The sequence below is a fragment of the Zosterops lateralis genome (assembly GCF_965231275.1).
Source record: "Zosterops lateralis genome assembly, chromosome: 2".
NCBI lineage: Eukaryota > Metazoa > Chordata > Aves > Passeriformes > Zosteropidae > Zosterops > Zosterops lateralis.
The window spans coordinates 84,305,546-84,377,634 of record NC_139763.1 but is presented as its reverse complement, the minus strand read 5'-3'; the positions used below and the strand labels follow the sequence as shown (position 1 = coordinate 84,377,634).

Below are 72,089 nucleotides of genomic sequence, written 5' to 3'. Positions count from 1 at the left end.
TGGTACAAATTCTGCTTTGAGGAGCTGAAAATGGCTCCAGATTTTACCACAGCCACAGGACCCCACCTAAAAATAGTAATTCTGTCTGAAAGTACTAGCTTCAAATACTCGTGTATGCCACCTACCACCTCTAGACTCTCCACAGTTTAGAATTTCACTCCCAAACTTCTGCTCAGAAATCATATTCTAACTTACTACTACTTTCCCTGTGTTCATGTTGCCTTTTACCATATTGGTTGACTACATTATTTCTCTCTGGGTTTAGAAAGAAGAGTGCTGGGGCTTCATCCTTCTCCCTACAGTGTCATATCAGGTAGAGTACACGTGAGGGCATCATGTCTTTTAATGACCAGCTCCCAAACAAACAGCAGACAGCGTTTAGAGTCAAACTCGAGAATCTTTGTACTAGGACAATATTAATGTTCTGCTGACATCTGGGTCCAGCTGCCTCTCATCTCTGGGCCCCATCTGGGAAGAACAGGTCTAGATACTACTATATCAGAAAGGTAACAATATTTAGCAAACAAAGAGGTACTGAGGTTGAGGAGCAAGGAAGGGTGTATGAGTTGAAGAGTACTGATGGATGCAAAGAGAGACCTTATATCTAGACTCCAAGCTCTGATCATGGGTGTACCTCATTTATGTGGATATGAGCTGCAGTGCTCTTTTTCCCAGGCATTCTCTGAGATGTCCTCATCAGCTATTTCTCAGCAGCTCCTAATTATTCCTCACCTACTATGAACTTCTCCCTAATTACTCTTTCCCTGTCTCTCCAGGGCTTCTGCAAGAGTGACGATGCCATTTGCAAATTTGAAGTGGCTCTGAGCTCTAAAGTTAACCTTTTGTGCACTCCTCTGTTCCTCCAAGGTTTTTACCTTCTCACAAAATCTAAATTTGAAAATTCCTCAGCAAAGTCAGTTAACTAAAGACCATTCTTCTCAGGCTGCCTTGAGGATGGCGTGGTAAACTGTATGAGAAGCCTTGGAGAAGTTGACTGCATTTTTGTTATATTTTGACTGAAGGAGTGTTAGTAAATGCTTATTTCTGTATAGAGGTCACAGAAGTCAAAATGCCAAGAGATGATTAAACAGCTTCTCTAACCTCTTAAACTTGCAAAGCAAAAGGTGTCTCAGGACTTCCTTTTATTGCATCTGTCCATTTATCTCATTCTTGGTTCCTTTTGGGACCTAAATTTCCTCATGTCACACTTCTCTTTCTCCCCAGAGTGACAGTGACAGGTGAGCTACCCAGCCACTTTCATCCTTCTCTCTTCACCTAATGAAGAGAAGAGCTTTGGAGATTCCATTGCCCTTGCTACTGCTCAAGAACAGCAGTCCTTCCTGCTCCACTGCTTCCACTTTAATTGGATCAAGTCCACTGAGTCTTTTTCCCAGGATGAGACCAAAATAATTTGTTTACTCTAAATGGTTCAAGCTGCACTCCTGTGTGCTATAAACACTGCCATCACAGTTTGGCTGGGTTTCTTCCTCACACTTTTCTGGGCTAGAGTATCTCTGCAATCATTTCAGTTACTGCCATTTTTCTCCTCAGGCACCTTTTGCACATGTCATGTATGAACAAATACTCCTGAGTCACCATCTTCTTCAAGGACCCTGGAGAGTGATTCCATTCACATTTTTTGTTTCCATTTCTATTTGGTTTTGAGTATGGTTCTTTTAACTTGTTCTGTCTCTGTTCTTCATCGACTTTTTTCTGCCAATATTTAAACAGAATAGGCAGATAGTGCTGAATAAGAAATTGACAGCCAAGGAACGAGCTTGAATACTGCATCCCATCTGTTTACTTTGAGCAACCCAATTAACTCCCTTTCCAAGACAAAACCCAGGAGCTGTCTGGAAAATCTTTCCCTGAAAGCACAACTTCCAAACGGCAGTATGGGTGACACTGCACCTGCTTGGCATGGTTTCCCCAGCCATGAGTTTTCCAATGCTATTTCAGCAAGTTCCCTTGCTTTCAAACTTCTTCCCAGGTTGTCATGGCATGGAGCACCATGCTATCCTATGAAAACACAATTCTGGCTATAACACGGTTCTCATATTATTTCTGACATTTCAATACAAAACAAAAGAAAACAAAAGTATTTTGGGGTCAGCAGGACATCACAGGACACCAAGAAGGCTCACCATACTGTGAACTCTGGGGCAAGAACACAGAAACTGTAGAGGAAAATGGCCTTAGGCATGTGCACATGAGGAAGTTGATACTCAGAAGCATCTGTGAGCAATCAGAAAATGAAGATGTAATGAAAAGAACCAACTGGTCTGTACCTCAGGATTCTCCTTTATCTCTTTATTTAGATCTATGAGCTGCCCCAGAGGCTGCTGCACTGAATGTATTTCTTACAGAGAGTTCAAGTAGGAGTAACACATAGGATAGCAGATAACCAGTACAGTCCAAGAACTCACTGATGGCAGTAAGTGGGCCAAGCTTCACTGCTTTGGGAGAAGGAATACATCTTTCAAACATACATGTCATCTGAGTAGTGTGCAGTCAGCATTCAGACAGCCCAGAAATACTCTTACAGACCCCACAGAGCTATTTCCATACATCACCAAGCTGAAAGCTTGAAGAAAGCATCAAAAGATGCCCAAAAAGCAATTTTGGGAATATTCAAGATTAAGATGAGTGAGTCTTTCAACAAATGAGCCCATGCTTGCACTAAGCATTTTAGCAGCCATTTCCAGTTAATACACAAGCTATTCTATAGTCATAGAAGTAAATAGCAAACATAAGTTGAAATGTTGGTTTGACACAAGTAATTTCTTAAACCAATTTTCCTTCTCTCAGATTAGGTTGTCACAAGTGAAGGGCATGGCTGGACAGACAGCAAGGACTGATTAAACTGTCATATGCCAATAACATATAGTATAATAATACATTCTCTACAGGAGAACCAGAGTGGCAACCTTGCTGTCACTTGTGATGTTCCACTAAGTATGTATGGCCACAAATGAAGTCCCTGAGGATGTCAAGGAATAAACAGGAGGACATAAAGAAGGGAAGCTTGTGTTATGCATGCACAAGTAGGGGAATACAGTGATTAGTCAAGGACTTCACTGTAGAGACACACAGGATGCTACTGTAGCTGGACTCAATGTCCCTTACAACTTGAGATATTCTGTGACTGCTCCCACAGGACCTACCACTTTCACTTTTTAGTTTTTGAAGAAATCATTTGCTTCAAATCAAAATGTATACAAACCACATTCACAGAAGTCTAACAGGTCACCACCATAGATTCTGTCTTTAAAATCTTATTCATATTACTTTTCCTGACTTGCAGATCAGAAGGACAAGATTAAGAAGAGCCTTTATGACTATATTTCATATAAATGATGCACAAAAGATCTGGAATTTGGGTGCAACTAAAATAAGTCTTTGCAAACGAGAATGCTTATAAAAATGCCTTCTGAAAGCAGTCAAACAAAAACCAACATATCATAATTCTTCAAGATAGTTTTGAAAAGAAAAACTTTGAAAGTTAATACATAGATGTCAGAAAACTTCCTCTTTCCATCCTGATCCTAAACAGAAACAAAACATATGAATGTCTAAATAAGTATATTTTCAAACAATAATCATATTAACAGTGCTCCCTTCCACTATTTCACTTACTACAACTCATCCCACAGCTGTGTTTACTCTCTAGTGAGCCAGTCAGGCACATTTCTGTATCAATATGTTGTCCGAGCAAGTAGCATTCACTTGATATTTACATTTCCCATTTTGAATTCATTGTTAAAAAAAAAAACAATCCTGGGATTGGCTTAATCTAAAGCTAAAAGCTTGTGCCAGTGTCAGAATAGGCGTGTCTGTGCATGGACATTTCCCTGTGATCAAGCATTCAGCTTCTTCTCATGATGGAGCAAACAGAAATTAAATTTTGGTCTGACTTCACTGAGGAATGAATTCCTTCTCTTTGTCTGCCTAAGTAGCCTCCATCAGGGATCTGAATATCACTGTTTCCACTACCCTTTCTCCAACCCAGCAGTCTAAACCATAACACTCAGAAGACTATGACAGGATTCCTACAAGCCACAACCTGCAGCAGACTTCTGGAAAGCTCTACTGTTCAAATACTATAGATGTAATGGACTACATTCTTTAATGCTAATCTGCAACAACATGCTAACCTGTCTGGCCACCAGAAGTCATACCTCCCAGGTACAAGCTCTGCAAGTCCTGTGTTTAAATGTTTTGGGGTTTGTTCTTACAGGGCAAAGGTTGAATGTGTAATTATTCTACTTAGTTGTGGCCTGACATCTTTTTTTATTTTGTTTCTTTTATCCTAGGACTCCACAAGTTTTTATTTTAAACAAATAGCTTCTACAGAGGAAATAAATTCTCACAGCATCTGGAGAAATAAGATGCTCGTTTCCTATAACTGGTAGGAAAGATGAAGCATGTGCATTCACAACATCACAACACAGCACAACTGAATTAGGCTTATAGTTCCAGACCCCATCTAATGGTCACTTAATTTTTTGCATTATTTAAAAACAGAAACACTGAGCAATTTGCTGCCCTCCATCCATCAGCTTTCAGTGATTTTAAAAATAAGGCTGCACTGTCCTTTGAGCTGTGAAACAAAGACAAGCAACAATGTTATGTGCACCAAAGGGCGCCAGTTTACACCAAACTACAAATGAATGCCATAGTGTTGAGCTGTATTGAGTTTGAAAAAACAGGGGGTGAGTAACTCACAGGGAACAGAAGCAGCTGACTCATTGTTTCAGGTAAGTCTTCAGCAATCAATTAATTGCCTGGTCAATGCAGCATGATGCAGGAAGCTTAATTGAAGAGAATTAATACTTGAGAAGCACACATCTCTGGGGGGGAACCACTGCCAGTAAAGTTAACAGCCTTTGGAAATGCAGCTGCATTTGTTTTAGGAAGAAAAATAATGTGAAACAAGATATGAGGACATCATGGGTAGTTGACATCCAGAGTAATATCCTTCAACAGGGAGGGTTCAGACTGAGGATTTACTGACACCCACAGACTCCAGTGGCAAGAGTGTTAAAACATATATGTCCACGTTTGGAACCCAACAGCAGGAAGCCATGAATTTTTTTATCATGCCATCACCAAACTGAAGAGTAAAGAACAATCTTCCTGTAGGTTGTGGGACTGTGCGGACTGGCTGATTAATTGATGAATATGTGAAATGAAGTGAATATTACTGTAATGAAAAGTACCATATGAGCCAACAATACCAATTTCACTACTCCTCCTCCCTTGGACACATGGGTGCCTTTTCCACAGTAGAATACAGCAGGGTACAGGGGAAAAAATATATTAGTTGTCCTTGCCAAATAAAAAATGCTTTTTGAAGAAAGACAAGAAAATACTTTTACACTTTGTTCTTTCTTAATCTCTCTGCAGCTCCATGTCACACCTAAATTCACAATATACCAAGCCTTTTACATATTAGACACTTGTTCTTTGTCCACTTTGCTATCCACAATACCAGGTTTGACTAGCTTCAGGTCTGCATTTCTTTTGGCTGGCCATGGGTGAGTTGTTTATAGGCATCAGATCTGCAGTTCCAGCCTGCACCCAAACTCTTCTCATCCCCTGCCTGTGTTCCTCTATGTTCTGTGTCTCCACTTCACTGCTCTCCTCTCAGACTTATATTTCTCTATACTACATCATTATGCTCAAGCCATAAAACTATGTAGTACAATAGAAAGACAAACAAAAGTAGAACAAATTAGCCATAGACACCTGGTCAATTAGAAAAATTGCTGTTACAGCTACAGCAAATAAAACAGTGCTCAGGCAGGTCACCAAGAGTTCAGACAAAGCAAACCTGACATACTTCAGTCCTACAGCCTTGCAAATTCAGCACAAAGCTTATGGCCTGTTACCAACCAAGGCAATACTGTCTTGCAGGTCTACACAGGTAACAGTTTTCAAAGGAATTTTATTCTCAGTCAGACAAGTGTTTATGGGAGCCCCATGTAGAAATGCAGTAGCCATGAAACTGAGCCTGTCAGTTTTAAGACATTCTTCAGAAGCATACAGCACTGGTGACAGTAATCTAGATGGATCACTTAGAAAAACCCACTGCTCTGCTGATGGATTCAGGCTCCATTTGATTTAGCTACATGTTAGTGCCTCTAGCTAGAGATATAAAATGAAGTTTGACAAAAAAAAAGAAAGAAAATCCTCAGCTTACTTGATTATCCTGCACATTTTTGCTATGCGGGACTTGTTATGGAAGAAGGAAATCTGATGTGCAAGAGTTAATGACTCCAGAATATTAATATCATCTCGTTTTCTTTCTGTGCCATTTTCAGTCAATAGGTTCAATTATGCCAGCACTCACCAAAGCACTTAGCATCATACATTCAGGCGGTCCCATGTGTACTTATGGGTTCTTCAAGCAAAACTAATGAAAATGATACAATAAGGGACTAAATCCCTGAAGACTGGCTGATCCTCAGATCCTATTGCAAGATGAAGTGGAGAGCATGATCCCTCTATTTGGTTGCTGTGCCACCTGCACTGTGGATGTCATTCCCTGCTCTGATACCTCCTAACAGGATTGTAAGACAAGACAAATCTTGGAATCTTGTTTCAGAAAAGAGACTGTGCCTGGACTGTGAGCCATGGTGAAAGAGCTGTGTGCTGGCTTGCTCGGGGCTACCACAAGCCCAGGCAGCCACTAACAGGAACATATTCCCTCAATATTCCTCTACTCATGCTGACTCCTGTCTCAGCATTTAAGGTATTTCCTGTGGTAAATAAAGGGCTGTTACACAGAGTGTGAGGTATTGACTGCCAGAGTAGATTAAAACTAAACAAGGCCAAATTAACACTTGCTGCTTTTGCTCATTTCATTTCTTTACAAACACGCTAAAATGATAACAAACCTCTGCATGCCGCTTAAGCAGAAATCAATACAGAGACAGAAAATGCTATTTCTGATTGAAATTGGAGTTACAGCTTGCTTTAAGAAAAGCCTAGCAGAGGACATGTGGCATAGGTACTTAAAAACATTTCTCCGAGAACCTTACCCTTTAAACACAGCTTGAAAGCTATTTTACTTCTGTGCTTTTATTTCCTAAGGACTTCTTAACCTTCTTGTTTTAATACATTAAAACATCATAGTTAGTGCCTATGCAAATCCCTTTTGTCAAGTTGACATCAACATATTATCATGTCATCCTGCTTATTGTACATCTGAACTTGAACTGCATTGCTAACCAGCACAAACTCTTGCAAAGAACCCAGACACTAAAAAGGAAGGAAAATACCTTCATTTCGCTGTTTAACCAATAACCAAGGTCACTTTAATCTTGCAGGAATGCGATTACTTCTTTTTTTCAGCACCCCAACACTTTAATTCAAGCGCATTTCTTTAGTTTAATGTTTCCCTGCCTGCATTTCTGCACAATTAAAGTACTTCAATGTGGTCAACAACGTTAATAATATCCATTTATCTTAGGTAAACTGGCAAATGCCCAATAATCACCCACTTGTTTTTTGCAGCAGTCCCTATCCCTCCTTGCCTTGTGGGTTTTTTACACGAAATACAGTGGAAGTTGAGCCTGGATACTACAGCAAGTAGTAAAATAGCAATAAATACACTCTCAGGAAGCTGCGGCTGTAAGAACTCCATTACCTACAAAGTCTATTGTAAATTATGCATTGCTGTTTAGTATCCTTGACATTTTTAGTAAGTGCAATAAAACACCTTTATAGAGTTGGAAAGAACTGTATGCCAGCTCAAGGGAAAAAAAAAAAGAACAAATGGGAGACGTAATTGTTTTATCTAAAATAGATTTCTCCAGTAGATTACTACTGAAATACACAGACTTTTCCCAGCCTGCTAAGCAGGATGAAAACCTGGAAGGCTTCATATGTCATTCAGCCAGCCATTAGATTAGAATATAAGGTGTAGAAATGAAAACCAAAGAAAATTGCAACTGCTAAGTTCAGAGCTACAGCAATGAGTTATATTTGCCACCATTTAAAATATAAACAGGACTAGAGGGTCAGAGGTATCCATTAGAAGCTCTGAAGAGGACAATCAGCATCCCCTAAATCCCCAGAAACATTTCTGTGCCAAAATCTAGGACTTAGAATTATTTTGTTTGAGTGAGACAAAGTATTATTTAGAATAACAAGTAAGACACTAGCTACAAGGCAGATCTTAAATTTTTATCAGCTCTAAAGCTCAACCAAGCTATGCTCTTCTTTCCCCAGTGGTCACAGTCCAAAAGGTCTCTCTGTTACAACTAAGGCTGAAGTAAAGTCCTATAAAGAAGGATTTCATTCCTGCAGGCATAATGTGAGGTTGCATTTTCACAGCTGATATTAAATACAGGTATCACTCTGACTATATCCTTTCCAGCTGATAACAAGAGCAAAGTAAGCAGCTAGAAATTGAGATCACTCTTTTCGCCTTGTACTTAGGGTCTTTTCAGCTTTGGTGACATTAGAGTAAAACAAATTATTAGATTGTTCAACATTAAGTTAGTTCTCTGCATCTTTCCTGAAGTAACTTGGTATTTACATTCTGTTTGATGCCAGACAGAAACACACCCTTTTTGGGCCCCAAAATAAATGCATAATAAGGTCCTAAACATGAAACTGAACTTTAGCTGTGCTAATCAAAGTTATAACATGAAGAAATTCTCCTATGTTTCCTATGTAGAGAAAAATTACCTTGCCTTCTTCTAAAAACATCCCTGCAGTAAATTCTTCTATTCCTGAGGAATACTTCTGGTCCACCACCCTGTTTGGCTTGAAGAATAGAATTTCGAGACAGGAGACTGTCCTGTCAAAACAAAACAGACCAAAATGCCAAAACGCTCTATGGCACCCCATCCACCCTCAACATTATTATTTCCCTTCTGCCTAAAAATAAATAAAACCTCCAGACCTAAATGGCACAATGCCACCCCTTTGCAGAAAATCAAAATTAATCATTTTTACTGCAGCAGAATTCTTTCTGCTGCCTGTGGAACAAGAATCCTGATTCCTTCAAGAAAAAGAGCATGTTTTTAAAGGGGTGCCCATAAAAAAAATCAGCCTCCCTACATCCCACTCAAAAAAAGATGCTCACTGAAAATATTATGTTAAGTAGGAAGCATGTTTTGAAATGTCTTGTTGATGATCTGCTCCAAGATCCTCACCTCAGTACCAGAATGAATTCAGATGTGACCTGCAAATGCCTGCCACTTGCTCATACCATATTTACATCAATAAGAGAAACATTTATGTAACAAACACCTATTTTGTGCTGTTCTCTGCCCCGACATGTCCATCAGGACTTGAAAATTCTCAAAGCAAAATCCCACTTGAATTTACTTCTGAAGTCAAGGTTGTAAGGAGAAGTGCTGGGTTTCCTTGAACTTCTGCTTTACAGTGTGGCCATTCCGGGTGTGCAGCTTTTGCACAGACGTGCACACACAGCCTTGTCTCCAGGCCAAGCAAGCTCCCTCCAGGCTAACCCAGGGAGCCTAAAAGCGAGGGACAGGTGTGTGTGGCTCAAACAAAAGGTGAAATAAGTGCAGAGCTCTACGAGGACCAACCATGTCAGCTCCAAACCTGAGTAACAGTCAGAGTAGGAAGTAGACCTGCTTTGAATTTTGCTGCCATTTCCCTGGTTGGACTCCAAACCAAGCTGGACACACCAGCTCATATTCAAAAATCTTTAATTCATCATAGTTCTCATCATGCCAAACAAATCACCTAGCTGGTGAAGCCATGTTTGTTCACATCCTTCTGGCTTGGCATTCCAGTTGGATGGATACAGGCAGAGCAGAGCCCAGACCTGCAGGCTGGGGCCAGGTCTGTGTGCCCCCTTCCCACACCCCTCCACACCCCCAGCTCCCCAGGGAAGTGTTGCTTTCACACAAACAAACAAACAAACAAAACAAAACAAAACAAAACAAAAACAACAACAACAACAACAAGAAGAAGAAAAAAAAACCACCTCCATCTGCTGTAGCAAGACTAAAGAAAATAGCTCATCTACCATAGTTAATTTCAGAATCAAATAAATGTCAGGTGGTCCTGCATTAAATAGTCTAACCTGGAACATTTGATGTCTAGTGTCACTCAGCATGTTTTTTTTTATTTTCTTCATATATCTTCTGTAATAGCTGACCTGTGAATCTGCTCTTCTTCAATTAAATGGATGTTCTTCATTTTAATTGTTGTTTTCAATTGCTTTAAGACTGTGTGTTAATAAAGAAGATAAAACATGGTTATTATTTAAATTACATTTTCTTCAGGGACATGTGCTTTGTCTTTAAATAAGCCATTTGAAATTACAACTATATGTACCAAAGTCTAAACCAATATAATTATAATCATTGAAATTAAATGTACTCAGTACTGGTGAGGTCACACCTCAAATCCTGCGTTCAGTTCTGGGCTCCTCAGTACAAGAAGGACATTGAGGGTCTGGAGCATGTCCAGAGAAGGGCAATGGAGCAGGTGAAGGGCCTGGAGCACAAAGCAGATGAGGAGCAGCTGAGGCAGTTGGGAGTGTTTAGCCTGGAGAAAAGGAGGCTCAGGGGGAGATCTTATCACTCTCTACAACTGCCTGAAAGGAGATTGCAATTGGTTAGGGGTTGTACTTTTCCCCCAGGTAGCATCAGGACAAGAGGAAATGGTCTTAAATTGCACCAGGGGAGATTTAGATTGGATATCAGCAAAACTTTCTTAATGGAAAGGGCTGTAAAGCACTGGAGCAGGCTGCCCAGGGAAGAGGTTGAGTCACCATCCCTGGAGGTATTTAAAAGTTGTGGAGATGTGGCACTTAGGGACATGGTGTAGTGATGGGCTTGGCAGTGCTGGGTTAATGGCTGGACTCATTGAGCTTAAACCTCTTTTCCAATCAAAATCATTCTGATTCTATGACTGTGAAATAAATTTTTACTGGTTAAATTTTTATAGAAATGCAAACTACTGAATTGGTTGAAGTTACCAATTTCTGACCTGAAACAAGAATTTTTTTGTTATAGTTATAAAAGTTTTAAGTTATAAAACTGGTTTTGGCATTTGGACTCTCTTTTCCAGGTTCAAATATTAATTTTCCCAAGGAAAAAAAATTCATTTAATCAACTACCAGTTCAATAATTTTTCTTTTCAAAAAGTAGCATATTTTCTCTTCTTCTGGTTTAGAAAAATTATACACTCAGAGCAGACAAGATCCAGTAGTTTTAAAGTCTTAAAGGGCATGATGACAAGAAATACCAAGGTTTGCTAACTAATTAATGGTAAAATTTCAAGTGTTTATTAAATAATGGTTTGAATATGAAACATTTTTCATTAACTTTTTTCTCTGATATATGCACCACACTGAAGGTAGTTTTATGAAATTAATCATTAAAATATTTCTGTGCATTTAATTGAATTTTATTGCCATTTAAATATAATTTGACACAAATTGCACATAAAACATTAATCATCTAGCAGAAAGGAAATGTATCATTCATCATCTTACATAGCGAAAATGTGAGACATAAAGATCAGAATAAGAATATGCTAAGCTAAGTTATTATTTATTGACACATACCAAACCCTCTATATACATCTTTATAGGTATAGCTGTATGTCTTTGTATCCAAACACACATGGTTTAACAAATGTTGTCTTGCTTAGCAGAAAAATGCCAAATTTATTCTACAAACATATTCTTTCCCAAATCAAGAAGTTTTAATGGTTCTTTGTCAGTAAAGGACTAAGCTATCTTTGGTAAAATAATTATGGCCATAAATTGAAAACAAGGTTACAATAGATTATTTAAATCAAGACTGTCCAGTTACTGATTTAAATTATTATTAGAATTGGCAAGTTACATCATTTTTAATTAAACTAATTCAGTCATGCAAGGATACTTTTTGTCATTAAAGTATTCCAAAAGGTTTACAGAAAATTGAATTAGAAGCCCAGCTGCTCAAAAATTCACAACGAAATAACACAAGTTATTTAGAAATAAATATATTTGTAGCAAATATTCTCTGTAGAAAGAAATCACATTTTGCTTCCAGTAAGCATATTCCAGAGCCAGGGTGTGGGGTGTTCCTGAAGACCCCATTTTCTGAATCCTCCCTTGCCCTATGCACAATATGATATATTCTATTTGGCACATTTTTGATATATATTTTCTGTTAAAAGGTGAATCTAAGTCAAAATACGGTAATTTAGAAACATGTTATAACTTTACTTTTCCCAGACTGCAGTAGAATAGAAATATCCAAAATTAAAATGATTAATTGTGCTTGTACTCGAGATCAGATCCGGAACAACCAGCTGGGGCTTTAACATTTAATGACCCTCATTTTCCTATCTTGTTCCAGGAACTTCTCTGTGCAAAATTAAATTCCATGACCAACATCTGACTGTACTTGGCACCAGAGTTGTCCAGGTCTCTACAGGTACAGGAAGGCCTTGGCTCAGCAGCAACTACACCCCAGGATGACAAAACTGATCGTGGATGCTGGCCTCCCCCAACCCCCACAGCTGCCATCCCCATCACATCTGGATTTTCAGCCTCTGTAAAATGCAGGTTCTTGCTATAAACAAAAAAATGGTTTGTGGAGAGCAAGTAGGATGCATTCCATGCTGTTCAGCAAGGGTTGGCCTTTTAGGTTTTGTAGGACTCACCACTGCTGAAGACCTGGATGAAGAATGGTAGTTTGTAATGGCACTATGACACTATGCTGGAAGGAACTGCCAGTCCACTGGACAACAGGATTAGTATTGAAAATTGCCTTGAAAATTGGAGAAATGTGCTGGGAGGCGCAGTGGGGGAAATTCTGCTGTCAGCAGGGTGAGGCACAGCACTTGGGAAGGAGTAATCAACAGCACTCACACAAAAAGGCAGCAACCACTCACAGGGATATCACTTCAGGGCTGCCCACCAGCTAGCTTTGCCCTGTGGTGAGAAAATGGAGGTTTTGGCAGGTCTGGAATCCAGGCTGGAGTGTGATCAGAGATGTGGAAGAAAGAGAGTGGACTCTTGCTTGGGTTTTACCAGGCTTTATTCTTGTCCCAGCCAAACCTTGTGCAAAGACAGGGTCTGGGCCTCAGGTTTTCCCCTTTTTACTTGAGAGGGCATTCCCCAGGAGAGGGGAACCGAGAACCAAAAGCAAGGAAAGAGAGATGTGACCCAGAACAGGGGAACTTAACAGAACAAAAGAAAAAGGTGTTGCCCTCTCCCCCAAATGAATCCCATGGCTTTCTGCCCCGAATCTTCAAGATCTAACAGAGTGATCGACAGAGTATCTCTCAGGGAGAAGACCATCGGGGGGTAAGGGAAAGGGGTGTCAGGAATAAACCATTTTTAAACAAATATAAAACATAACAAAGTCCATACAGAACTTCAGAAAACTCAATCACACACAACCACACAGGGTGGTTTTGTTAAAACAGTCTATACATTGTAGAGGATCAGAGTCTGAAAATAAGCCAGATGTGAGCAAGGGAAAGAGGAGCTGGAGACACAAGCAGCAAAACACTCCCTGAAAACACATCCCATAGCAATAGCTTCAGCTGGTCTGTTCTCTCCAGTTTTCACCTTGCACTTCATTGGACCTTTGAACAAAGTGCAGAGAATAGCAACAAAAACAACCCCAGTTCAAAAAGAGAGAAAAAGAGTTGAGGGGTATTTAGCCTGAAGACAAAGTAGGATGATAACCCATTCACTTCTAAGCCCATTCTGTACTCAGCAAACAGGAGGTACAGATATGCTGTCCCATCAGTGACACCCTTCATTCTGTAACATTTTGCAATTCTAAGCAAACTAGCAAGAAACTAAGGTAAGATTTACCTGATCAAACACAGACATTTAAGATTGCAGACTCTTTTGATAATCAGAGGGAAATTCATTCCAACTTAAACAGAGTCCATGTTTGCTCTTGAGAAGCATGGGCTACACAAGCCTTTCAGTAACTATAAGGGCAACCCAGGGTGATGAGCTAGGGTATAGGTATCTATTGAGTAGAGATGAATCCCACTCTAAATTATTTTGGAGAACCATACAAGAGATTTTCTTTAAAACTATAGATTACACAGAATTAGAGATTATATCTGTCAAAGGAACTGCTCCTCTGCAATACCTGAAAAGTGCATGTGCAGCTGTGTTGTCACATAAAACACTTACCATTTTCAATACAATTAATATCAGTGTCAAATAGCTAAATAAAATTAATAAACAGAAAGAAACGAGGACTTACTGGGGCTCAGAAAAATACAAGGATGGAATAGGTGGTTCATTTTCTATTAAAGAAGTACCAGCCAAGTAATATGAGATGTGCTAGAATGAATGTTAGCTTATGAATCTTCCAAGTTAATAAGCTCCAGTGTTTCAGAGCAGAAAAGCCTGGTCTGCTGGGAGTTAAATGGCAATGCTTCTTATCTGGGAGACTTACTGCTTACTGGAACAAATAAGAAAGAACATGCATGAAAAGCCAAAAAGGATCTGAACACATTGTGGCAATAGCTTGCTGCTAAAGAAAATAAAGCATATTATCCTTCAAATATATAAAATACAGCAGGCAGTTTAGTCTTTGGGAGCAAAATGTGACTTCCAGAAATCAGTTCATCTGGAATACACAAGTCAGCATTCCTTTCAGTTTCTCTTCTCTGAGAGTGACTAGTGCAGCCAGATGAACACATGAAAATGTGGTGCAAGAACTCCTCAGTGAAAATCTGCCTCTGGAGACACCTTTTGAGCATCCTTCCTCTCTGAACACAACACAGCCTCACCAGGCCACCTCCAAAAGCAGAGGTTTAGCTAATACTGCTGAACCACTATGGCAGCTCTCCTGCAGACAGCTTTGCAAATGTACCCAGTGCTACACACTAGGTGAGCTTTGCAATACAAATTACAGAGTTATGTTCCTTCAGCTGACGACTATAAAATTATATAGGCCACTCTCCAAAACAGGCTTAACTTGCCTTCTGCAATGAACACAAGTGTGTGGCATGAATCAGGAGGATGAAGATGAAACTAATTCTTAATAGCTTATTGCTTCACAAAGGAGAGATCATCTTTCCAGGGGAAAGGGGCCTGTAAATTTAACACAAAGCTAATGCCTCATAAAGCCTTTACATAGAACTGAGGAGATGTTTACTTTCCTCAAACATTATTCCATGTCTTTTCTTCCTAATTTCTTGCCTTTAAGCTAAGCCACCTGTTTTCCAAGCTTAAAAAACATCCCAACTGTATCCAAGTTTCTTTCAGGACACAGTTTTATTCTGTGATGCAACTTAAAGTCAAACAGCTCCAAAGTATAATTTTTCTTCAGTACTTTTCTTTCTCTGGATGTTCTCTTAGCCATTTTAGGAAAACCTGGGTACTTCCTTGTCAAGCTTGACTGTGATTCACAGTTACCACCATTCTTTCTGGCTATGGACAGAGCATGGCCCCCAAGACTGGGACCATCATTTGAGACCTCTGTTGCCTCTCTCCACTCTGCAATCCCATGTGCAGAAGGTGGGATTGCTCACAGACCAGGAGTGAGGTCACAGCACGGGAGAAGAGTCAACAATCTCTCTAGACTGGGGCCCCTCCCTGAAGGTGGAAGCTTCCTGTCTAGTCAGGACAAACTACAATGGTTTTCCACATCTTTCTTAGAGTAACTGCTATTAAAACCCACAGCATTTTTCCAGAAAGTCAGTGTGGGCCAATATACTGGAACCATTTCCTTGCATTCCTCTACCAGTACAACAACATTAAACAGGTTTAGTTTGGGCTTCATTTTTTTCTGTCCACTAAAGGAAATGGTGAGGACTGAGCTTTCCTCCCTTTCAACCTCTTTTACACACATGTGCACAAAGACAAATGCTTGACCAGCCCATCCAGGTCACACCTCAACATTTCACCCACACAAGCTGGCACAGAGGGAGAACAGAGGTAGGAAGCAGGAGAGCCTCAATCTTGCCCCAGCTTCAGCCACCATTGATACATGATGAAGAACTGATATAAAAGAGCTACAGTAGCTTTCTTTCTCTGGAAGTTCTCTTCCTCTGCTTTTGCCAAAGTTTTTCACATTTGATGTCCCTGAGTTAAGGGATATGGACTATGAGGCCTGGGGAATGATCAAAATATTCTACATTTGTGAAAGCATTTCAGCAATAGCAATAAAAACCTTTCAAAACCTCTTGGAGGAGACTGGTACTGAACACAAACTTTACCTTCATTCATCTCTTTTTTAACAGCAATTGCTGCAGTTCCAGTTTTCTAAATGGCACAAGGGTGGATATGTTGGCATGAATTTGGCAAATCATAGAAAATTTCCATGTAATCAAGACATATGAGGGACCTGGCACTGTTTCAGATGGTTGAGTGCAAAACTGAGAGTGGGATTTTATGAGAAACATCTGCTGATGATTAAACTACATAACTTCCTTTGGAACTGGAGAGAGACTGCAGCTCTTCAAAGAATTTTACAACTTGCCACCACCAACTCATTGCTCAGTTTCCCAGCTGATTATATTCTTTGAAGATTCCTGATGATTTAAAGTCATGCTCCTCCTTTTCACTTTCACATAGCCATTCCAGGAAGAACATAAGCCTTCTCACAGTATGAGCCCGCCATATGGAGAATCTTCTGTTTTGCATATTGTGAATGGACTTTATTTTCCATTCATTTCATTTTCTTAAGGTTGTTTCTTCCTGCTTTTAGATTCAGCATGAAAAATCATTTGATCTGCCATTCTGATTTCATTCAGTTGTGTGAAAAGGACACATTTCCCTAAAAGCAAAAGTGGTCTTTGTATATGCACCAGCTCAGGAAGGTAAGAATTAACCCATAATCTATTTAATCACATTTAAACTCTTTTTTCTCTGTGCTGCCACAGTTTTTTTTCTGCTAGTCTAATTTCTCTGTATACTGGTGTCAAATATATACGTTATTGAAATCACTAGAGCTTTTGCATGAGTGGTGCCATTGAATATAGGTGGGCAAGATGGACATACTGGAATTGCACCAGAACTTGATAATGGTCTCAAGAAATTTTCTGGTGAAGCAGTAGCCCTATTTAATCTTTGCCCTGAGAAAAAGTAAAAAAAACCCATGACTTCAGCTCATTTGCACATGTGCACACCATCACATTTTACCAGTATCTTTAATTAAATTTAGAAGCCCATATAAATCTGTATAATCCCTGCTACATCTGGATACAATGTCTGCATACAAAGGTGACCTCTTCCTTAAATCATGTCTCCATTAGCTGTACACAGTGATATGTTTCACAATTTTTCTCTATTTCACTGTCTGTGACTAGCAGAGAAGACCTCAGGAAAAACACTGAATTGACTGGAGACTAATCAGATCTACACTCTGTAAAAGAAATGAACACTTAACCATTGCTATTTCCTCGAGGAGATTGTATTCTTTGTGGAGAGAAAATGTTGCAATACACAACTATAGAGCTTATAACTCTTGCAAAGTATTATCTTACAAAGGAAACACTCAAGCAGCATTCACAGAGGCAAAGCTTCATCTTTAGGAAGGTCAGTCTGCTCAGGGCAAAGTCACACAAAGCACACTTTTCCAGCTTTTGTAGGATGATATATCACCATATCAGTCATGCATAGAAAATGTACAGTTAGGGTTTATGTGATGAGGGGAGATAATCTAGCCGAATCCCCATCAGCAAAACAAAACAAATTAGATAATAGATCCAATAGCTGCACAAAGCCTACAAACCTCTCTGCTTTAAAAATCTTCATTAAATAGAACACAGAGCACAAGATCCTGAGACCAAACACAGAAGAAAAATGGGGTATTGCATGTTCTTCTCTGCCCAAGAAGACTAAGAAAAGTATCTGCTGATGTAGCATTTCAGTATTTTCTGGGTGCAGAGGGTGAGAGGGACCAACTACAGGGGTTTAAAGACAAAGTACCTGTTTTCTTTTGTGTATCAGCCAGAGCTCTGGCTGTTGAGATGAGGACACAGGTCCAAAACAAATGGTCTGCCTTTTTTTTTAGCATTATCACTGTCTAGAAGCAACAGGTTTTTCATTTAACCCTAATCTTTCCATCCATAAACTGGGTGCAAACAAATACATAACTCGTGTAGAAAGCAATCTCCATCCCTGGAACTGGAGACATTAGGCTCACCGCAAGATCCTTCAGTAGCTGTGGGATTCTCTGCTTCTTGAGGTCCCCAGGAATACAGAGCTCAAAATGGGGGGCTGCACACATTGTGTTGCTCTCTCAGCATTACTGAGTTCTGGACAGTAAAGTTGGGAACCACTGGCATAAGTACTCAGAAAGTAGGGGGGGAAGAACAATTTTGGAAGGCGCCTGAAATTCTAGATAGAAGTGAATTTACCATCATGTACATCTCAGCCAGGTTGGGTGCGACTTTGAGCAAGCTGGTCTAGTGGAACGTGTCCCTGTCTATGGCAGAGTGGGTGGGAACAATGTGGTATTTAAGGTCCCTTCCAACCTAAACCATTCTGTGATTTTGTGATTATTTACGCATGTTCTGACCAGTTGCCTAATTTCCTGTGGACTCCACCACTTCCCATGGCAGGTACGGTGATTAAATAGTACATGTCTGTTTGGAGACAGATTTCACCTTACTTTGAGGTTTCTTGGAGGCAACACTTAACCCTCAGAGCTTTCAAATCTATCTATGAGAATGCAGGTACTGGTCTTGACATCCTTGATAATGCACTGTGAATATATTAGGGATGAAATTCAACAGTATCAGTGCCCCTATAGCTAGAAGTTAGTTTTAAAATGCTTTTTAGAGAGAGACGTGAGCATCATATGAGGTAAGTCTAACACATTGTTTCTGTGTATGAAAAATCCAGGAAATAGCTTTCAAAAGTTGAAATACACAGCCAAGGCACAAACCTCTCCTGAGGCTGTCAATTTTTGTGACAGACTTTGTGGACTGATAGGTTCTGAGGCACAGAGACTGTGCTGTGGTTTTCCTTAAGTGTATGTCTTGTCAGTACTCCTCTGTGGGCAGATAGGTTTCCAAGATAATCTTCCAAGCAAAAGCTGAGATATTTGCTCTCCAAGCCAAGAACATCAAAACCTGTAATAATGTTCAATTATAGTAGCTTTATTTCCATTATGTCTAAAGTAGATATAATTGATTTATCTTCTCAATATTTATGCATCCAATGGCACAGTTATTCAATAGTTCTGCTCTGCTTGGCTCAGAGACTATATCTTGGACATATATCTCAGACACTAAATAGCAACTTCATTTGAAAAAAAATATTTTTAAAAAGGATTATTTCTACATATGTTTTCTAGAATCAGGTATTCCAGATGCCCTTGTAGCACCAGCTCAGATCATGCTACATCTTGCACAGAAAATAATCCTCAGAAGATAACAAATTTCTCCAGATATTTCAGAGACACAATTTACAGCTTGTCAGAAATGCCTCAACAGAGTGGTTTTGTCAGAAAAAAACGAAGCATCAAAATTGAAACTTTTCACAACCACTGACCTGTTTCCACAAAACTTTTGGTCAGGAGAGGTTCCTGAGCTGCATGACTGAAGTTTTAGATAAAGAAAAAGCAAAACATGTTCTGCCTGCTAAGGAATGTTTTTCCAATTCTGTCAAGATCTAGTATTTGACCTTGGCTCATGTAAATGCCAAACACAGATAATGGAATGTAGCACAAAATGGGACCAATGCATATTTAGTTACTCACATACCATTAGGAAACTACTGGACAAAAATACTGTAGAGTAGGTCAGAAACCAAGAATTCTAAACAATATTTCTTCATCTGTTTCTGAAGTGGCAGCCTTAAACCATCAGAGAAGGGATCATTACCATCTTTGTCTGCAGGCAAGGAGTTGAGATAAAAAGAATGCCCAGATTGCTCTTCACCCTTGAGCACACTGCTGAATTCTTTGCCCCAAAACTGACTCCTTATTTGCTTCCACAGTACAATGTGGACTTGAACATATCATGGGCTCCAGGTTAAATTAATCCCCCAAGCTTCCCATGCTGCTTCCCATGAAATGCTTTTTCTCAAGCAACCAAGCAGGTATTCCTGGTAGAGGGACTCAGGAGATGCCAGCACCCAGAACACACTTGAAACATGGTATGAATGGCCCTAGGTCTGCCCCTGTCCCATCCACCCTTGGTAAGGCAATATCAGGCAGAAGAGATGCCAAAATCTCTTCTAGGAGGACTTAGGCTACCTATTATATGACAAAAAAATATTGACAGCCACTCAGAAACCAGGCAAGCTGCCACTGCAGAAACCAATACTGGTTTAGGAATCAGGGAGCACAACAGATACTGTATACAAAGAGAACAGCACAATAAAAACACAGATGCTTTGTATCACCTGGAGGGCTGGCTGCAGTAACTCAATGAAATCCTGCAAGTATGCCACTGATCCCAGGCAATATATTCCACAGTTGTGGACTTCTCCACTACTCTTGCTCACACAATGACTTTTTAAGCCTCACTTGCCTCCCATGCTTTCCAAGTGGTATTCCCACGTTCCTGCTTTCCCCAGAGGGCAAACACAAGGACAGCACTAAAACTGCACTTTACTGAAAAGAAAAGGCTAGTTTTCCTAGAGTGGGCAAAATTTTAAAATGTATTCACCGCTTCCCATGCATATAGCTGGGGTTTGAAAGAAGCAGTCAGAAACTGAACAGCCAGCAGATCTTTCCAATGACACCAACTATTCTTTCTGAAGTGTCCTCTGCTATTTCTTAGCCATGCTCCAACTGCAGCACTGGGAAGAATGTTCTGTACAGATAAAGTGTCAAAAATTACTCAGAATGAATCTGGTATTTAAATACATGTTTTCCTTATTTAGCCATCTTGAATGGCTTCCAGTCACTTGGAGATGTTGAAAAGCACCACAAATGTAAAGAATTACAGCATTTGCTTTAACCATAGAAGCAATTAAGTCTCCAGCAGTGTGGAAAACCGCTTTTGAGCTGTATTTATTGATGCATAGATTTCACTGTAGTGTGATATTTGAAGACAAATTGCTGTGCCCATAATTAAGACTGTTGAGGAATTGGCAAGTGAAATATAATGATGAAAGACCAGCTCAAAGGGCAAGTGAGTTAGATTGGTCAGGATGATACAATCTATATGACCTCAGTGCCCTATTCCTGCTCATTGATTTCCCAATTAAATATAACTTTTTATTCAATCACTTAGAATATACTGCAAGTTATTGATGCACTGCTGGTAGGAAAAAGCAATGAAGTAAAGATAAAACAGTGAGTGAGCACTGCCTCATTTTAACATTTTATTAACCTTAATGAGGTCATGATGAAGATGATGTTATTCACTTGGGTCTTTTGTCCTTATTTTTATTTTAGTTTAAAGTGAACTTTTTCAGACCAAACTAGGGCAGAAGCAGCCTGGTCCTGGAAAGTGTAAGGCCTTTTGCTTTCCTTTATTTGAACAGTGCTAAATTCCACTGCCAGTACTGCACCCCCACCCTGTCTCAGCTAGATGAGAGACAAACACAGAAATCCACAGAGATGAAGAGAAAGATGTAGAATAGTTTCTGTACACAGAGAAATTGAATTGACTAGGATTTCTGCTTGAAAAAAAAGCTGAAAGAATGACAATAATGATGATAATAATGGTCTATGAAGTGAAAAATCACATGTAGAAGGTGAACAGTACTGTTAAGGCCAGCTCAACTTCAGACATCAACAGCAGAAAAGAGCTGAAAGGACTGGAGAAAAAGATTTTCAGAAAGACTACACCTGCATTTGGGCAAATTTGGCTGTACCTGAATGAAACCTTCCAAGATGTGTCAGCCAAAGAAAATCCTCTCCCTGGAAAACTGAAAAGACTGAAAGGGGTTGTTGCCTTAAGCTGTATAAGACTTATTACGGGAGACATGGGGATAGAGCAGAGAATGTTTGAAGACTGTGTAAAATTTATTATAGGACATTTTAAATGAACTGTAGAAAGTTACCAAACATACTGCGGGATGTTTAGAGGAAAGATCAAAAGTGGGAAAAGGGAGACAATTAGTTGGATCTGGGAGGAGCAACTGTGTAGAGAGGAAGAAGAAGACAGTACAGGCCACCTACATTTTGCTGCTCAGTATTTTCATCCAGTCCCCACCACAATGTCACACCTAAACTCTCTCCTTAGTGAGCTGTGAGAGCAGGGTCCCTGTTCCCTCTGTGTGCACAATCCACCACTGAACCTCAATTTTACTGGCTCTAGCTGATGTCTGCCAGCCATGAGACTGAAGGGCTCTTAGGTCTGGATGCCAACAACTGGAGGAGGTCAGGATCTGAGGGGCAGCCACCAGGCAGGTGGAATGTCTGTACTGTGAGTGTGTTGTTGCTAACCAGGCACTCACTGCCACTGGACTTCAGGACACAGCCTGTCTCTAGCAGACCAGGAAGGCAACTCCTGTGAATCTCAACATCCACATGATCTCTGCCAGCATCATTTCTATACTAGCTTCTCCTTACATCTCCCTTACACACCTTTTTTGCATGCTACAAATGCCCTGCCGAACAGTCCCTCAAATCCTTTTGCAGTTGCAGTGGACGGGCACCCAAGGCACTCAGAAAACCACTGCCCAGAGAGTGAGAAGACTGCCTGGTTCATGTCCCTTTGCCCTATGAAACTGGTTTGCAATTGTGTTTGGGATGTTACTACAGAAACACAAGCAAAAGTGCACCAGCTGAAATGAATGCATTTTAGCCCTTAGTATGCCTGTGTAGAGAACACTGGTGATCTAAACCAGAAGACAAGGCCTGCACAAGCTTGAATGGAATCTGCCATTTAACTCATCCTCATGATCTGTGTTACCTTTTACATTCATTACTTTTACGCATTCAATGAGATTTAGATTTTCTGGATTCTTTTCCCAAATGTGCCATAAACTTGTGACATCTTGGGGGGAACATTTGCAGCCTGATACAAAGCTCACTGCTGCCATTGGAAACCCTTTTGCGTCTTCTTCTAATAAAGGTAATTTGGATTTATCTGCTCACAGAACTAACTACAGAAACTCTTCACAGAAGAAAATCACGAAAGGCAGCATTCCACCACTGCCTTTACCAAACTAATGGGCCTATCCAAGTTTTTTTATTGCAAAAAAAGCCCCCAGTGTTGCAGATCCACAAGGACACTAAAGTGAAGCACTGAAGTTAAAATGAATAGCTTAATTACCTTTCCTAATTTATTGGACATACACAACTAATTCCACGGTTCTCCAAAATTAATTTATGATGACCTTGAAACAAAGAAGCTGTGTGAAGGACTGTCGGGCTTTCTTTTCCCCCCATACATAAATTTACAAAACTTCTCAGGATTTGTTAAACATTTTTCATGATAGAAGAAGACATAATTCTTCTCAGAACCTCTCAATGTCCTGAGTGAAGCCCATTTCTTTAAGAGAGCATATGATCTGTGTTCACATCCTTTTATCCCTCTTTGAGGATTACAGTTAAAGGCACACATTTATATAAAATGTATTAAAAGACAAGAGAGCTTCAGCCTAATTCACTTAACTGTACATCTCTACATTTTAGATCTCTATACCTGGGGTAGTCATCCTGGGTTAGCTTTGTAACAGGTGGAAAGAAACAGGCACTTTATCTTTGTGGGGTATTGCATCCTGTGGCAAATATCTGGAATAGCTCAGATGAAAGCACACATTTCCTTCCATTAGCTGTAAAGGCAGCTCAGACTACTGAATCCAGTGACTCAGCAGCTGTCTGCATTTGGTAGTCAGGAAGGATCCCATGAATTTGCTCTGGTATTCACAGATGTCTCTGTCAGACCTGGTAATGTACTCACACCTCCCAGGATCCATTTAGGAAATGCAATCTCGTTTCTAACTTCAGAAGAGAAAATGTTGCTGACTCCTGTGACACTTCAAGCTATCCTAACTTCCCTGCTGAAGCAATGTTACTTCCCTTTTGTAAGAGCTGGGAAATCCAACAAGCAGCAAAATCCCCAGAAGCAACACTATGACAAAGGGAAACCTTATGGTAAGATATTACAGAGACACTTACCTGTAAAATGGGTTCTGTAGGAGACCTAGTCCTCCTGAAAACTTTTCCTCTTTTTCCTATAGTTTGATGTCAGAGAGGAATTTTAATTAGGTACTCCTTATTTCAGAGACTGGCAGTATGAGAAAATGGTCTATGAAAGCTTTTCTGGAGCACAGGGCAGACACATAACTAAGGAGGTGGAAAGAAGCAGTGCCACTACAGCATTTTGTTTCAGTTTTCTGATGCTCTGTAAATACAGGCCAGCCAAAATACACAGGTGGATGACTGCTCTTCTGCAGTATCTTCCCCTGTGGACTCCTTATTCCAAAATAAAAGTTCCTATTCCTGAAAATTGATTCTGTCCTGGGAGCAAGCTAAGTATCTGCAATGAAACAACATTCAGTCTGAAATCAGAGTACCCCACAGTGATCTCGTTCTGGATTGCTCTAGCGGGAAAACTGCTCTGCTCATGTTCCCCATTCAGCCATTTTCCAATGCATCTCTGCTAAAAACCCTCCCTTCTTCAGAAGAAAGCTGAACGAGGTTCTGTGGTTCCTGTCTAAATCCACAATGATTCTGACAGCAAGGAAAGCAGACAAATAGTCTGTATTTGCATTGGTCACACTTTTCACATTACTGTACTGTCTTCATTATTTGTGGAGAAAGATGTTTTGTACACAGCATTCTTAGAGATGCAGCAACCTTCTCATCTGTTAAAGATTTTCCCTTGATAGAACTTTTGTGAGTTACATCCTTTAAGGATCTGCCTATTTGTAATTTGCATGGATCACTATGCATATGTATTTTGCATAGGGAGGGAATAAGTCTGAAATGAGTCAGTATTTTTGCTGTGCTCAAGTGAGATAGTTTGAAAATTCCCCTGGCTGTGGGTTCGGTAAGATCTGAACAGTTTCCCTTGCAGTGGATAAACACTTTTCCAAGGGAATCATCTCTCTGAGGACATTCTCTCTTAAATTATTAAAGTATCTGATGGTTCTTAGTAGCTTGAACTCATCACAGCATTTGCATAATAAGCATTCTCTAATTTGAGCATGTCACATCCATAGAGAGACCAGCATAACCATCCAGCCTGGACTCCTGCATAATGATCATCTGCTGGAGAAGTTTCTTTAGTAAGTCCAGCATTCACAGCTCAGCTGCAGCATTGCCTGCAGACAAGTATAAAATCTTGCTTTAAAGACTTCCATATAAATGATCTATCACAGTCCCTAGAAAGGAATTCCAGTAACTGAGCATTGAAAGCATGTGCCTTATTGTTAAAAAATGCTTCTTATGTAATGTTTGGCTGCACGGGGTAGAGACCATGATCAAGGCACAAATAAATGAGCTCTACACCACTACATGGTGTTCTGACTTTCCCTACAGAAGTTTCCTCATATAAATATCAATTTTTCACTGAATCTCCTGTATCAGCATTCCTAGAATTGGCTTAGCTTTACATTTCTCTCCCAACTCCTTGCTATAAATAGCTATGTCTCATATATCATTTAAAGAGAATAAAACATTACTCCTTGCATTCATTTATTTGATTTTACAGCCTTGCTTGTATGTTAATCAAAGGCATAAAGTGCTGAGGTGCATAGGTGCCAAGTAAAAGTCAATATTTTACCATGAACCTCATTTATCTGCATTAGCCTGAAACAAGGTAGATCTGTAAATTTGGACATTATTGAATTTAATGACAAAGATCAATTACGGCATCTTTGACAGGACAGGGATTTGTCAGATGAGAGAGAAAAAGCATCACTTTTTCCCAAGGGAGCTTATAAATTCTGGCTGGGTGAGACTGTCCATCTCTTCCAGTGAACTGATGCATGCAAATTCTTAAATAACATTGGTACTATTTGAAATATAGACCCACAGTTTAATACAGAGCTAAGTTATAGTGAGCTCTGAGGGATTGTTCAGCAGGATTGGCTGGAATACAAGAAAAAAGAACTAGAAGGTAATCAAAGTGTCTTCATGGGAGAGATGCACAATTTGGCTGCAAAACTGAAAGCAATTCTCAACTCAGGCTGATTCTTTCCATGTCCAGTACACAAATATCAACCAAACTGTTTAATGAGCACTGTGGTAGTGCAGATTTTTAATTTACAAAGCTCCCCAGAAGCACAAACACTAGTTTTTGGAAGGAACCTTGGGAAAACATGGAGAATAACCTCCCCTGACGGAAACTACTACATTTCATTGAAGCCAATGCCTACAGATGTGTAATACTTCCTATCCACCCTCCAGCACTATGACTTTTCTCCATCATTGGGTAGGAAGCATTATTCTGTCCCACTTGACTTGTCTGAAATGCAGATAAGCTTTCACAAAGCAAAAACCTTTTTTTTTTTTGCCTTAGTGTTTTTCTAGACTTCCATCCAAGGGTTGCTGGGTACCATAACAGCCTTTGAACTTACTAGGAATTGAAGAATTTCAGAGTGTCTCAGGATCATGTATCTCAGTATGTTTTCCCAAATCCTGGAAGTCAAACCAAACCACATTTCTAATGCATATTTTTTTATTAGCAGATAGGCAGAGATTATTTACTATGGATCAAGTCTTTAAACATGGAAATCCTGTAACCCTGACAGAACTTCATTAGACTGCTTTAACAAAGAAGGGCTACAGGGTTATATTCTGTATTTTCACTGGTAAGTTCTATGTAACCAACTCAAAAAAAGCAAAATCTCTTCTTAAAAAAAAGTTCTTTTGGGTTGAATAAAACACACCCCTCATGACACATTTCTGCTTGCAAAGATAGGAGTACGTATATTGTATAAAGCTGATTTATCAGCACAATAATGAGAGTAGGTCGTGCTTTTAGTTCTGTCCTTCATGGAAGTATTCCAGCCCACACAGACAGCAAGCACAAATCCTGAATCCAAGTGCACCTCAGCTTAAACTGACACTAATCTCACTCCTATTGTATCTAGTGAGATGAGACTGAACAAAAAGCACTTGGACAGTTTTGAAATGTAATGGGACTTTTCTGGACATCCAGGTTAGCCCCACCAAGATAGCAGCTGTCTGCAGTTGAGAGTGAGAACCAGAAAAACAGTAGTGGGAGAGATGTCAGCAAAGCTGAGGACTCAAAGCACAGCCAAATGGCCATGCAGAGAGGTTCTCCATTCTGAACAGGGAAGCAAAATATAGTCAGGTATGATGGAGAGTTACTACAGTTTCTAAGAGCAGGAGTTAACAACCCATGCAATTAACTACAAAGAGCACAATGACAAAGCTTAGTCCATTCCATACACAGAAAGCCAGAAAGTTAGTATGTGTTACTTTGAGACATGTAGCTGTCATGGTCTATCTGACTGCATGCTGGAAAGAGAAACATGAGGAGGTTACCTTCTCACCTGGGACAGAATGAGTTCAGAAATGCTCAGCTATGATGTCTCAATGTCAAGTTGTAACAGACCAAGACAAGCAAAGTCAACCACCTGCAGTCCTGTGAACAACCCTCAAGATCAGTTCACACCTCACCTTCCAGTAGCTGCATATTCCTCTCACCTTCTCCCAACACCAGCAGAGAACTCAGTCATCATGGTGTTTTATGGTTATTTCTTTCAGACCTTAAGGAAAACAGGGTAATTTTGCCCACAGAATAGCGACACCAACAGCACTCAAGGCAGAAAGCCCCTGCTCCTAGAGAAGCAGTTTTCTTCACTGGGAGTCAGCCATGTCTTGCCCATCTTTGATGTATCAGGGGATCTCAGGCACCTAAGATCTGCTGGCTCTTGTGAATACTCATAAAGGGAACATCATGGATTGGCCATCATCAAAAGATGAGAAGGACAGTTTAATGAGCTGTAGATGACAGGACAGTGCAAGCAAGAACTAAGGGTGAGGAGCCTGCATGTGTGCTGTAGATCAACACCACCACCTGAAGCTGGACTGCCACTTTGTCCTGTGTTTGTTTTACCCACTGTTTCATTCCCAATATCCCCAGTTAACAGACCTAATACTGAATCTGTTTAAACTAATCCAGATTATTATGCCTAAAACAGTTTGGGGAACACTTAGGAAGCAACCTGAAGAAACAAAATGAAGAACAGGTAAAGCTAAGCAGAAGACACAAACCTATGGAGCTAGTACAGCTGGACCTAGAAAGCTGTGCTTGGACATTACCTTTTGTTAACATTCATCAATAAAATCCAGGGAACACGTGTCTTGCTTATGCTACAAATCAATTGAAACATTTTCCTTAAGTAGTTGTATGCTAATTTCTTTTTATTCATGCATACAAGAAGGAGGTAGAGCAACTTTAGACAAAACAGAATTTAACTGATAGCTTTAGGGAAGCCAGACTTGTCCGTTTGAAGTGGTTAAGACGTGCTTGGAGAGACATTCAAACAGGGTAGGTCTCTAATGTGATTTTACATAATCAAATAGGAATGTCTTCAAAAATATCTTTACATGGTGATCTACAAAAAAAAATATTTTGCTGTGAAGTGGATTTTAAATTCCAAATGCAGATGGGATAAAAAAAAATGTTGGTTTGCTTGTACCCCAAGCCTTGGGGACATGTATCTCTGTGTGTGGCATGTGGGAGACTGATGGTCCTTGGGATTATTTGGTTTATCTGTTCCATTACTAGTTTTGATCCTGAAAGTATAGTTCACTGCCTGCCAGTTAATGACATATCATTAATATATTTATGAACTGTTTCATCCTGATTAGGGTTTAAACTGAACAGAGCAGTTTTTCAGCAGAGATACGACCAGAGCCAGTCTCAGCTTCAGACACGAACGGTGGTTTTTAAAGTGCCTAACCCTGGTATTTTATCACCATCTGCTGGTGATAAAGTGTCATTCACTTAAAAATGTAAATTCAGTCTCAGCATGTACAAAATAATTCTCCCCATAAAGATTCAAAGACCTTAAATGCAGCAAAGACTAGTAAGACATCCATGAAATTCAAATCCCAAAAAGTCATCTGAGGAGCAGATGACACGATCTCATATACTCTACGAATATTCTGTCATAGCTAAAGCTCTCACAGAACCACAGTCAGGTGCTGTCAGAAAACACTAACAGAGACCTCAAGGTTACTGGTAATAAAATTCACAGTACAAACACCAATTTCCTCTCTACCACTGGCAAAGAACAGGTCGTGCAAGGTCAATATGCCAGGCACTTTTTTCTGACCAAACCAGTCATCATCTCTTTCAGTTGCCCAGGGGGTTTTAAAACCATTTCTCAAATCTCAAAAAATCAGTACTACTAAAAAGTAAACTATATTCTTCCTCCTTCCTGCCCTCTGCTGCAACCTATTGCCCTTATGCCTTCCCCCATCTTCACTACCCCTTTCCTCCCTTGTACCTCCTGTCATACCTAAACATTAACACTGTGAGCTGGAGAAGGGTCTGAATTTCTCCCACTTAAATTCCCAAGTAAGTGAGGCTCCTCAGTTAAATGGCTGAACTGCCAAGACGTCTTCTCTAATTACTGCCAACAAAGATGCTCTTCCAGACGACAGTTTCTGCCTTAGAGGAGCCACTGTCTAGAAAGAACAGATGCAAACTGTTTTTAATTTAGGTACTTCCCTCAGGTTGTTAGGTTGGGTAAGAAGAGCTCAATCCTCTCGTCTTGCCTTGATGTTCAACCTAGAGGCAGCTACAGACAAACTTCTGCAGCCTCAGTGAGACTTGTTCAGCATGGATGAAACCTGTTGTGCGACATAAATTTCTCCTGAGCACGTACAAACTGGGATTCTCCAAATATTTCGTATCTAAATACACTTGAGCTTATTTTCACAGCACCTTTTCTGACTCAAGACTACTTGCCAGCAAACTGAAAGTCTCTCCTCTCACAACATGAGAGAATTAGGGCTTCTGAAAGAACAGGTCATCCAAATTTTAATTTTTTACCTTGAGTAAAACAGTGCATTTTTTGACCCATGTCTTGGAAAAAACAGAAACATTCTGAGTGAACTTTTTACATATATAAAAATATAAACTAACAGAAGAACTTTAGTCCTAATGGTTAAAGTTTGAAAAAGTTGAGTAGCAGGCAAGCAAAGTTTATAATAGTGGAAAATTACAATGCAAATTAAAATCTTTTAATATAAAACAGTGCCACCAATTGCACCTGTGCTCACTGTCTCCAGATTTTGATTGCTTCATGCAGCTATTTAAACCTATGCAAAAGGGCATAACTAGTCTGCAGTTAAGTTGGGCACTTTGGCTCTTTTTTCCAGTCTCCAAGTGAATATTCAGCTTCTGTAGGTTTATCTGGTAACTTTTTCCTGATCACTATTTCTGTAAACAAAATGCTCACTGACTTCAAAAGGGAGAAGATTACCACTTACGGGTCAACAGCACTGAGGAAAGCAGCTACACAACAAATACAGGCCACTGCTCAGCACAAAGACAATTAAAATCTCTTTCTGAAGTGACCTCAGAGTCACTGACCCTGAACCACTTGACATCACATTCCTGCATGCTCCGTTAGCCTTGTTCCTTCTCTGTCCCATGAGGCAGCTCCTTCTTCACCATTACATAACCCCGTCCTTCTTATAACACATTTCCACTGTCCCAAATATCCCAATATTCCTGGTACCCAAGAGCGGCCTCATCCATGCTCTCAAGAAACTGAGCTCTAAGATTCCTCAGCCTCACTGAGAAAACAATTCTTGAAACATTCCGGCCTCGGTAAGTCAAGGGAACATGTGAAGAGTTCATTCTTCTATATCATCTGATCTTACGTGGCCAAAAATGAGAGCTTTACCACCTTCCCAAAATGGGAGAGACCTGCAGCTGTGGGCAGATCTGTCCAGTGCCTTCCTGACTGCTGACAGCTAGAACTGGCTGCAGGGCTGACTGCTCCCCTGTACTCAATCTGGGGGAAATGGACCAAGAAACGACAAGAATGATCAAAAAATATGGAACAACTTCTGCACAATAAATGACTACATAGGTACAACTCCTCAGGCTGGAAAACATGCAAATGACATAAGTTCATGAAAGCCTTAATGGCCTGGAGACTAGAGACACAGCAGAAAAATGCACTGGCAAACAGAGAAAAAGGTGTCCAGAGAAAGAGAAAAAGGAAACTACGAAACCCCACCCATCATCCTGCCACATGAATATTTTACAAGCTATTGCTGCTTTTGCAGCTGTGACTAATGTGAAAAGAAGTACAAGAAAATACTCTTTATTCAAGAAAAAAATTACTTTTCACAGTTCTTGATCATCCAGCATCCACACCTTGCTGCACCCATGTTCAGACACATGTAGATCCTTCTGGTCTATGTGTTCAGGCAGGATCCCAGCACATATTCTGGCACACCACCAACCACTGTATGGGTGAAGTTTTGTGTCAATATGGACCCAACTTGCCTGAGCTTTCTTCCTCTTACTCCTGCCTTTGCCTCACCCAGAAACAGAAACTTCTTCTCAGAGGTTTTCTACAAATAACTGTTTTCTGTGTCGTGCCACTATCTGTTACTATGGAATAGGAAATGCCTTCCCTTACTGCACAGAGGGAATGTGCCTGATCCATAATTACCTTCTTGTACCTGAATGGCATTAAGGCATGGACCTTAGCAGAGGTGTAAGTGAACATCTGAGTCATAAGTAAGTTCTAGAGCAACTTCAAAAACAGCCTGAAATTAGCTTTTGGCAGAGGGAGCAGCAATGGCTCTGCTGCTGTCATTGCACAGAAAGCTCCACAAGTTTAGATAAACAGTAAATAATTAGGTTTAAATTTAAAAAAAAAAAAAAAAAGCCTAAGCAAGACTGCATGAGAGCCCTGCTGAGATCAGCCTGCAAGATGAGGTTGCCCTGAGCCTTTTAGACATGGTGTAATCTCAAAGGTTTGCAGCAAACTGGTAATGTGAGATGAGCTCTTGCCTAATTAGTAGATTTCTTGTTGTGTCTCAGTGGCTGCACTGCAGAGATTGGCCACCCTCCACTCATTTGCAATATCTCAAGCTTTAAGACTTTCTCTCTTTCCAGTTCATGAGGGCCAGCTGGAAAAGCACCTGCCAAGAGGAGAACTCACTTCCAAAGGTTCAAATTCAAAATGAGGCCTGGGACTAAGCAGTTCTGCACTACCACCTCAGTAATTTTTACACCTGGGCTTCTTACCAAATGCAAGACATGAATCAGGCAGAAACACATATTCCATCCGGCCTGTACAAATAACTGTGGGCTACCATCAGCAGATCATAGGTTTTGCTCTCCTAATTCCCTCACATTTCACACTGCAAGGGACTGGCTGCTCGCTCCATCTGGTCGCAGGCACTGGGGTCTTCATTTGGTTTGAGATTTTAGCATTTGGAAAGGCAGCACAAAAGCAACGCTGGGAGCTCCCGCAGAGACAGAGCTCTGCCACAAGCCACAGGTGCAGTGCCCAGGCCTGGGGCAGCTGAGAACAGGAGAAGCTGTCCACCAAATGTGATCCTGGCTGCAGGAAAGACCCTGATATTTCTTACAGAGATGGGTGGATCACAGATTTCAGACATTCCATAGCAGCACACTGGCACGGTAAAAGGGGAGAGGTCTCATAAAGGTTTGTGACAGAAATAGTAACATGGGTATGATTAAGATTGAAGCACGGATTAAAATACCTGTGCAAACACTAAAAGACACATGAGAACGATATTTTAAAGAATGGCTTGTACAGAAAGTGTAGAACAGTGTTCTGAGTCAAGGGAGTGGTTTGTTTCCATCCAGCCCAGCCCAGCCTGTGCTGACCCCCGGGAATGGAGCTTGGAGCCCGCCTCAGCCAAGAGAAGGCGGGCGCAGCTGATATTGCACTAACGTGCAAAAGAACCGCCCTGTAAACAAGAGACTGAAAAGCAATCTTTGTGTCTCGAGCAGAGGGGAGCTTTTATCACAATTTATGGAGATTCACCAGATGAACTGGTTCTCCTCGTTTCCCTGTTCATTTTCTCCCTCTGTTATCTGATTTCACCCCATGTCTAGACGCCGTTATCATGGATCTGTTATACCTCAGCCCAGGTAAAACACAAGGGCAGAAACCCCGCGGCACCTCCACTGAGAGCACTCCGGCCCTCAGCCTCCGAGGCAGCGCCGGGGCGGGCCCGGGCGCCATCGCCCCTTCCCGCCCATCACACACATCAGCGCGGCGACGCGAAAGAACTACATCTCCCGTCATGCTCCAGCACGAGCCGCTCGCACCGCCGGTGCGCGGCCCCGCGTTGCACCGCGGGAGTTGTAGTCCGTGGTGGCGGCGCCGCGGAAGTGACTCGGCGGCGCCGGGGTGAGCCGGGGGCGTGTTGACTTTCCGGGGCCGGCGCTCATGGAGGCTCGGGAATAGCGAGTCGTCTGGAGGGGTTCCCGGCCGCCGCCATGTTCGGCTGCCTGGTGGCGGGCAGGCTGGTGAGCGCTGCCCGGGCCCGGGCGGGGCCCTCAACCCGCTCGGGGGCGGGGTGGAGCTGCCGCGGGCCTGGGCCCCCCATGCCCGGCTGGGCCGGCCCCGCGTCCCCGCAGGCGGCCGCCTCGGCCAGCGGCCCTGCCGGGAGGCGCCTGCCGTCCCCTGTCAATGGTGTCTCCTCAGAGACAAGCTGGGAGCTTAACAGAAGCTTTTTAAGGCTAGATTGTGCCTTGGCCGCAAGGATGTGGCATCTCGGGTAAAGAGGAGGGTATCTTTTGCTCTGGCATTCAGCCATCCTTCTGCTGCCTTTCTCAAGGTCTATTGTATTTCCTATGTGAACAGGTTTCCATGATCCTGGGGTTGTGCCAGCCAGGTGGTCAACAGCCACTTCTTAGTGACTTGGCAACCTCTTCTGCACCCTATTTTCCTCCTACGCACATGGGGAGCGAAGGTATTCTGATCCTGTAGTCCCGGGTGGGATATGTGTTCAGTGCAGGTAGAACAAGACTGTTGTGTCTTTCTGGTAATATTTTTTGCAGTTGTTCTTCTGCTGTGTTTGACTTTTATCTGGCTATTTTGCTCTTTAGGCTAGTACGTTCCTCACTTTTTTTGTTATGTACCACTTTAGGTGTGTTTCTGTAAAAGGAAATTCACAGACAGATGAAGATGAAAAACCGTGTCAATACTAATAAAGGTTTTGTTCTCTTTAGGTACAAGCTGCACCTCAACAAGTGGCTGAAGACAAATTTGTATTTGATTTACCAGACTATGAAAACATCAACCATGTAGTGGTCTTCATGCTGGGAACTATACCATTTCCAGATGGAATGGGAGGATCTGTCTATTTTTGTTACCCAGACCAGAGTGGGATGGCAGTGTGGCAGCTGCTGGGGTTTGTCACTAATGAGAAGCCAAGTGCCATCTTCAAAATTTCTGGTCTGAAATCTGGTAAGACTGGTAGAACATAGCAATCAGTGCAACAGATGTGTTCCTGAGTGCAAAAGGGATAAATGTGTGAAGGTCGCTTTGAACAAAAAGCTACTTAAAAAGGCAGCACTCTGTGTTTCAGACAGTACTAGAAGCCACCTGTCAGCTTCATGGAAATATGTCTGTGTGTTACTGTTCCTTGTGAAATTTCTCTCTCGTCTTCTCTTGTGTGTGGTGTTGATCTGGAAATTCTTTTAAGCAGACTTGATGTGGTTTTGTCCTCTGCATAGAGGAGAAATGATCCTGTAACTTCCCTACCATGTTTTTAGGTGTTTGTCTAGACATGCCAGCAGCATTTTCTTTTAGCCTCCTCTGCTAAGCAGTTGTGTTCTTTGTAGCACAGACAGGTTTTGCAGGGAGTAGAGCCTGGCAGTGATTTCTGACAGCAGGCACTACCCAGCCAGGAGCAGTTGCTCTGTAGAATTGTCCAGTAGAGGGTGTCCTCATTGGAAAGCAGCTTTCCAAATGTTTTAGTACTTTTGGTACGTTCAGTAGGGAGTGTGTGTCTGTGTGTTCATGTGTTTTCCTAAATACATGAGGGGTTTGCTGTGTGCTTTACAAAAATGATGAGACATTCCAATGCCACACCTTTGGCATATGAAAGGGATGGATACATCAGTCCAGCAGCTTAAAGTGTTACAGTGATAAAGTAGTACACATCTTTTGTAGGCTTGGATCTCTGTTTAATTAAACATTGAGGTTGCTCTGCTAAAATGTATTCATTCATAACATGGCATGCTTTCTTTTGAGTCAGTCCTGGATGTGGCAGCATGGTTCAGATAAGGGCTCTCAAGCTGCAGAGCAAAATGAATTGTGATGATACACATTCCTCAGAAATTTGAGCTTTCTTCAGAAGAGGGAGCAACTGCAGGAAGGGTTTGGGGGATGTGGTTTTGTGTATCCCAGAGCTGTGTGGTTGGTGCTACGGTAAAGCACATCACCAGTGCTTTTGGCATATGTTCCTCATGCTTGAAAGACTCACTGGTGTGTGCTCTCGGACAGCTTTGGAGGAAAGCGCGTTTCCAGATGCTTTTTGCATGATTAGCCATAATTTCCCAGTAAGGGCTGTTCTCAAGGAAGAACTCAGTGACAGCTGAACACATTTGCAGTGCCTTGAGGCACTGCTGGGCTTGATTTGAGCAGCAGAGAGCTCTGCCATTCCCACTGTCTGCAGCTTAGCTCTGACTGTGGACTCGGTCTAAGCTACACAGTCTAAGGTTCCATGGCCATAAAAAATCTTAAGGTGGAGAAGACTATGTAACAGAGAGCTGGAATCATTGAGAGACATTACTAATACTTGAGCCCTGCATTTTGGGTTAAATACCTGGTTAAGAGGACCAAAGGTGTGTCCCTATCAGCTCCCTGGAAAGCAGTGGTTGTAGCAGAGTTTCATTTGTTTGCACATTAAAAAGGGGGCTTAGAAATGCTCCCTGCCTTGGAAATGTAAGGTTTTTTGGTTTTCAGTTGTGCCTGAAGGTGTGGGAGAAATAGAAAATAAACTTTGGACTTGTATTTTGCACCCTTACTGGAAGTATGTTGACAAGAGTTACAGCAGGGCCTTTTCCATGACAGGCTTTTCTGCTGTGATGCTGTTTATGCTCTAAAATGATGTCTGCATTTGAGGCCTACACATGGGTAAGGGTTTTGTTGTGATTGGGCTGAAAGGTAATGAGGGCTCAATCATTGAATTAAGGGTTCAATGGAAGGAAAGAATTGTGTGGAAAACTACTTTTCTGATAGCAGTTACTCTGTGGTGATGTGATGTGTTGGAGAGTGCAGGGTCTGAATGCAAAAACCTGAGCTTGTATTTCAGAACTGGTGAGCATTCTCTGCGTTTGTAAGGTTTGGAATTCTAATTGGAAGAGCCAAGCATGGAGAATGTGGAGTGTATTTTTCCTGGTGTAAAGATGACAATGGATGCTTTTATTTCACACTTTCAGGCAGACATCTTTCCAAGGCCGTGGTTCTGTGGGAGTTGATGGAAAGTGAATGGAATGGATGTGTTTTGTTGGTTTGGATCATGACTGTCTAAAGTAATCATACTTTGTAACAGAACCCATTGCTTGAGGATGTTACATTTTTATTGAAATGTCAGTTTCTTAGGTGAAGATGCAAGATGCAAAACTTGTACCAGCTCAGTTGCTATTGGGATTTTTTTAATAATGAACTTGATACTTAGTTTCTGATAGCTTGTATCAAGCAAGCCTCTATCAACAGCAGATGCTGAGATCATACAGCAATGAGGTTTCTCAGAAGAGGTTCTAAATAGTATTTCAGGAGATTAACTCTCTTCTTGCTTACCTTGTGTTAAAGTAACATTTTAATAGAAGTGCTTTACTCCTAAGGTAGCATAGTATTGCAGTTGTGGGATCTGGAGTGAGGACTGGCACTTTGCTTCAACTGAGAAGGGTGCTGAGTTTGTGAGCGTACTTTGTGTATGGGTTGGCTGTTTGCTTCTTTGTGCCTTGTGTCTCTGCAGAGGAATGGCCAAGTTCCTGAGGTCTTCAGTCTTGATCTCAGGTCAACTTGTCAGACTGTTTTTGCTGGCTGAGTTTTTGAGTTAAGTCAGATCTCCATTAGCCTTTCTTGCAGCTCAAGACAGTGCTGACTGGTGTGCAGGACAGCTCTTGATTAGCTTTGCTTTCCCTTGCTAGTTAAGAGGCCAGAGAGTGCTGCTGAGACATTGCCTCTGTGTTAAGAGGGTACTTGATTATTGTGTTCCCACAAACACAGGTGCAGTGTTAGTGTTTGTTTACTGACAGCATTGTGGTCCCACAAACCTTTTCCTGCATTCTCCTTTAGAGGTGCTGACAGAAGAGTACATGATTTAAGTGACTCTGTCTGTCCTTGTTTGCAGAGACCTTGGCTGAGGCCAGGACTGAAAGTATGGGTTGAGAAAGGTCAGAAGTGAGGGCAGAGGGCTGGGATGATGCCTGTGTTTGTGGCATGAAGTTTGGGGATGGTTCATGTTGTCTTCTTGCAAAGTCAGAGGCCTTTCTGTTCCGTGACGGTTTCTTTGACCTTTGCTGCTTTTGGTGGGTTCTAGCAGTTCAGATGAGACCTGGGGCTGCCCAGCCCTCCCTGAGTCAGAGGGATCATAAACTAGTGCTCTCTACTTTTTCAGAGCAGGCTCACTAGAACCTGGCTTTAATGAGTAAATCAAACAATTGCAGCAGTGCTGCATATTTCCTGTTTATCTGCAATTGCCAAAATGTGAATTAAAAGCTTGGTTCTGTAGAGAGAGGTTCTGCTGCTGTCTTTTACTCATTGATCATATTCCTTCTTGAATCCATTTACTTCACAGGGAGCTGTAAAGTCATGTTCTTCTGTTTTTCAGAAATTTCCTTATGATCTGTTGTGCTTTTTACATGTTCCAATCACACTGCTCCATCTGTTGTGCTTGTGTGCCTGTGCCTGGACTGTGGTTTTTCCTGTATTTCCTGAGCTAGGGAGATCCCTGTGGTGGGAGCTGGGGAATACCTTCTACAGGAGAAGCACAGTGGTTGAAGTTCCACAGGCTTTACGTGTGTGTGCCAAACCTAACGTGTGCTGTTCGTGGTGCTTTCAGGGAAGGGAAGTCAACATCCCTTTGGTGCCATGAACCTCCCACAGACGCCAACAGTGGCTCAGATTGGAATCTCAGTGGAACTGCTGGAGAACCTGGCCCAGCAGACTCCTGTTGCAAGTGCTGCTGTGTCATCAGTAGATTCATTCACAGAGGTAGCCTGGACATTCCATTCTCAGAAATTCTCTGTTCCATGGAAGTCTCATTGAGCCTCTGAAACACTAATTGGGGAGTGGGTAGGGGGTACTGCTGGGGGTGGCAGTAGGATTGTAACCAACCTAATAATGGTCAAATCATTTGGTTGGATGCTTTGATATTATGAAATTGCTTTTTCTTATGCTGAAAAACTGTCTCGTGTACAAGACTGGAATTTGAATGCTCAGTGACATGAGGCCAAGAGATTCACTTGCGTCAGTGTCACTCTACTTTTTAAATTATTTATGATACTTCTTATAAGAGCAGCTATGACTAAATACATGTAAGAGAGAGTGGATCTCTGGTGATTTGTAGGTGCTGAGACTTCAGTATGTAGACTTGCAGGGATGGTCAAAAATTACTCACAAGTTAAGGCAAATGTGGGTGTAGATGCAGAGATATTCAGGTGTTGCACTTTTCCTGGAGAAATCCTTCTGATGTAGTAGCTCTGGAGAACTACAGAATTATGCCCTTTCCCACAGAAATATTTTTATTTGTTTTTCCCCAGTGCCCCTGTAGATCAGGCTTTGGGCTACAATATGTGCCATTTTTTAACCCAGCCTGTCCATTAGTTTGAACTTCTGGAAATCCTCAAGCAGCTCTGGCAGTTAGTTGGCAGTCCAACAGCAGTCCAAGGCAAGCCAGGCCTGCATAGTGGGTCTTGATTCCCCTAACACTGATGGCTCTGGCATTTTCTGCTAACATTTCAGAGTTGGTGAGGCTTTTCTTCAGGCCTTTTTTACGTTCTCACTTTCCTTCCAGGTTCTTGGTGAGGGAGACTGGTAATTGTACAGTAATGCTGATACTGTGGCTGATGTTCTTTAGCAGTTTATATACATTGTAGCCCCAAATAGGTAATGTTTCTTGCAGAAAGTTACCTTGACTAGGAGTTGACCAACAGCTGTTTTTGTATAGTACAGTTAATTGAGCTTGTCTGGATTTGTTAGGGGCAAAGGACACCTAAATAATATATCTGATTCCACCAGTTTTTATTATAGCAGTAGTTAAGTTATGAGGAATAACGTGCCAGGTCAGGTCATTTGCAAGGTGGCTCAGGGATTTTTCTGGCAGTAGTATTTAAAGAAAAAAAAATACCTCATGATTGTATAACATTTTTACAAATATTATTTTCAGCTAAGTGAATTTTTCTGTTAAAAAAGAGCAGCATCTAACTGTGAGCATCTTAACTGAAATTGTAATTGCCTTCAAAGAATGCAGTTGGCCCAAAGGGTAAAGTATTACTTACTCCTACAGAGAAAATGTGTGAGGTCAAAGTGGAAGGAAACCTCTGAGGGAGTAGATTGCAGAGGAAGGGCATATATTACTGGGAGCATATTTGTCAATAACTAATGGCTTTCATTTAATATTTGACATCAGCTATTTGGAACTGCTACATTATAGCAATAAAAGTATTTTTTAAATGGCAAAATCATCCATTGCTACCCTAAGTTAAGGAGTTGCACTCCTATTACATTTTAGTAAGTTTTATGAAGACTTATATTTGAATATGTCTTGTTATGTATATAAACTTATCTATAAAAAAGAAGTAGGACAAAACCATAGAGTTCTGCATGTGAGTGAGGTGAGACTGAGAGTAGAGTTCTGGGATATGATTTCTTCTTTTGTCAGAAGGGAGCACAAGACTGTATTTATTAACTTAGGCTGTTTTCTTGCATTATTTCACTGTCAATGAAATTTTCTATATGAAAATTCCTTGCTCTCCCATCAAGACAAAGCATAACTTTTTTTTTTTTTTTTTTTTTTTTTTTTTTTTTTTTTAGAATAGGGGAAATAAGGAGTTACCATAGACTTGTACATTTGTGGACTAGCTGGGAATGTCCTACAACTGCATCCTCTGCACACAGGGCTTGCTATTCCTTGGCCTCTCATTCTTTCCTAGTCCTACAGTTTAGGAGTGCCCTGTGCATCCTTTAGGTGTTTTTCCCACAAGATCTTGGAGTAAAAGATTCCAGGACAGCAGCCCTTCTGTGGGGAATGCTAAAGGAAATTTCCCTGTCACTGGAGTCTGATGAGTTGTAACTAGATAGATTGCAGACTTTTCCAATCGTTTAACAAGTGCTTTTCTGGGAGATGGAATGGCAGCTTTGGCCCAGTCTGGAGTTCTGATTATTCAATTTGGAGGAGAGGGACAGCTCTTGTCACTGCATCACTACTTTGTCACAAACAGAAAATGTTCTTCCCAAATCTGTTTGTCCAGTTGGATGAAATTGAGCAGGGAGAGGGCAAGTGAAGATTCTTAAAGTGATTTCTGGATGCCGGACGGATCTGAGGACAAGACTGAAACTTAAGATGATTTGATCATTGTCTCTGGACCTACTATATCCATTTTCCCACTGTATTTTAGATGACAGTGCTAAAGCTCTACTTCATGTAGGAGCTGGGTGTCTGCTAAACTTTTGCACAAAAATTCAAATTGAAGAAAGAACTTACTTAAAATATCTCTCTTTTTTTTTTTTTTTTTTTTTCAGTTCACTCAGAAGATGTTGGATAACTTCTATAACTTTGCTTCCTCATTTGCTGTTACTCAGGCACAGATGACCCCAAATCCTTCTGAAGCTTTCATTCCTGCAAATGTAGTTCTGAAATGGTAATGGCAGTGATCTCTAGTAACAAATGTTCTCTTTTTTTCTGGGCATTAGACCATCATTTCTAAGCACTGAACTATAAGCACATGACTATAACTGTCATGCTATTCAGTGAGATGATGCAGAAGTGTTCTAAAATTGTTGTTGTTTATTTCTAGTATAGAGAGGTTCTGCCCACTGTTTTAATATTTATTTGTCAGCTTTTTGTTGTTGTTGTTTGAAAAGTGCTATGCCACCAATGAAATTTTTTTGATTCTAAGAAAGCTCCCTTTGCATTTGCACTGTGTTGCTGATGATGCAAATGACTGGAGTTGTGGAAAGATAGAGCACACTGATACTTGTCAGTTTGTGCTTATTTGTTTTATTTGATCTCTTCCTAGACATAGTTCCAGCATAGTTGCCTTACTTAAGAATATGTGAGAGGTGACGAAATCATGTTACTTGTTGACCTGGTTCTGTCACCAAGACCCTTGAGTGTAAATCCACAAGTCCCTCTGGGAGTTGTTTTCCAGGGACTAGTTAATAACTGTCTGGGGATAGCCTGTGTAGTCTGGAGATAAATTGTGAACTGCAGGCAAACCTTTAGGTTATCTGAAAATGTCTTTCCTATCAGTTTGGCCTTATTTATTTAGCCTCTGCAGTATTAAACTAAGCCCTTTTTAAATCGGTATTTGAGACTATGTGAATACAGTTTTATCATTAGTAAGATCTCATGAATACGCCAGCAGTTGATGAGAACCATGTTTTGTTTGGGAGTGTATTTTGGTGCGGATGCCTCGTGTTTAGAAGGTAACTACAAACTCCCTGAACTGTCTGTGGGTGGGGTCTCTGATGTGACTGCTCAGTGCCTGGGTGAGGCTGAAGTGGTTTAAAACCCTTCAGTCTTTTCTCACTTGAGCTGGGCTATGAACTATGAGGTAGAGAACATTTTGTGGTTTCCTTTGTTTCATTGGCAGTACCTTCTGATTCCTTACGTTTTGGGTTTGTGAGGATTAAAAGGCGGGAGTTTAACTTTCATGGCTCAAAGCCTATAGGCTTCTCTACTTTTTATTCTTCTTTTAGAAAGGCAAAGAAATTGTAAATTTTTCTATTTCTTCACTGTGTGTTCAACAGTGAATTCTGATGCTCAGTTTGTTTATGGTTTGCTTGGTTTTGTGAGTATGGAAAGTGAAATGAAGACAGCATGTGCATATGTGTGCATATATATGCATATAGCACATAATGTTTGCATTACGTGTTAGAGAATTACATTTCCTCATTTGATTTTACTAAAACATTACCATCTAGCCTCAGATTCATACTTCTACCTGCTCAGACTTTGATTTCCTAGCCCAGAAAACGTTATGCATAAAACAACCACTCATGGACTTGTTTAGGTTGGAACAGACCTTCAGGATGGAGTCCAACCATTCTCCTCCTGCTGCCAAGTGCACCACAAACCCAGGGCCAATAAAACGTGTCCACACCTCTTTTAAATACAGCCAAGGATGGTGACTCCACCACTTCCAGTGTTTAACAACCCCTTCAGTGAAGAAAATTTTCCTCATATCCAATCTAAATTAACTTACAATTTTACTAACCTTGAATGAGTCTTCTCTGGGATACTGCTTAAATGAAATTCATCTTGGTGAAATACACAAATCTAACTGCGAATATTGGAGATATGCAAATAGATTTGGGATTTGCTAATTTCCTGATGTGAAGTAGATGTAATTTATCATGTTCTCTGCATAGACTAAATTATTTGTACCCTTTTTAAAAAATACAATTTTATATGCAGCAGCTATTACTTTTTGATTGGTTTTTTTTTATTATTTTTCTAGGTATGAAAACTTCCAGAGACGTCTGACACAGAACCCTCTCTTTTGGAAAACATAAATTCTGTCATTTGGAGTTCTTTGTAAAGTGTTACCTGAAAAATGCATCAAGTAACTCCACTGAATATTTTCGGGGGGGAGGAGGGGAAAAACCCACACAACGATTAGTCTAAATAGACAAACAAGTAACTTTTATATTACTCTTGAACAGTATTTAAAATTAAAATCAATGAAAATTATTAGTCTGCATGTTGGTTTATTTAATTGAAATGCTTGGCTGCAACAAGAAATCAGTGTTCCATGTAGAAATACTTCTTTGAAATTGCACTTAATATATACTTCTAATATATAATACTTCTTTGAAATTGCATTTAAAATGGAAAAAATTACAAGATGAAAAATGGCAGCATTGTGTCATACTTGTGTGGTGCTTTGGGGTGTTGTACACAAACCAAATGCAATTTTTCCTTCTTTACCTCATTTGAAGGTTCAGGCAACTGTGAATATGCTGATGGTTTTCTTGCTGGTACTAGCACTGTAAGTTCTTCCACTTCGTGGACAACCTTCTTGTCACCTCATATAAATGGTTCAGCAGTATTTCCCTCTTTGGCAGTAAGACACTGTTGAACTTAATCTTGGAGTAGCTGTCTAACTTTTCCTGTATGAAAGTGTAATGAAGAGGAATTGGCTGTGCTAGAAGAATTACTCTCAGTAATAAGAGAGTAAAAGCTTGTTTCTCATAGAAACAGATGTGGGCTGTCGGATAATGCTGTCTAGGTCACTGACACCCAAGGCTGTCACATTTGCTCATAAACTCATAGGATTTTGGGGTGGTCTGAGTGTTCTCATGACAAGTGCATTTTTTGCTAGTGCAATGGCTTCAGCCACAGGTGCCCAGGTATCTCAGGGGTGAGCTCCAGCTGGCCCTTCTGTTCACTAGATTAGCTTGATCAGAAATACTATTTTCAACAAAAAATCTTGGGTTTTGTGATTTACTTTCTGTATCCAAGGACTAAGACTAGTTCCCAAACCACTGGCATGAAAATAAAAGTTTCAACTGGTTTAATTGACAGGGGAATGAAGCCGTGAAGGAGTCCTTTATCAAGTCAAGTCAGCCTTAGGTACACTTGTCCTGAGAATGGAATCTCAGTCCTTTGAACCTGCTTAATGACACCCTATGTCATTTCTGCCTCAGCTTAAAGCAGACTCTTCCCTTGCATAAAAGCAGAGGGACCCCAAGGAATAAAAGGAATGAGCTCAGCCTGGGGCCTAGAAGAGAAGGGAAACAGAGTGATGAAACCCAGGAAAGCTGTGTAAGAACAGCTTTTGAAAAGTAAAACTAATTCTCCCCCTAGGTAATTTACGGAAAAAAAGGTTATTTCCCAGAAGCCATGGCACAGACCCAAACTGTGAAAATTTTGGGTTGCCTGCTTGACTAAAGGCTTAATTTTCTTAAAGACACATTTGTAGGCCAAGTGTTTGTGGAGAAGCAGCAGTGAGGGAAGTTAGCAGAGGCCCAGGCTGAACTCCCTCATCGGAATGGGTCATTAGGATCATTCTGTGTGACCTGTCAAATTCTGCTGTAGGGTGTGGTAGCTTTGTCACACAGGTGGCAGAAGCCTCACATAGCTGGTGATAGAAAGGGATCAGAAGAGTCAAGAGGGACCAAATGGAAATTGGGAGTGGTCATTGCTCAGCTTCTCACACTTTTAAGGAAGCATCTGGCTGCTGTGGAAATAAGTAATTAACACTTCATAGGCTATTGCATCAAGAGTTAGGGAATATGTGTCTACATCACTTAACAAACTCACTCCCATCAACACTATTTTTTAAAAAAGAGGTACTATCTGCCCTCTATGAAATAATCCTCATGTCACTACTCCTTGTTGCAACTTTCTATGGCCCTCACTATCTGACATGGTTTGGTGAAGAACAAGTCATTGAACTTAAGGTATTTAAACCCAAGGGCCCTGTTTGGGCACAGGCTGTCATTCTGCTGCTCACTCTTGTCTCCTCTAGTTCTAACAAGCTACTTCTGTTCTGACCAAGGCTGCATTCCAGTTATTCCAGATGTTGTTTGGGCTTCAGGAAGCCAGACACACCAGACTAGAACATGTGGGTGGGATCACTAAGTCCAGCATGAGCGCTGTGGCTGCTCTTGCCCCAGCTCCAGTCATTAAGGCTGTAAATGAAAATATGTAATTAGGATTGAATAATTCAGTAGTGTAAATTAAGAACTTCTCCCAGTGCTGTAGCCACTGTGGGTTGAGCAGGTGTTGTCTCTTGAGTGCGGCACATGCTTGAGAGCATCATTGTAAATTACTTTTCCTTCCTGGTGTGACTGAGCTTACAGATCAGAAACTCAGAACGGAGACTCTTATCCCCCTTCAGTATCGGTATTTTGCCTTTCACAGCTGCTGTGAAAGTAAGAACTGATTCATTCTACACGTTGTGTGAATGGCCAGACTGCTTCCCAAGCATAAGTGCTTTTTCAGCTTTGAAGTACAGGATAATGGTGGGTGAGTTTCACTAGCTCTGTGAGATCCTATCATATGATCACTAGTTAGGATGCTTGAGGAAACAGGCATTCAATTTTTCTAAGGAAATGTAATGTAAGAAACTCCAGGGTCTTCTAACCTGTCTCCCAACAATACTTCTTACCTCAACATCATGGTTTTAAAATGAGAGGATTATAGGAATAAATATGAGGAGAAACAAAGATACATTAATCTACTTTGTCTATAAATATAAATATAAATCCTTTTTTTCCTCCACATACAAAATACTAAAATTCCTTTCCCCAGGTAAGGCCAGAGGTGTAATACCTGTAATAATAGTAATGTAATGTAAATTATTTTGTAATGATCCTCCTACATTTAGAGTATTTTTCCCATTCCCAGTTTCTAGATACTAGGGAGTTTAGGCTTTAAAGAAAACCTGTACAAAAAACCAAAACAAAACAAAACAAAACAAAACAAAAAAAAAAAAAAAAAAAAAAAAAAAAAAAAAAAAAAAACAACCACCACACCACCTGTCTACTAATCATTAGGCTTTGCTTTGAGGCTAAACTTACCCTTCTATGCCAAACTCATAACCATGACAAGGGTAGACATATTTCCCTTCATTTTGGGACATTTTCCCAATTGTTTTCCTTTCCAAGCCAACAGAAATTGCTAGTTAGAGTGGATTCTTTTCACAATCTGCCCTCACCTCACCCCCATGCCCAGAGAAAAATTTCAAAACACAGGAAGCAACAAAGTGCATATATTGCTGCTGGCTTATACAGAAACAGATGCAAAGTTCATGGCAAGTAGTCAAAATTCTAATTATGCAAGGGATTTATTTGTTTTTTAAAAGTTGCTTCATTTCTTTACTGTAAATATTTTCCTGACACAGCTCATGGTGATAGCGAAGCATTCTCAGGTGAACCTAACCGTGTCTGTAGCACTTGCAGAGGGATTTAATTCCTTGACTTTCAGCCACAGAACCCAATACAGTTAGGGGTGAAACATGAGCATGAAATGCACCAGAGAGAACCAGCACTCCTACCTCCACTAGGAAGGGCAAATTTGATCCATATTTGCTTTTTTTTTTTTTTTTTTTTTTTTTTGGCTTAACGTTAAAAGGTTTAAGATGAACCTGATTTAAAATTGCATTGTGGTAACACTCTTTATTCATTCACCGCCAGATGGAGCAGCACTCCAGGAAACAGAACCATGCTCTGAGACGAGAGACCTTCTAAGTGAACCACTGATTTAACAATCAGGAACCTGTTTTCTATTTCCACTTCCAGCTGTGGTACAAACCATCTTGCTGTCTCTGGGCAAAGTCTCTGCCTAAAAGTTAGAACTGTAGTCCAAGCCTGCCATTTATGCAATTTCTAAGTTTCTGAAAGTTGGTAGAATAAGACAAGGGCTGCCAGGTACATCTACTCTTCAGCTTTTTCTTTTTTTTTTTTTTTTTTTTTAATCTCTTCAGGGAGATACTCAGTGTGCAATAACTAAGGGAATCAGCAACCTTCACATTTTATACTCTTCATGCAGAGTTCCTAAAGAACAGACCTCTGTAACAACACTTGCAGCCTCTGAAAGTTTCCTGACTGTATTGCAGTTGCTCATCAGCCTGACTGATGACTTTACCTCTCCCTTACCTGTCTTGAGATGGGGAACAGAAGGAGTCAATTACAGAATTTGTCAAAGAACAGACCTCTGAAGACAATGGAGAAGAACACATGTTTTCTTTCAGGCTGTTTTTGGTAGGTTTCTCCAATATTAGGGTTAAAGCACACTTCTGTTGTTGAAGAATTTAGGCACTGGAGCTCTCAATGTTTCACAGAAGTATATATTAAAAATATGAAAAGGTTTTGGAAAATATTAAACTCTTCTTTAAATTCTTTTGCAATGATTATAACTCTAATAGCTCTGTATCTTCCAGAAGACACAAAGTAATTTTAATCTTACTCCTTTTTTTAGCCTAGAACTAGGCAACTGTAGAAAGAAAACACCCTAATGAAAGAAATACGTAAGTTTTATGTCCACTTGAGCTTTATCAGTCTGCTTGTTGACAAAGAGACTTTTTCCCCCTGTTGTGCATCTTCAAAATATTATTAATTCTACATGAAGATGAGGCTGACTGTTGTAAAGGAGAATTTTTTTCCCCCTTGGCTTGTCACAGATCTACTTACACAAGTTCTTCCCTTTATTAAGACTTCTAATCCAATTTCAGCTCCATCCTGGTTTCTCAGGGCAAAGCTCCTGGAACATTTGTCTGCATTTGAAGAGGACAGTCTTCAGCACATTCATAAGTTAAAACAGAAGTTAGAGCTGACCCTATGTTAGGCCTGTTTCCAATCAAGCACCACCCTTCCTTTCCTTCCTCTCAAACAGAGCAGCTCATTTGTCAGAATGTATTACTGATGTCCCAAAACAACAGCCATGGCTGAGAAATCCCTACTGCTTCTGTATCCCATTTCACTCTCAACCCTGACATGGGAAAACATAGAAGGCAGTCTAATGCCATGCTACTGGAAAGCATTTGCAAAGGCTAAATGGCACCAGCTCCAACCCAAGTGGTCTTAGGATAACTAATTCAATCAAAGCTCTTTCCTTGAGGAAGCCTGAGCACTCCCACTGCCTTTCTGGAGTGCTCTCCCAACACACCCCAGCCCCATATTGTTCAGACTCTGCCAACCCCACATCCTTTCCACAGAATCATCTATGAGGTCTATGGGCCACTGCTGTTGTGTAAACACTGGCTCACACTATGCCAGCAGTTCTGTAGATGCAGGAAGTTAAACTGTCCCCAAGCTCCAGTCTCACCTGTCTCCCTCTGCAGCTGATCTGTGTTCAACTCTGCAGGAATTTCAGTTTTCTCCCTCCAGTACTCAGGCTTCTACATGGTTCTGCCCAGCTCTGTGGGTTTACACTTGGCTTCCTGATCACGTCCTCTTGACCAGACATTCATGGGCACAAGAAAGACCATACTGGCAATTTGGCTTGTGCAAGAAAAGCAAGATCCAAAATCCAGCTCAATTAAATACTAGTTTTTGGCCAGACCTCTGGTACTGCACTTCCCCAGTGGTAAGAACAAGGATTTAAAAGAGGAAGAAGAAAGAACGGAAAACAATTATGTATTACAGATTAAAATTTGCAAACTGCTTGTCAGTTCTGGGCTTCACTTTTTTCAGGTTCCCAAGGACACAAATCAAAACTAGTTTGGTCATGTAACTTCCAACTGAGCAGACAGTATCTAACCAGACCATTTACAAGCTTCTCAAACAAACAGAAAAAAGCAACATCCTGAAAGATGAAAAGTCAGATATGCACTTAAGAAGTCAGTAGCAGACAGGACTACTTAATCCACTGATCAGAAAGGTATCATAATATTGACAATTACTGTGAACTTGTATTTACATCATAACTCAAAACATTCTTGAGTAACATGTTATGTTGAAGGATAAGGGCAGGGAAAGCGAAAAAAAGTATGTAAATGGCTCAACCTCAATAAATGTTATTTGCTTTCTTCCTCATTTAGGTACACACAGCTACTGAGAAATGTCCTGGACCATTTTCTTAACACAGACATGAGCATTTCAGCTACCTGCTGACAAGACAAACACAAGTGTTTCAAACAGATTATCACTGCTAATAATTTGTGCCATCTTATCCATTTTCCCCCTTTCATTTTTATTAACTGTACACATTTTAAATCTATATGAAATATGATTGATTTTAGAATTCATTATTCCTAAGACAAGTAAAAACATTGAGGAGGCTATTTGGGAATACTGACAATAGAGGCAATTAAAATATATTTCCAAAAACTAACTTTTAGATAAATGCAGTAACTAGACAGTCAGAATTCAAACAACAGAACAATGTGATGCACAAAACAAAGCCAGTAATGTTTTTTCTCCCTAATCATTAACAGATATGGTAAGAAGCAAATTTCAATTTGAGATTACTAAAAATTAAATCAATTTCAACCTGCAACTAGCTTCAGGAATTACTTCAAAATATTTCAGAAATTGTTTAACAATTAGTTATATTATATTCTTAAGAGTAGCATTTCCTTTGTGTTGTCCCTGAATAAGAGCTTCATTAGGATTTCAAAAGGCACAAAATACAACTGCAAGCATAAATATACCAAATTTCTAGCAAGTTGTTGTACATTCATGTGACAGCTCTACACAAAGAAATTTCCTAAGCCATAAGGGAAAACTTCTTGTGGGAAATAATTAAAATGGACAATTCAGAAAACTTTACAAAAATACTTCTTTTTATTAAAAGCAGCAATTCCAAGCAGAACAATACACAGAATGTAAACATCACTAAGTCCAGCTCCAGCCTGCCGAACCTTCGAGAAAGTCTACACTAAATGCATCTACTGGGCTAGCAAGTTACCAGACTAAATTATAATTTGAAAATATATTTTCTTCTATGAATTAAGAAAAAGGACTTTTATCGTAATCTGTCCCAGCGCCAGATACTGGCATCATCACACACAGCTATAAGGATACTGCTATCCCTGCTAAAACTGGTCTGTCGGATGGCAGCAACACATTTAGGATGAGTAAGAGTTGTACACCTGGAAAAAAAGAAAATTATTCAGCTGCAATGTTAAATCTTCTCATTACATTATGGAGCACTGTTTCAGCAATCCCTTATTTATGTGACCTAGGAGGAATTGAAGGCCACGAGATTATGGCCTTCATAGTGTATTTTTTTGAGGACTTGAGAAAGCAGTTTCCTGTTCACCTACAGTTGTTTCTCATCCACCCAGTTTTTATTGAAGCAAAAATTGAATGCTTATTGAATCACATTATTTAAGACTTCATAATCAGTGTTATTTCCCAGGGTTAGGAATAAAATATCAGAATCATGTGATTAAAGACTGCAGCACTTCCAGGAATTTCATACATTAATGTATTCATATATACATATTTACATGGATTATATATATAAATATATTAAGACATGTATAATATATTGGGCATATAAAAATAAAATACATGAAGTATTTATATATACAGTGTATATCCATTTTATAAACACTGGGTTTTGGGAGTGGGTTTGTTTGGGGCCTGTTTTGGTGTTCAGGTCTTTTTGCATTTGTCTGTTTACACACATACACATGTATCTCTATATGTATCTAAAAGACATGCTGTGAAATTGCCTGGCAACACAGGTGAGGAAGTGGAAAGCCAGAGTGTTTCCTCCACACTGTGCCCATAGCTCACCTTTACACTCTCCTTTTTTTACTCCTGTCCTGTCACCTACCTCGCCTGTGTCATGTGCTACACCCACCTAGCACAGCTTCTCCTAACGGCTTTGCAAAATTTCCACCCAATTAGTGAAAACTCTGTGAGAAATAAATTGCATTTTACTGTATCTACACATGGTAGTCATCATGATCCAACTGGGGCCTCTTGGCATTACTGTAATATAAATTATAAATCAGTGAGATATAATAAACATTAACCTTCAGGGGCTCACTGTGTTTATTTCCCTAGTAGCTATAATGGAAAGTAGTACTTAAAGAATTTCTCCAGTTATCAGGAAAGGATAAGGAAAAGTACCCCAACTCCCTGTCTTAGCAAAAACGAAATAAAATACTTACTTGGCTTTATGTGGATCCTCTATTTCTAAATCCCAAACATAAAGTTTGCCAACTTGATTGCCCAGAGCAAGCATCTTAAAAAGAAAGCAAAGGATAAAGAACTTTTAAAGTACTCCCTCAAAGAATAAAGTCAGAATTTTATAAAAGCTCTAGAGCTGATAAATTGTGTGTGAACATTTAAACATGAATGACTTAATGAGTTTGTTGGAGGAGTCAGAAAGGCTGTATAATTTACCTCCTTTCTTCCATTTTATCAATATCTGCAGACAGGGGATGAAGAGATCAAGAAACATATTTCTGGTGGAAAATAAATATTTATTTGGTGGAATTTTTTTCCACAGGCAGAACCCAGAACGAAAAATCTGGAGCTCCTGCAGCTTCATACAAAGCCCCTAACAGCAAACCACTGTTTCTCAAACATGACATGAACCAAGACCCTTCCTATGTCCATAAACACATAATCAATGAAAAGCTACACACTTTCATATACAGCCAAGTCAGGCACGTACCTTTTGCCAGAAATCCATTGAAAATCTCATGTACCATATGTCACACTGGCTATAATCAAATCTCCCAAGAATGGTCACGTTTGACTCGCTGGGCTTGATTTTATCTATATCGTCTTCCATCTTGCCAGGCTTCCAGCAAACAATGGCATTTTCACAAGACTGGAGTGAAACAATGAAAAGAAAAACCACCTGTAATTTATACTGCAGAATCAGTCTAACTATAAGTAAACATTTAATCTCAGAGCTTCCCCAATAACACTACAGAAAGCAGAACCAAAAATCTGCCCTTAGATCACAGGCAGATCACCAACAACAATCACTGTCCATCGCTGGCAACCTGATCCCTTCACAGCTTTGCCAGGAAACGGGACTGCAGGAGCCCTCCCTCACCTGCTTCAGATGAAGTCAACCAGAGGTGCTCAAACACAATTTCATAAACAGCTTAAACTTACTTTATTTTGAGGATTGTTTACCCAATCGCTTTGGCTAACAGCACGGTGCACTCACCAATTGCTGGCATCAAGGCAGTTGGACAGCCTGGTTTAATATCTGGAAGCCAATGTTACTAGTGGGCACAACACATTAATCAAAGTTACTTGATATGGTAACCCTCATCTCACTCTTTAGCAGCAGGTTCCCTAATCACTATCTAGAGATTTCCTTTCCATACGTTCCACACAGATTCTGGTTAGCCAGGAGCCCTTTACTTGTAGCAGAGTACAGCTGTAGTAAAATTTTTGCTTTTTAAGTATAAGCTGCTTACCCACACATGCTGACAGGTGACAAAATTCACAGCACACTCCACAAAATCATTTGACACAAGATAGTAATTTAACCTACGACCCAAATGCTCATAAAATTTCTAAAGTTTAGGATCCTCAGGACCAGCAAATAAATGTAATGCAGCTGAAAAAGCTGCAGCATTACCTTGGAAAGAATTAGGTCTCCCAGCCACCGTACACAGTCAACATAGTTTCTATGTATGTCTCTTGTAGAAAAGTCAGGAAAGTGAATTTTCTGGGAAACAAAAGGCCTATGGAGAAAATTGCCAAGTGAGGTTCAGAAAAATAAATGCAGAAGCACAAGTGTAATTTTTAATATCCAGTTTTAACATGTTTCGATGTCAAAAGAACAAGCCCAACTTTTTAACAGTTTTATAACAAAGTAGATTTTGTATGCAGCTTGTTTTTAATAGTACTAGGAACTGTCCCTGTTTTCATCCTCATTCCTAATGAAATAACTAAGTTTCCCATGTAAAAGACTGTGCAGACATAGTGCTGAGTAAAACTACTCCCTCAGATGCTGAATACAACAGCTGTCACCAAATACTTCAAGAACTAATTAAAGCTCAGTCTTCCTGATGCTGCTTCTGCAACATCTAAATTGTTATATAGAAATGCATACTTTTTTTTAAAAAAAATCATCATTTAAAAATAAAAAAGCACGCTAAAAAGCATCATTTAATATTTGGTAACATTACCAAAAAAAGAGAGAGTATTTTCACAGCTAGTCTCATTGCTGAACATGTTCACTGTGTTTTAGACTCTTCAATTCTCTCAATGGTTTAACTGGAAGTTAAGATCAAAAAGTTGAAGAACTTCATAAAGGAGGATTTATCTATCATGTATCTAATTGCTATGTTTACTTGATAATTTACTCATATCTGAGGTCAAATCAGAGTATGATGAAAATTAAAAGTTATTACTGTGTAAACAGTTTTGTCCCCACCCCAAAGTCAATACACAATAATTACTACACAGTACATCATAATACACAATAATTAACTACCTAATATAAGATTATTTGCCAAATTTAATTACACAGATTTGATTACCTTCTAGAAATTTTGAGATGAGATGAGATACTGACATCTTGAAATGCATTAAATACAAGCTTTAAAATAATTCTAGACATTTTCTAGTCAAGCAAACAAAAAACGATTTAAAAATAAAAAATTCTGGACTTTGAATCAGAATTCAATACAATTCCAGTGAAGCAAACATCAATAAGACACACAGTGAGATTCAGTACCCAGCACAACATCCAGGTCACTCCCCAAAAACTCCCAATATGGAAAGGAATTAACCTGGACCATTGATAGGAGTATTCATGTGTTGCAAAGACAGACAGGGAGATGAAGACCACATACCTGTTGGTTTTATTTGGGTTGTACTCATAAGAGTCTTTGATAGCATTAATCATTCTCTTGGAATTAATTCTCCAGAGTTTTAGAGAGTGATCCATCCCACAGGACATGATTTTTTCACCAAGAAGATCATAATCCTACGTATATAAAATAATTTTGAGCACTCCTATCCTAGGCTGCATTATATTAACCCAGATTTTATTCCATCGTTTCCACCAAAACAGCATTTTATGTGTAGAGCATGCAATAAAAATGAGTATTTCCAATAGAAATAGAAAAACACTAAGAACATAATCCGGCTCACTGCAAAGCAGCACAGCATCTTAATAATTATCTTTAGTCTCTCTCAAGAAAGAGAGACATATGCAACAGCACTGACAGACAGTGACTCTACAACTAGTTCTTCTCCTTCACTAAGTTCCCTAGGAGCAATTTAGGCAGAATTCCAGGGCTATGACATGGGTGAATAATAAATACAGTGTCAGGTTTCCTACAGATACACCCCTCGCCTTTCACAGCAGGTCACACAACAGGGATGGAAAGAGTTCTTAAGAACAGCATATTAAAAGTTAACTATCCTAGTTGATATTTGCTGGGTACCAGTGTCTGTTCACAGCCACTGAAAAACAACTGAACTCCAAGAACTTCTTTCTTTTGCTACCACATCTCTCCAGGTTTATTTGCTTATGCTGCTTTGACTTGATGAGAACTCAAGAACTTCAAAAGTGGGACCATCATGAAATGTTTTTACTCTTTCTAGCCCCACTGAGCCCTATTTTGCTCCCTTCTAGTCTGCACCCCAAGAAAACCAGCTACTGAAACACATAGATCCTGTCTGTAAGAGGAGGCCACATCAATTAAACCACCTGTCATTTAAAGTTGTCTATCCCCTTAAAACAGTATTTATGCACTTCCAGGTGGTTATTTTTAAGTAGCTATAACATCAAGACAGTGCACAAGAGGGATAAAAAGTTGCTTGCTACCCTTTGTAAATCTAAATCACTGCCCCACGGTCTTCCACTTACTGCACTTAACACCTCATCCCTGTGCCCTTCTACTCCTCCAAATATTGCAACCAGCGTGTCTGTCTGGATGTTCCACAGTCTCAATGCATGATCTATAAAGAACAAATAGAATTACATGCTGCTTTTTATATGTACATTTGAGTAATATATTTCAGCTTAATCACTTTGAGTAACAGGTGTTTAGGTCAACATCAAAAAAAGCACTTAATTCTTCTTCTCCTGTTAGAAATAACAGAACTGCATTAACTAAAATTACTATTATAACTAACTTACTGTTAAAAGTAATTCTGTAATTGAAAAAGTGTGCCCACCCAATCCCCTAGAGACAGTTTCTAGCAAGAACACTCTTGGATCTTTAGATCATCCAAAAAGCAAAGAAAAGTCTGATCTCAGACAAATATGCTTTTAGTCAGTCATAAAAACAATTTTATGTGTCAAAAAATGTTAGAATTCCTTTCTGCCATTCTAACATCAACATTCAGAAAAATTGCGATCTTCCGTTTTTTAACCTTTAGAACATTATTGTTTATGAATCACAGCCAGTAAGGAAGGGAAAAACTGTTACCATAACAATATGTCTTCCAAAGTCAATCAGACTAATCCACTTATTTAAAGAAAATTTTAACAATTTCTAATGAAGAACCTCTAGTGTATCTCCCATTTGGTAATGGGAATCTCTAGTGTATTTCCTTTTTGGATTCCACAAGTACACTGCACTGAATTACAGCAACACCCAAAATCCCAGAAGGGACATAGGTGGCCATGCAGTCCCAAATATTTTCCTCTTTTTTTATTCATCTCCCAGCCAAGCAGTTCTAACAGCCCAAACATTCTCCTGCCTCACTAACAGCACCTGGTCCAGAGATTCACATTAGAACTTGCAGTACTACAGCTGATGTCAAAACATCATTACAAAGAAAACCTACAAAATACACAGAAACTGGATGTTTACAGACCCATAGCACCAACTTGACCATTGCAAGCATCAAAAAGTTTCCCAACTCCTGTTCTCATGTAGCTTCATCAGTAAGTCCAAATATACTAAAGGCAAAAGTCCCCTCAAGTGAATGTTTCCAACTCAAGCATTCCCGAAGGCTAGCTCCTTGTGGCAGATCACTCCCTTACTTAACAAAACAGTCAAGATTAGGAAATTGTGACTGTTAGAACTTTCTGGACAAGCCCACTATACCAAAAACACCCTTCACTAATATGCTTTTTACACAAAGTCCCATCAAAGTTCCCAAGCAACAGACAATCCAAGTCCTTCCCCATGAGCATGATGGTGAATGCTGTCTGTAACACTAAGACGTCCCCACTAGATGGCAACGTGATACAACAACTGAAAAAAATGTAATTCAACTGCCAGAAAGTAAAAAGCAAACCCAAGGCTCATGATTCTTCTTTCCTAAAAAGCAGCACTATTCACAATCCCTTTGCACCATAGCTAGTTATGGTTGTAGGTCATGGATTAAGTAAGTATAAAATATATAATCATGTAAATGCATGATTTGCTCTCAACTTTCAAGATGAACTTGTTCAGTGCCATTCATTAAAAAAAATCATGAAAGTTTTTGGCCATATTCAAGACCAAACTCCAATCCAAAGTGTCCTCATTTATATAAAAACAACAGAGGTTTTTCCTCACCTTTGCTTACAGATAAAAGAAGATTTGGATCTCTTGGGTGGAATTTCAGTTCATTGATTGCATTTCCATGGCCCACGTAGTGCTGGGACAGAATTAAGAGACAAAGTTACCATTTCCCCTCGTGTTTACATGTACTTAGCAGAAAAAAGTGTGATGCCTTACTGAAACACAAGCTGTATCTCAAAGTTCTGAACACTCACCTTTATGCACTGCATTGTAATAGGATTAATTATCCTAATAATACCCCTGGATCCTGCCACAGCCAGAAGAGGATGGCTTGTATTGCTATCATATGTCCATGCACAGGTATAGAAATTTTCATCTGCCTACAATGCCTTAAGTTAAGGATCACAGAACAAACGGGAATTTTTTTTTCTTTTTTTTAAACTACATTTTATTTTAAATAGACCTGTTGCTATTTTATCCAAGTGCCTGGTGGACCTCATAAGAAAAAATATATACTTAGTTATACACCTGCAAACATCACCAGCAACATCACCTTTTCTACAGATGTTGATTTCCTCACTTCTGTTCCATAACATACAAGAAAGACCTTCTCTTTCATGGCATCACCTTTGATTGGGAATAATGAATCACGACCGAGTTCACAAGTTAATGACTTGTGTATTGCAAATGATCAACACTAATTATTAATGCTTCAGAGCATGAAATGCAATTCTTAGGCTTTAAAGACAGTTCCAATTCACAGGGGAACTGAGACCACTGTAAAGCAGGGAAACATTACACAAATATTAGTGTTGGGAAGATTAAACTGACGGAAAATCAGTTTTCAAATATTTTAATACAGTCTGGTCCCTGAGTCTGCGTTTTTAACATTTTTTCAACAGGAGGAATTCTCGGATGTGGGAAACAGGCAAGACTTGGACCTAACATAAAGAATGTACCACATGAGCAAAGAATTAAATCACAGACAAAACATTTCCATGCTTTTTTGTACAAGCCTCTTGATTTTTCATAAAGAAGAAGCAAACACGTGGGTATTTAACTTGAAGGATACATCAGCATCCACGTAAGACTGCAACAGACGGATTTCTCCTTGGGAATGACATTCATATAAAGTAACCTGGAGAAAAAAAAAAAAACAGAAATAAGTGGGAGAGACTGCTGCTTAGGTGTGACATTTCAAAAGGAAATCGTATGCACCCATCTATTGACTGTCTGATGGGGAGAGGCAGAGTGTCTCTATGGTTTAGATTTCATCCATCATCCATTTGTTTAACAGGTGGAAATGGTTTGATAAAAGAATGCCTACAGCAGTTTCAGTAAAGCACCATTCCAGGACTTGTCAGCTGTCCTTCCCAGATATTGAAGTCTATCATTTTAATTGCCTTAATAAGATAAACCCTTGTTGGAATTAATTACTGCAGTCATCTCTAACATGACCTGGTCTTGTAATGAGTCATTGAAACCTTGCTTAAACTCAGTTTAGTGTTTCTGGTGACTTGCCAGGCAGAACAAACCTAGAAATTAAACACTTCTTATTTATTCTAAACATTTGCACAAAACATGTTTCTGAGGGGTTATTTTCGAGACTGAAATGACATTGATCCTTGTTCAGAGGAAGTCTGTAAATTCACAGGCCATTAATTTAGCTACTGAGCTGGCTGGCTGGCATCACTGCAGACGGTTCTCATCCTGTATATATGACTATGTGACCTTTAGAAAATAATAACATTTATGAAGAGTCATTTTGTTGAGAAGATACATTTATGCACCTCTCCTCCTTATCCCACATGCACATTTACTGAAGGACTTTTTTCTTTATTAAATAGCCTAATTACCAAATAATTAACATGACTTCATAGAACAATCCAAAGGATGCAGCTCTCCCAGATAACAGATGCTACACATGTTAAAAATACATCTGTTTACATTAAGTATTGTGTGTCCACACCAAACACAGGTAAAGGGATTGCTTGAAAACAGGAATGCATGCAGAACCACACAGAAGGGCGTATGATGAAAAACACATTACTCACTCTGTTGCTGCCCACAGTGGCAAAAACAAGAGGATCACCTTCTTTACTGTGCCAGTTAAACTGGACTCCAAACAGAGGCTGGCCATGGTCCTCCTACAGGCATAAAGTAAGGTTAGAGATAAAAAACCCAACAAAACCCACAGGTATATCATTGCTGTGAAATTCAACAGTTTAATTGACAAGTTTCCCTCCTCAAACTAATGGGTTCACAGCCAGTATAATTTTAGATAGTGAACGGTAAACAATCATAGTTTTGTAACTTCACTTGTAACTTTTTAACTTGGCTGTCTTAAAGTGAGGTTAAAGGAATATTCTGACAAACACACCCCACCCTTTTCTTTCTCCACTAAGCTTTTAAAAAGTAAAGAGGAAGAATTGTTGTCTCAGTTATGCCTAGAAGCTGGCTGAACTCCCAAGTTGTATTTGCAGCTCTACTACTTCATTTCACAATCTTCAATAAGGCAACCTCTGCATCCAAGGTCATACCTAGATGCATTTTCTATCCTAATTACTTATACACAAGGATTTGCAACCAACTTCACAGGGAAGAATTACCAAGACAGAGAAGAATTATATTGGTATAAGAATGGAGAAGGGCAACATTTAACTATTACATTACAGTTAGGTCTTGTAACTTTGTCACAGACACAAGGAACTCTCTCCAGCATGTCACAATACTGCTACAAAGTTCATGTCTACAAAATGTTTTCAGATGCCTTTAAAAACAGTTACCAGAGAAATGCCAAGTACTATGTTTATACAACTTACATCAGTTTGAGATTTAAAAAAAAAAAAAAAAAAAAAAAAAAAAAGCAGGTATGTTTATGAATTGTGATGAATATGGTGGTGCTTGTTAATAATTGATAACAGTATTTTGGCCTGTCCTGACAGGATGTTTTCAGCAAGAATAATGTTCATTGAAGTGCCTCCCCACAGGGGACTGTCTGGGACAGTGCAGGCAGGAAGGAAGTGTCTCATGATGGCTGTTCAGCAGCCTTCAAATGGCAGCACTTCAGAGACAACACGACAAGTACCAGCCCTGGCAGCTCTGGCCTACCCAAAACCAAAGAATAAATTCGAGGAGGGGGTGTGAGTAGGGAGTCTAACACTCCTTAGAAAAACAAAAGTAAAGGAAGTCTGGAAAAATTTTAAATAGCATTATTTACTGAGAAAGGCAGTATCTGTTATTAACAGAAATAATTAGAAGAGCTAGAAAGAGAAAGCAGAAAATCTTTCAGAGATGAAGGCCCTCCTGCAATTCTTAAGAGAGGTAGCAACTTTCAAAGCTGAATATAGATTAAAAAGAATTGTTCAAAGTTTAACTCAATGTATAACCCATCATAACACCAAAGACCAAACTAATGGCTTTATGAGATGATGGGTATAGAATATTAGGAAAGGGAAAAGTAGCAAGGTTATTAGTAACTCCAGGACAGAAGGTAAAAGGAGGTCTTCAGTATCTGTAAAACATTACAATTGAACTAGAAATGAAGAATGAGGAAAACTGTAAGCCATAAAATTGCATACACGTGGCCATGATGTTTTGTGTGCAATACATTTATTAATTTTACTTTGCAGCAATAAATTTATTAATTTCACTTGGTAGCCTTAATTTTTGAGTGTATCTAAGTCTTGAAGAGAATGGCTGAGAGATCAAATTCAGAACACTTAATAGTTTTTCCACTAATCATAACTTGGTTTCAAATTTTTGAAGGAGTTCCTGCTGCTGAATAGTGAGCGCTTCTGACTTATCACATGAAGATAAAAAAGGTAAAATCCATGGATTCCCACTGCTTTCTTACAGAGACATATTAGCAGGTTTTGCATTTGTTTTGCTGGAACAACCTGGTTCTCTGTCATATGCCCTGTTTCTGATGAATTTAACAAAATACAGATAGTGAAAAGCAGTATGCTTTTTGCCCTCAAGATAGGCTATTTTTCCAGCATAAGCTGCAATAAGTTTCTGATTTTCTAGGTAGGACCCAGACTAAGGTGATAAGTAAAGATATATAACAGAGTGCTACACTGTGTCCATATTTTTATATTTGAGTACATACCTAAAGCATTTTGCAAGCTTTTTCAAAGAAAACCTATTTCCCTGGAAAAAATTACTCTGCAAGACAAATGTCTTTGGTCTACTTATTTCACCCACACTACATTTCTCACACCAAGTGCCACAATCTCCAGGAGCCTGACTGTACATATTACAGTTTTGCTGGTGTTTGATGGATGAAGCAGCCAGGCAGAGGCTCCTGCAGGAAGATACCAGGGTATCTGCAGAAGCTCTGCTCCTGTTTAAACTCCCAACATCCCCAGTGGTCAGAGACAGCACACAGCTATTCCAAAAATACTTGTCTGCTCTAATTTTTGTCCCAAGTGCTAAACAATGAAGGAAGTTTTCCAAAACATTGTACTGCTAGGTGCCGAACACGACGGCTGTGCTCAGACGCCAAGTATGTGACACAAATCTGACACTGGTTTGTACAGACAGAGGTGACCCAGATACCCGTCCAAAGTACAATTGTGAAATGCCATCTTGTCCCTGCTATGAATAAAGGGCACGAAACTCAAAGTACCCAAGTTCTTCGTGCACTAGAGAAAGAAGGCAGAGAAGAAAACAGACCTACTGCTACAAAAGCAAATAAAGAAACAATCAATGGTGAGCCTTACTCGCACAACGCCAACCTGGGCTCAATCAAAAAGTAACATTAGACCTGGTTTTAGACAGAAAGCAGTGAAGTCAATACTCTGCCAAAAATAATCACCTGCATGAATGCCTTTTATTCTGTGTCACCCACACTGCCAGTGGGGAACCAACAACCCACACGTGCATTTCCAGTTCCCAGAAGGGGAAGTGAGCCATTATGGGCAGTGGCTTTAGTTACATTTAGTCTCCATTACACATCCACAAGCCAGAACTCTGCATGGCACTGAATACCAGTTCCCAGGTCATGGGACAGCAAGTAGAAGCTGGGACAATACCAGGCTACTTAGTTACAACTTAAGCACACACTCTAAGCAGAAGTAAAGGGTAATTGCACCCTTTAAAGTAATTGCATTGCTTTAAAGGGTGCATAACAAAGCAAAATATACATGGTTTTCTGCTAAAAGATCTATCAGCAAAACTCATATGGATATATGAGGATGTGCAACTGTGCTGGCTGTGTTAGCTGTGTATGCTCATTTATAAACCCTATTTCCATTCAGCCCACAGAAAGCAAAGATTTTTCAGTACATCTTAGAAGTAACTTACTACTCCAAAAAGCAAAAAGGCAGCTTTTTTATTTCCTGTCATTTTCCAAGTTGTATTTTTGTTTTCCTGATGCTTAAATTTCATCCAAAATAACTCCCAAAGTAGTGTTTAAAAAGCATATTTAGCAAGCACTAAGTTTTTCAGGCTGAGTCATAACCGTTTAACACTCAAAGCAGACAGTAATGGCCATATTTCTTTGTTTCCCCAAGGAAAAAAGTAAAAAAATAAAATAAGAGGGGAAAACCAAAAGTACAAAAGTGGAAAACCATGTAATTTATACATCCCTAAAGAATATTAATTTCTATGATCTTTAAATCATGTTGACCCTTCACTAACTTCAATACCTGCATCTTACAGCCTAGTTCAAAAATATATCAACTAGGGGGTATATGACATGGTACTCAAAGAGTCACAAGTGTCTTTCTAAAACCACATACAACATTCAATCATTAGTTTTCTCAAGAGTACCTGCAAAGTTAGTATGGAAGAAAAGGAAAAGAAAAGAGGCTTCCTCAACCATGAAGTAAAAAATCAAATTTGGCTGCTACCTGGTCTTTGTCTTGACATGCACATCTCTTATTATTACCACTAATTTCAGAGCAAAGAGAAATAGGGGAAAAAGCTAATAAAAATACCCCACTTAATTGAAATGCTACATTTACTCCCTCACAGCTTGATTCCACTTGCACAGGAATCTGTTCCCAGGCCCTGCTCCAAATCCAAAGAAGTCAGGGATGGCTTAGTTTCATAGCTCAGTCTTTTGGATCACCCTACAGTGGGGTCTGGATTGACACCGGGGTGAGGAACGTTTTGTTTTCCCAGAAAACACTTGGAAAGTACTAACCCCTTCTTTCAGCAGACAGAAAACGAGTATGAGTAACAAAGCACAGAAGTTGCTAAAAGTTTGGGTGTCCAAAGGGCTGTGTCAGTGTTTGAAGTATGACTTGAAGCCACAAATAGCACCATCCGCGGGGGCGATTCACGCGCATCACAGGAACTGCTGCCTACCTTGGTGAAATGAAACAACTTCCCTTCCTCCCACACCCTCAAAGGCCTGGAGATAATTTTTATACTTCAAGAACACAATAAGATCAATTTGTTTCCCAGCTACTTTTGTCAGTGTAACTTCGTATCACAATTTCTCCAGTGACAAAACTCATTTAGAAGGTTTCTGTGCTCCAAACCTTTTATCCCTGCCCACTCAGGTACCCCAGTGTTTCACTAAGGCAGCCTGAAGACAAAGTTCAGAAAAAGCTACATCAGCACAGCTCCACAGTTAAGCGTGGGGGAAGGAAAAAATACTCTTAGAGCAATTCTGCAGAGAATATCCACTACTGAGCTACACACATTCTCAAAGAGTTTGCCATTACTCCCATCTTGTTCCAGATACAATCATCCATAATTTAGAAATCTTATACAAATCAAATCATAAGGCTTATTTACAGCTTTTGCCATGTAACTATCCCACACGAGGCTAAGGAATGAGAAAAAGAAGAACATCCTGACAGAGTAAAAAAAGTCATGAATGAGAAAACTCATTCAGTCCACCACAGTCTGTCACCAGTGCGGAAGAAAAAAGCACTATGCTAAAACAGCAGAACAGGGAGTAATGACCATGAATTCACATCTCTTAAAACCATCAGGTGTTATATGGGAAGATACATACTGCTTAAATCAGGTGCTAACACATAACCCAACACTCACAATAAATTAACCAAATTGCACTGCATAGTAGTTATGATGCTGCCAGAGGACAGAAAATACCTGATCTGGTTATGCGTGAGGAAAAAGCTACTTTAAGATTGTTGGGTTGATTTGTTTGGGGTTTTTTGTTTTTTTTCAACACATAGAGAAATCTGTGCAGATCTGTGCTTTGCATGGGGTTGTCACAGGTTTTTTTTTCAGTTCAATTTGTTTATCCGACTTCTCATATTTATCTCTAGCATCCACAGCTTCAACGAAATACACAGCATCACACAAAACTTTGCAAACTGTACAAAAACAGGGTTAATTGCAGCACTACCTACTGTCTCCTACTCCAAAGTATCCTTTTTCTTCAAAACTTTGGCTATTCCAAGTAAGAAAGGTAATTGCTTCAAATCAGCAGGGAACATAATTATTTAAAGATATTTAAGAGTATCTAGCTTGACGCTGTCTCACAGCCAACATTAACACTGCTGCCAGTAAGTGGTGCCCAGCATTCCCTGAAGCTCACACATACCTACCTTTAGGCTATTTACACATTTGAAGGAATATTTGCACTTCTTTGACTTCCATTTTCCTTTCCCCCAGCTTTTCCTTCCTGGTGCATTAGGAGTGTTTGTTGGCGTATCAGGGCGTTCCGTGTTAGTCCCGCTTTCAATACTGACGGCATCATCCTGAAAACATCGGAAATTATATAGAATGTCACAAAGAGGTCGTTAACTGCTGGATAAATTCAATTCATCTTGCAGCACTTGGCCTTTTCACTTTTTCTTGTCATTCATAAGAACAGATCTCCCAGGACTCGGTGTTATTTAGATTCATGTATTTAAATCTAATGCCAGCATAATAGCATTCCTCTCTCGAAACAGAACATGAATCGCATGAGGACTAACACAAGAGGGAGAAATATGAACTGTGATCCAGTGACATTTCTTCAGAATACTGGTAGCCGCTCTTAAGAAAATGTCTAGAGACAAAGCAGCTGCTTCTCCTAGAAAACATCTTTGATCCAGACGAAATGAGCACTTCTCAAGTCCTGAAGAAGAGTTGTTTGTGTAAAAACATGAGGCTTGACCTTACCAAGGACCAGCCATTCTGAGGCTCCTGCACACCCTCAGCAGCAGCACTGCTCACAGCACGGCTCTGCAGCGGGTCAGCGACATCGGAAGACAAACCCCCATCTCTCCCTCCTGCTCTTTCCCACAGATACCTACTTGTTTCCACTAAAAGGGAAATTCTGATCAGCTAACTAATTCAACTGGCCCTCCAACCATTAGCATAAGATAAGAATGGGGAAAATTGAAAAAAAAATAAAAAAAAGGAACACACAAAACACCCCATCCAATCACTAAGAAATTTCAATTTGCCTTTGGACAAACATCAGAATTTCACATGTGGCCTGACTGCAGGGCACTGTTTAAAAGGACATTTCCCTGCATCACCCATCACAGAGCAGCTCACCTTCACCTGTCAACCCTGTGCTTCCATATGAGTACATTCAGCTTGTTAAAAATCAACTTTTCCCATTTTTTCTGGCAAGATAGTCCATTCACTTTCCATCAGACTGCTGGGGGGAAAACAACTCATCCCAGGTCTGGTAATTTCTAGAGCTGAACTAAGGGAGACAGAGGCAGACAACAGCCTGTCCCTGGAGGAGATTCACAAATCTGCATTTAGGAACTCCACTAGGAATATGGAACGAGGTCAACTATAAACATTAATACACCAATTCCCGCCAAGCCTTTATTCTTTGTCCCACTTTCCTGTCTGAATTATCAGAAGCCTGTAGAGGTGTACTAGTCTTTGTTTGCCCAACAACTCTGAGAAACAGGATATTCAGAGGACAAAAAGGAGGGAAGATACCACACAAGCCCATAAGTGTGCTGCCCAAATCTGGAGTCATTCCCTTCATGTCGGACCCATAAAAGAGCCAACCCTCCACTAATATTCATAACCAAGTTTAACAATTTTTAAGTTTTCCTGTTTCTTCTCCTTTACCCGAAAAAAACATCAGAGTTGGCCGAATTCTCCTCTCCCAAGCTCACCTGCCAGAATTTTAATACTGGACAAGACTGAAGTTTTCTCTGGACTAGACAGACACTGTCTGTGAGAACACTGGGCAGCTGGAGTGGCGCAACTACTCCAGGTATCTGCAACTACCACATAACCAACAAAGGTGCACGCAGGACACCTGTGCAGCAAAACACACCCTTTCCCCCAGTCAACACCATTATGTCGATGTTTAAACAGAATCCCCCAACTTGCAGGAGTAGGGGAGTCCAGTAACAAACTCTTGAAAAAGGAATCCCTTCACCACCGAGGCAACCCAGATCAGAGAATCATATAATCACAGAGTGGTCTGTGTTGGAAGGGACCTTGAAGATCATCCAGTCTAAGCCACTGCCATGGGCAAGGACACCTTTCACTACACCAAGTTGTGTAGAGCCACACCCAGCCTGGCTTTAAACACCTCCAGGGATGGGGCATCCACATCTCTGGACAACCCATTCCATAGTCAGTGATAGCCTACAACTGACAGCAAATTAAGCCTGAACGTCTGTCGCCAAATTACACCCGGTTTAAACTACAATTGCTGCTGAGCAATGAAAAAAAAACCAAGAGCAGTGGTGTGGAACAAACTGCTCAAACCTGCCTGTCACTTCACGAGCACCACTTCCAAAGTTTGTGGGGAACGTGGTCCTGATCCCTCACTTGCTGGGTAAGTGCAGAAAAACCCTCCACACACCATAAAACACAAACACAGTAACTACACAACCCCCCTCCACAGCAGTAACTGTGTGACTACAAGTGACTGCTCGGTACCTTAGATTAAGTTTACCTTTCAGGTATAAAGTTATTCTACATCAATTACCTTTGCTCTGAACACTAGAGTTTCACCTAACTCAGAGATTACAGACCCCATCCCCACTGCCTTCCGCTGACAGCAGTTTACAAGCACCATCTCCTACTCCTCATTCTCCAAGAGGCTGCACACATAAACCTGTGCTACATGTTACTCCGCAATGTGACAATGAAGATGCACGACTCAAAACTGCAAGAAAGTGGGGAAACGCTGCCGCTTTGCAGGAAAAATAAAACTTAAAAAAAGGCCTGACGTTTTGAACCAAAGTTGGAGACAGAGCCCGCTCGCAGCCTGGGCCTCAAATCCACCTTCCCCACGTGGAGGCCAAGCGGGAGTTTCTCCTCCGGACCCTCCCCGGTCTCTCCCACCGGGGCCTCCCTCCCGCGGCCACCGGGACCAGACCGGACGGGACGGGCGGGCCGAGACTCCCGTTCTCGCCCTGGCCCCTCATCCGCTCTCCCGCCCGGGACACCCCGAGGGTCTCCGGTGGGCGCTGTCCCCTCACGGCGCCCCCTCCCCTCCCCCCCGCGCTCCCGCCCGCCCCCGGCGCGAGGCCCCGTGCCCGCCGCGCGCGCGCGCTCCCGCCACACCAGCCCCCCCCCCCCCCCCTTCACACCGCCCCCCCCTCGCCCGGCCTCACGTTCTCGTCGCCGGACAGGTCCCCGGGGTTACTGTTCTCGTCGCTGCTCAGCTTCTGCTTCTTGGCCGGCATCTCTCCCGCCGGTGCCGCCGCCGCCGCCGCCGGGGCTTCTCCCCGCTCAGACATCTTCCCCGCCCCCCACCCGCCGACACGCAGCCGCAAAGCGCGGACGGCGGGGTGGGAACGGCTGTGCCGTAAAGCGGCCCCGCTGCCCGGGCCGGGGCCCAGGAGCGCCTTTCCCGCCGCTGGAAAAGCGCCCTGCCCGCCTCGGGAAAAGCGCTCAGGGGCTGCCCGCCGTCCTGGGGGGCTCAGCCGGGAATGACCCGCCGTGTTGGCAGCGTTGTGGCACCAGCCCAGCGCTGCCTGTGCCCGATCAGGCGGTGATGGGACACAAACAGCCCCTTGGGCCGGGGTGTTACCGGCCCCTCAGCCCGGCTTCTCTTGTGCCCAAAGGGTTTGGTGTGGCCGCGGGGGGCAGTGTTAATGTTCTCTTACTCCACAAAAGTCCTTCAGTCTGCAAATGCTGTTTCCGGATAAGCTCCTGTACTCCCTGGCAAGCTCCTTCTGCAGTATCAATTAAATCACTGCAGTTGCCAGGCTTTTGTTTATTTATTTATTTATTTATTTATTTATTCCTAAACCTCAGGTCCCAGAGTCATAATAATTATGAACAGTAAAAAATAAAATATATTAAAAAAAAAAAAAAGCTTTTAGCAAAGCGGAAAAGTAATCTGCCCACGGGCACAGCATCTTATCTGCTATTCCTTGTAGAGGCAGAAACAAGTCTTTTCTCCCTGAGGGAGACATTCCAGTCTCAAAAAAGCTTTGAGGGCAGTGACAGAAGTCAGCCGTGCCTTGTATATAAAATTTAATCTCGCATGAACTTCAGAGATAAAGAGAAAGAGATATACTTCAAATGGTGCATGTACTACAGTGTTTTTAGCAATAAACAGTCCCTGTTCAGAACTGTAGGCTCCAATGAAGCATTACACAACATACAACAATAGGTGGTAGTTTACAGGTAAACCCCCTGCAAAGGTCTGTGCTGTAAGATTGAGGTTTTGACAAAGGTGTTTGTGGGAAAATCTACAGGCTTATTTCTAAAATACAGCAGGATTTTTTTTTTAGACTGGTGTCTTGTAATTAAGACTAAATCACGCCTGTGCTGCAGATTTGTTGAAAGAAGGGCAGGCACAAAGCTTTCAGCAGAGAGAATTTTTAACTTCTCCCTATGGGTGCCCTTGAGCTGCTGGGGAGAAGACAGCTCCCCTTTGTCCTGCAGCTGTCAGCTGACGTGCTCCAGATGGCCAGCTGAGCTGCACCTTCAACTCCACCACATTTCACCAGCTCAGGAGGAAAGTGGAAGCCTCAGCCAGCCTGTGCTTCATGGCCAGCAGTCAGAAAGGTTCCTCACCCGCTCCCAGAATCAATCAGTTCATCTCCCTTACAAACTGCTGTGTCCTGGCAGGCCTATGCCTTCTCCTGTCTTCTAGATGCTGGGGAACTTCCTTCTCAAGGTGATAGCTCTGCTTCCCTCTGGAGACACTTCTTAGTCTAAACCACTTGCTTTTCTTTTGTTTTCTTAGAAGACATGAAAGACTGGTGTACCAGGGGAGCTCAGTTTCCAAATGTCATCGTACATTTCATCTAGCTTCTATTTAAAGAATTAGTTGTGTGCTTAAACACAAGCTTGGAAGTTCAGGGAAGTTGCTCTGCTCAATTTGTGCTCTGCTGAGATTCTCTTTGGAAAGCCTCCATGCTTTTCTCTGCCTCAGTTTCTCAACAGTGCTATGGGAGAAGCATTTCTTATATCCCAGGGGGGTACTATGAAAAAATATATTATAGTTCATTATTTGTTTAATTAGCATAATACTGCTATGCAAATACCATACACATATTAACTAAGAAGTAATATGGCCCTTGATATAGTATACAGAGGAAAACAGAGAACAATATTTTTTTAAAAAAATCTGCAGTCAGTTTTAAGTAGTGATTTAATGGTGTTTTAAAAACACATGATGAGTACTTAGGAGGCTGGATTTAATATATATGCAAAGATTCTGCCAAATACGAGTTCTCATAGGATTGCAATAATAAATGTCAAAAAAACCTCTGGAATGCATCAAAGACATGGGGTCTTAATAGATAGGCTGGTTTGGTGTGGTTTTTTTTAAAAACATACCACAATATTTCTGGATTATTCAGGGACATTGAAATACTTCCTATATATATGGGTTGAAAGTAAATCAGTCTCACCCTTTTCATTCATTCTCTACCAGGCAAGCTTCTTCACAGAATCATGGGATTGTGGAGGTTGGCAGGAATCTCCACAGCTCATCATCTCTAACTCCTGCTCAAAGTAGGGTCAGTTAAAGCCAGTTTCTCAAGGCCTCATTGAGCCCAGTTACAAATTCCTTCAATGCAAGATATTTTGCAGCCACTGTGGTCTTCTGTGTTCAGTGTTTAATTACCCTCATGGTAATCTTTTTTTTTAAAGTTGTAATTAGTCAGATATTTGCATGCTTCAGTTTGTGTCCTTTGTGTTTTCCATGTCCTTTGTGACTATGTCTGCCCATGGAGCAGCAGATCCGTATGTACCTCAGCCTTCCTCTTGCTGCCACCGTACCTACAGAAGCCTTTCCTGGTAACCTTTCCCTCTCTGCCTGGTTTCATCTCCCAGATGAGCTTTGTCTTTCCTAACACCAGCCCTACACACTGAAGCAATGTCTCTGTATTCTTCTTGGGCAATCCATCTGTGCTTCCACTTTCCATGCACATCCTTTTAGTGTAGGAGCTCAGCTGTGAGTCCGTTATACATCCGTGCTGTTCTCCTGCCATGCTTGCTTGGTTTTCTGCACATTGGAATGGACTGCTCTTTATTTATTAGGGGAGCTTCTCCTTGAAGATCAACCAGCTGTCCTGAGCCCCATACCAATTGGATCCTGCCAGAAAGATTCCCAAGTAGGCAAAACCTGCTTTCCTGAAGTCCAGGGTTATGATTCTACTACTTGCCTTGCTCATTTCTTTCAAGATTTTCAACTCTACAGTTTTGTGTTTGCTGCACCCAGATCTTTGACCAGCTCACTTTTGTTTGTGGCAGGTCCAGCAAGATATCTCCCCTAGTATCTTTCTTCCTTGATATGCTTCATGTAGTCTGCATTCTTTCTGCCTTCTTCTGGTGGTGATTTTGGCAACCAGCTCCTCCAGATAGCTGAGAACTTTTGTCTCCAAGAGTAGGGAGTAGATTATATGTAAGAAAGAATGTAAGAGATAGTGGTCTTAGAATTAGCTCAGGATTTCTAACTGTGTGGGTTGCCCTTAATTTTGCCATCTTAAAGATGAAGGGGCTGTGGGAGGTGAGGATATATGGAATAGTGAGCTAGTGGGCAGACATCAAGGAGTAGAGACCTGGATAACAAGCTTCTTGTTCCCACTGACACAGAGAGCATGGAGAGGTATTTTGCCCTTGCCCAGGCAATACCTGTTTTCTTCCAATCTCTCCTGTTACTCAGTAAAGCATCTGAGTCTGGCTTTTTAGAGCTCCTGCACAAACAGAGGGGCCCTGGCCTTTGTCCTGCCCTGAGACTACACTGCCTTAGGTAGCAGTTATTTTACCTCTGTGCAAAGATAACCCCACAGCTGAGTTACCTGACACCAGGATCTGCTCTATAAAAAGTGCTTCTCATTATTGTTACTAACTGGTTTTTTATGTGTCTACAGATCAGAACTACTGAATGAACTGGAAAAAAGTAACTTTTAAAATTGTGTTAGCTCAAAACATAGCCATGGCAACTGAGGTGGATTCTGTTCTGCTCCATGTATTGTCAATCACCCTGTCAGTCCATCCCCAATTACAGAGGCTGTTTGACTGGATTTTTATTAAGAGTCTGAAAACATGGCTGGATTTTCAGAACACCAGTTGAGTTTTTAAGTCTGACAGCTACCATAGTTTTTGCCTTATGAAAACAGCAACATTAGAAACTAATTGGAAAAGCATCCACACGGAAAGCCATAGCATCCCTTTTGTGTAATTGGGAGTGCAACAGCCAGAAAAGGCTGCAGTCTTTTCCCCTTCTCACTTTTCAAAGATTCATGGGTCAAACCTTTGGCTGACTCATACTCTGAAAGCAAGGAACAGCTCACACATTTAAATCTTGCTGCAGAAGTTCAAGATGATATGGATAAAACTTACATACGTTATCCATCTGCTAGAGCTAACAACCTGCATAAAAATGGAAGATGTATCTGAATCAGAAGACAAGACAGCTGAGTTGATCTGACAGCTCAGTGATACTAAAGGAAGGATATCTCACCCACCCGCCTTTCCAAACCTTCTTCATGTTCCTAATTCTGGTTTTCCACCATTGCTCTTCCATGGGCTTTGCTTTTCAAAACACTCTCAATGAGCCAGTTCAGATCACTAACCCAGAAGAAAATGGATCAAGCACGAAGTAACTTGATCCTTTGTCTTTAGCTAATGAGCAAAACGAGACAAATGCAAATTCTCTGATGACCACCAGAAAGGAAGCTGTAGGCAGGAGTGAAAGATGGCAGAGAAACAAGATCTCATCCTAATGGTAGTGGTGACTGCAGCTCAGCAATGTCCTGGAATCTGCCTGTGTGCCATTTCAGTTCATGGTTTAACTTCAACATTGAAAGGGTTTGACCCAAGGTGTAGGATTCTCTCTGCTGCTCTAACAGCTCTGCTGCCATGAGGAGCAACGTACAGCTTTGTGTCAGTAAAGTATCATCTCAGTCTGTGGCTTGTGATCAGCAACAGCATAGCTCAGACAGCCCCATCCACCCCATCCGCCTAATTTCTCCTGCTTCCACCTGCCCATCTATTCTCTGCCAAGGAGGGACTTACATAGCTGTGTAAAGAATCACACAAGTCAAATGAACTGGCAGAAGAAAACAAGGAGCACATCTCTGTTTTGTTGTATTAGGTCAGTTTCCTTGTTTGTTCACCATGCAGTACACAAACAGGTCTGCTGTCACAGTGCAGGGAGTGGCGCAAGAACAATTGGTGGGAAGAGAGGGAGGTGCCAGGAAAAAAAAGCCAGAATTACTTAAGCCAGTATTGTCACTAAATAAATCCTCATGGACCCACAGCTTGTGTGAACAGAGCCTTTACTCTAGTTTAAAGTGACCTTTCTTCCAGAATAGCTTATTCTGTATGTGAAGGAGCTCTCACTGAACCAGACAGGCACATTACACTACATGAACCGTATTTGCAAAGGGACTTGAAGCCCAGTTTATATAAGAAATGGAGGGACCTACAGTCCCACAAACTGGCTCAGTGACAAAGTACAATAAAGATTCTGTGATGCAACCTCTGCCATCAACAGGAAATCAGCTGCTGGTGTGGCCTATAACAGCAGCAGTTAAAAATGCCCTAAATGCTAAGGGCTGCTGTCCATCCTATTGGCCATCCCAGAACTAGTCCATAGAAGTATGAATATTGAAGCACTAAATCACCATAACACCAAAGAATGTGAAAGGCCAGGATAAAAAACTAACATTCAGCTAAACAGTATTTCACTTGCCATCTGTACAGTGCACAGAAGTATGTGCAGTGCAGCTACTTCCCTAAGATTTTCTCCCCATGTTCCCCAAAAACACTACAAGGATGATCTCCTCAGAGATTTACATTCAACTTGGGAAAGATACAGCAGGTCTGGAGCA

At 40.7% G+C, this 72,089-nt stretch overlaps 2 protein-coding genes across 5 annotated transcripts; one reads left to right on the top strand and one right to left on the bottom strand.

Annotated features, from left to right (window-relative positions):
• Positions 1-33,216: 33,216 nt before the first annotated feature.
• HIKESHI (heat shock protein nuclear import factor hikeshi) lies at positions 33,217-42,740 on the top strand. Of its 4 annotated transcripts, XM_083884673.1 has the most exons (6): positions 33,217-33,336; positions 33,674-33,782; positions 34,097-34,279; positions 37,887-38,038; positions 40,568-40,686; positions 42,508-42,740. In XM_083884673.1, the coding sequence occupies exons 1-6, from the start codon at positions 33,307-33,309 to the stop codon at positions 42,560-42,562; spliced, it is 648 nt and encodes a 215-aa protein (XP_083740799.1). In that variant the 5' UTR covers positions 33,217-33,306; the 3' UTR covers positions 42,563-42,740. The 4 variants fall into 4 exon arrangements, with proteins under 4 accessions (XP_083740799.1, XP_083740802.1, XP_083740800.1 ...); XM_083884676.1 differs by lacking the exon at positions 33,674-33,782; XM_083884674.1 differs by lacking the exon at positions 33,674-33,782 and having other exon boundaries at positions 34,042-34,279.
• A 6,533-nt stretch (positions 42,741-49,273) lies between these two features.
• EED (embryonic ectoderm development) lies at positions 49,274-66,568 on the bottom strand. Its single transcript, XM_083854679.1, has 12 exons — positions 66,405-66,568; positions 63,423-63,575; positions 57,945-58,037; positions 56,963-57,028; positions 56,145-56,270; positions 55,945-56,026; positions 54,300-54,391; positions 53,278-53,411; positions 52,056-52,161; positions 51,129-51,287; positions 50,620-50,693; positions 49,274-49,587 (listed from the first exon to the last, which is right to left on the bottom strand). Exons 1-12 carry the CDS (start codon positions 66,528-66,530, stop codon positions 49,461-49,463), a joined length of 1,338 nt encoding a protein of 445 aa, XP_083710805.1. The 5' UTR covers positions 66,531-66,568; the 3' UTR covers positions 49,274-49,460.
• Between the last annotated feature and the right edge of the window lie 5,521 nt (positions 66,569-72,089).

Excerpts from the sequence above, each read along its gene's own strand:
- HIKESHI (XM_083884673.1), top strand. The coding sequence starts at position 33,307 with ATGTTCGGCTGCCTGGTGGCGGGCAGGCTG. Across the intron at positions 33,337-33,673 it reads GCCTGGTGGCGGGCAGGCTG|GTTTCCATGATCCTGGGGTT; the intron begins GTGAGCGCTGCC and ends CTATGTGAACAG. Across the intron at positions 40,687-42,507 it reads GCAAATGTAGTTCTGAAATG|GTATGAAAACTTCCAGAGAC; the intron begins GTAATGGCAGTG and ends TTATTTTTCTAG.
- EED (XM_083854679.1), bottom strand. The coding sequence starts at position 66,530 with ATGTCTGAGCGGGGAGAAGCCCCGGCGGCGGCGGCGGCGGCACCGGCG. Across the intron at positions 54,392-55,944 it reads TCTTTTATCTGTAAGCAAAG|ATCATGCATTGAGACTGTGG; the intron begins GTGAGGAAAAAC and ends TGTTCTTTATAG. Across the intron at positions 53,412-54,299 it reads GGGATGAGGTGTTAAGTGCA|GATTATGATCTTCTTGGTGA; the intron begins GTAAGTGGAAGA and ends TTATATACGTAG.